The 72089-nt window shown below is 33.3% G+C and overlaps 2 protein-coding genes across 2 annotated transcripts; both read left to right on the top strand.

Moving 5' to 3' along the window:
• The first annotated feature begins 9693 nt into the window (after window positions 1–9693).
• Window positions 9694–11397, top strand: LOC149552884 (uncharacterized). The gene is made up of 3 exons (XM_089790244.1): window positions 9694–10125; window positions 10711–10810; window positions 11321–11397. The coding sequence occupies exons 1-3, from the start codon at window positions 9694–9696 to the stop codon at window positions 11395–11397; spliced, it is 609 nt and encodes a 202-aa protein (XP_089646370.1).
• A 2231-nt stretch (window positions 11398–13628) lies between these two features.
• LOC149552885 (uncharacterized) lies at window positions 13629–47545 on the top strand. Its single transcript, XM_089788425.1, has 3 exons — window positions 13629–13824; window positions 46156–46288; window positions 46433–47545. The coding sequence occupies exons 1-3, from the start codon at window positions 13720–13722 to the stop codon at window positions 47161–47163; spliced, it is 969 nt and encodes a 322-aa protein (XP_089644551.1). The 5' UTR covers window positions 13629–13719; the 3' UTR covers window positions 47164–47545.
• The last annotated feature ends 24544 nt before the right edge of the window (window positions 47546–72089 follow it).

Raw genomic sequence — 72089 nt, forward strand, 5'->3', positions numbered from 1 at the left:
GAGAGGTAGTGGGGCCAAGGCTTGGAATCTCAGGAATCAGGTCCTTGGTTTCAAAAGTCTCGTCAGCTTTCCATTTCTTGGGATTCCCCAACATGTCAGTTGAATCCTCATCCTCCTTTTCACTTTCCCTCCCCTTATCCTCCTCCTCATCATCCTCCCTCTTCTTCTCTTCCTCCAAGTCTGTATCCTCATCTTCATCGTTATCCTCCTCCTCCTCCTGAGGCTCAGGCTTAGGGGGAATGGGGGGTAAGCCTTTGGGGCTCTTTCTGCAGGGAATGCAGGCAGAGGGAGTGACCTTCCTTTCTTTGGGGGCTTTACCTTTAAAGGAAACATTGTCCTCTTCTTCTGATTTTATGCTATGCACATCCTCAGAACAAATTAGTTATTTGTATTTTAAATAGTCTTTGGAGTTTTCATTTGTGAGTTGAATTTCAAATTAAAGACTCTTTTATATCTTCTAAAATATTTCATTTCATAAGGTAACCTTTATTTTTTAGATTGAACTTAATTATTTTTAAAAAGGGTAAAGTAATTCTAATGTAGTGAAAGTCAAATGAAGGATTTTACTAAAGTGGGATGTAAGAGTTTAACATAACAAATGGGTTAACCGTAAGTTGCAAATTTAAACTATATTATTATCTTAGGTTGAAGTATCAACTAGGTTTAAGTTGTCATTAATAAGTTAACCAGGCTAATCTCTAAGTTTCACCTAAGGTTTGGTAAATCAATTCTTGCTTTAAATAAATGTCTAGCTAAGAGGATTGAATCTAAACCCTAATTGGATAATAATTTAATTAACATTAGATGGGTTTAATTAATTACCATAGATTTAATCCCTTCGGATAATTACTTATAACTCTTACAACTAACTTAATCATTTAATTTATTTAAAATTATGTTTATTATCTAGAGTAGTTTAATTAAACTACTTTAATTAGTTTTAAGTCTAATTTAAAAAAAAAGTTAAATAACATATTCTAAGGTTCACTTTAACTCACTTAAAAGTAACATTTTAGATGAGTCCTTTAATTAATTGCATTTAATTGTTAAAAAGGGGGATATTATTATTATAATGAATAAGAGTAAGTTATTGAAAGTAGTTTTAATGACACTTAGGTTTTACAGTTTAGTTATCATTACCTTTATTTTAAATTTGACTTTTGGTAAAGGGTGGCTATATGCATTATATGAATAAAGTAATTTGGTGGATTACTTAAGCGAGTTAAAGTGAACCTTAGAATGTGTTATTTAATGTAACTCTTTTTAATCAGACTTAAAACTAATTAAAGTAGTTTAATTAAGTTACTCTAGATAATAAACATAACTTTAAATAAATTAAATGATTAAGTCAGTCGCAAGATTTATCAACAATTATTTGAAGGGATTAAATCTATTGCAATTAATTAAACCCATTTAACGTTAATAAAATTATTATCCAATTAGGGTTTAGATTTAATCCTCTTAGCTAGACATTTATTTAAATCAAGAATTTATTTACCAATCCTTAGGCAAAACTTAAAGATTAGTCTGGTTAACTTATTAATGACAACTTAAACCTAGTTGATACTTCAACCTGAGATAATAATATAGTTTAAACTTGCAATTTAGGGTTAACCCATTTGTTATGCTAAAATCTTAAACCATGATAATTTTAATTAAGTATTCGATGATTAGATACGATTTAACTATACCTAGCCTCAAAACCCTAGAGGGAGGTTGACTTGATCAATCATGATGGTCAAACAACCACATGATTGATGTTAGTCATGATGCCCTTGAGATGTATACTTGACTCATCATGTTACTCAATGCAATGTTATTTCAAACTTAGTTCAATGCAACGTTGTTGTAAAATTTGGCAACAACACACCATTTTTTTAAGCACTAATGTTTACAATAGCATTGCATTGAAAAACATTATTGAAATATCTTGCATGAACTAAGTCGAGGTTGCACTGAAAGCTATTATTTGTGAACTACATTCATCAGATGAGATTCCAGAATACATGTCAAATTTGACCATGACATATGAGGGTAGTTCTAGTGACATATTTATAGGTATGTATACACTTTCTTCAACACACTTTAAAATGTCATTGAGAATACTTGTTTCTATCGATATATTAGAAGTTAACGTTATTGTTACATGAACATTATTGTCAAAATCCTCGTTTATCATTGCAAAAATCTCACTCTTTGTTCTTGACATTAACAAATTTTAATCATTACCTCTAGGTTGTGCATTTCTAAGATTTGTCAGTAGTTGATGAAATTATTTATGTTCAATTATTCTCCATCCTGTCTAATAACTTTTTCAATGCAACTACCATTTTGAATTCTTTCTAATTAGCCTTGCTCATATCTTGTTATCACATGTTGATATGTTTGTAATTGAAGGGAGATATACGAGGTCTCCAATTAAAATCATAGGAATTCATGATACAAATTTGGAAATGTTTTTACAAGGAGAATCTATTATTAGTACTTGTCGGTAGGCAAATACTATTGTAATCAAAATTTTATAACTAGTTATTAGTTGAATTTTATTTAACCAATAGTATAATTGCATATTTAATATTTATAAATTCTTGGTTAGTATACTAAAGTCTACATAGAAATTTTTAAATTTTTTAAATTTGTAAATTATTTTCCTTTTAGTTCATTAGATAATATTTTGGGGGTCTTATATGCACCTTTTTTGCATCTTGTTCGATCACAGCTTTAGGTTCCTTAAAAAAGGATGAGAAAATGGATAGTGGATGCAACATGTCTCCGCACTCCTTCGATTGTTTTGTTATCTTTCATGTTGTTCCTAATTGCACACATGATATTTGCATATTTAAATTCATCCCCCAGTTTCATTTTGTCATTCACACATAACAAATGTACTACAAAATCTATGCAAAATTGGAAATCTAAGAGTATGTATGCAATTAATCTATCTATTATTAGAGTTCTTAAACTACGTATTTTCTCATTTCTTTTCATTTTTCAGTTTGCTTAAGGTTTTATGTACCATAGGCTTATTATAATCCATAAATTCAAAAGTCTCAACCATTTATTGCAATGATTGCCACAAACTACTAAAAATTTGTCCAACAACTTATTCTTGTTGTAGAATTTGGTAAAAGTCTTATTTTAGCCAATATGTTCCACTTTTTTTCATTTTGGTGTTGTCTTGGCTTTTGTCTCTATTCTTACATTTTATCTACTACCAAAAAATAAATTTAGTTACCTCTGCTCTAGCTACCTCTGTTACTAATGGCCCTCGAAAGGATGGATGACTAGAAAATAATATTTTCCTAGAGCTATATATGCATCTAGAACAAGGATAAGCTCTAAAACTTTAATTTTATCTTCTATTAGTAAAGATTAAACGATGCAATAGAGAAGCCACCGTGGTAGCCCAGGCATGTCAAGTTGTTCCTAGGCTTCCAAATGTTGTTACCTCTTATCTTAGCATGTGATATCTAGTAGATTTTTTTAGATCAAATTATTATTTTTATTAAGATGAAAATTAACATTAAATAATTTATGAATACAAAATGGTTCAGACACTTTGCAACAAAGAGATCAATATTACCCCACAAGAAATATTCCTTATGTTTTTTTATTAGTCAACATTATTCATCTAAGTTGATATGTAGAGCCAGTAAGTCCTATCTCTTTCTCAAAAATATAACATGGATTGTGATGAATGGGTGGACAGTAAAATGATCTTAGATATGTTTCCCCAAGCTCCATATTATCATCTCATCTCTCATCCTTTATTTGACATGGCTCACATTTCTCAACAAAATAAAGAGACAAAGCATCACAAGGGTCACCAACAGTTGGGATTTATTCAGGTATATATACATTCGTGAAGCACCAAAAATGAACAAGTGGTTTTTTTTTCTTTTCCTATTTTGGGTTTTGAGTGTCAGTTTTATGCCAAATTAACATTGATCTATGGTTAAATCTAAAAAAATGTCTTATGATTCTATAAAACTATGTATATTGTAATGTTATTTTTGTAAGTATTGAACCATAAAATCTTGATGTCTCTTATAGGAAGATTGAGAAGAGGATTTTCATAATCACTAGATGCCATGGATTTGCAATGTTCTTTGGTGATCCATTGGATGAGAAGAGGATTTGTATAATCACCAGATGCCATGGAAAACTATGGTCAGGCCTATATTATTTGTCAAGATCAAAAGCTTAACTGGGGTAAGGTAATGTTTTTTCTCAAGATGAAAAGTTTCAATGGAAAGATTTGATGTACTTGTCTTTGTTGGCATTGACATTATAGAAAACTAAACTTGTGGTCTTCCACACCCTAGACCTCAAGTACATTCTCCTTACATATCCATCATCACCAATTTTTCATAATTAGATAATCATAATATTTTTTGTATTTTGTTCTATTTTTTTGCTTTCCCTTCTCCTCTTAAGTTAGGTCTGGATGCATATAGAGATCATTTTTGAAAGTTTAGATTAATTTGATTTTTAATGTTTTCTTATGGATGTTTTTGAAAAATGGGATAAGACAATTTGAAAAAGTATTTAATTTATGATAATGAATTGATAAAGACCAACAATGAACAACAAAAGGATGGTATTAAAAGTAGGCTCAAATTGTCAAAAGAGAAAAATGCCTAATTGGAAGAACACTTCAAACAAAACACTACAACAGATTATGTAAGCACACTTTACACTAAGTAATAACAACTTTACACATTTCTTTTCATAAAATTTTCATGTATAGAACCACGATAAACATTTTGTTATGTTGTTGTGACTATAAAATAGAAGGTTCAATATATCTTAGTCAATACTCTCTCTCTCTCTCTCTCTCTCTCTCTCTCTCTCTCTCTCTCTCTCTATATATATATATATATATATATATATATATATATATATATATATATATATATATATATATATATATATATATATATATATATATATATATATATATATATATATATATAAGTTAGTTTTTAATACAAATTTTTTTTTCATAAAATTTTCATATATAGAACCATGATAAACATTTTGTTATGTTGTTGTGACTATAAAACAGAAGGTTTAATATATCTTAGCCAATACTCTCTCTCTCTCTCTCTCTCTCTCTCTATATATATATATATATATATATATATAAGTTAGTTTTTAATACATATTTTTATTTCCTTACCATCATAAGTTGTTTGATTTGTAATTCCTTAGCCTCTAGAATTTGATTTGATAGTGTTGGTCATGTTTGAATTGATGTTTCAACATAAATGAATATGTCAAAAGCGTATGTGTTGTATAGTTGATAATAAGAGAATTTTAGTTTAGACGAGTTGTGCATGTATCTATCATAGAGTTTTAGTTTGAAACAATAACTAACTAAAGACCTCTTCAGATTCAGTTACCTACTAAAAGTTATCTATCTGTCGATTTTCACGTTTGATGTTAAACTCAAATTTTTTTTGCAAACTATTTACCAATAATTTAGGAATATTGATTGTTCAATCTAATACATAAATATGTAGCTATTATTCAATAAAATTCAATTGTAACTTTAATATCTCTCTACCATTATAATTTTCGGTAGGCCGGCTGAAGGGGGGAAGAGAATCTTAAGTGGTGAACAACAAATAAAAATCTTTGATTATCTACCCATTCCCTCTATCTCTAATGATCCAACAAGATTCAAAAGCAATAAATGATAGACCTCTTGATTACAGATGAGACCTTAGGCATTTTGAAGTAGAACTAGAATAACTTGGGGCAATTGACCGAGGAGTGAAAGCAACAAATGATCCCTATTCAATAGAGGCAAATGTGAGAGCATCATAAATAACAAGAAGAGCAAAGGTGAGATAAACACAGGTGATAATAGGAGCCTACCTAAATTGGGGCATGCTCATTGTGCCCTTAGAAGAGTAGGGCATGACTTCTTGAACGTCTATAATTAATAGGTGAATCAAAACTGATAAACTGGCATAACCAGATGCAACAGTTGACTCTGTGGATTCAGATGATCCAACCCACCCTTTAGTTCTTATTCCATTTAATTAGTCAAGAGGTAGTTTTAAGCTTCTAACCATACTATTGCTTGGGATGAGTACCACCCTAGCCTAAAATTTTATAGGCTAGGATAGGGGGGCGTTGGGGTTCTAGCCTTGGTCAAACCCCTATAAGAGTTATGGTGACATCAAATCTATCTCTCTATTAAATTGTGCATTTAGGAAGACCATTTGTGTTTCTGAAATAGGTTAATGCTTTGAAGATAAGAGAAGACAAAATATAGGATATATGGATATTTAATAGTCGAGGTGCAAATTGATTAGAAAAACTTGAAGTGTAGCATTACACATTTATTGTTCTGAGCCTTTTCATATGCATCGAAAGTCATCTATCTCTCTATTTTCACATGTGTGTGGTCAATCTATTTAGTAGTTGTAAAAATATGCATCTATTATTGAATAAAATTAAGCCACATGTTGAGTCCCTCTAATAGGCTATGGTTTATTTATTTTGATTTTGTACATTGATTAATGGGTGCTTAAAAATGCACCTAATATTTATAAACAACATATTTAAATAAATAAAAATTTAGTGTTAGATTTTTTTATTAAGTGAAATTTATAAATTACTTTTTCTTAGGAAAGGTATACATAGTTTCATACCATATTTTTGTGTTCATAGCATTTTTATATCTCTTTCATGATCCAATTTTAATTATTAAGTGAAATTTATAAATTACTTTTTCTTAGGAAAGGTATACATAGTTTCATACTATATTTTTGTGTTCATAGCATTTTTATATCTCTTTCATGATCTAATTTTAACAAGTGAGAACTTTTAATTTGTGAGTGTTAAATCCATGTGCTGCCAATAACCTATAATGTAAATTATATCTAATTTTATCAAAAATAAATAAATAAACAACCTCTTATTCAATATTTCAAAACATAAATTAAATTATAACCTCATAAGTATTAATGCTACTAATAAACTCTATCAAATATGAGAATTATTATTATAAAATAAATAATTAACCATGTTTAGTTAGTTGATAAATGAATGGTAAAATAGTTTTAACAAATGTTATCTTTTATTTGGTAAATAAATTAGCTCATTGAAATGAGAAGAGAGGAAGATTGTAAAAAGTCAAAACTTATAATTTTATGACTACAAAACTCCACTTTGTACAATTATATGAAAATAATCATTTAATAGAAAAATGATGATCTATCTCTTTTAGGGTTTTCAACATTTTAATATTGTTGTACTTGCTGTAGGTAATGTACTATTGCATTCACTTATATACAATTATCAATTACTATATTCTTTTAGACCCAATCCATAGTAACACATATTGAATTAATAACAATCTAATTATATTCATAAATGTAGTATAATATAATAATTATAGTGATATAATATAGTTATATTTAAAAAAAACACTATTAATCATATAAACAAATATATTGATAATTCATTTATAGATTTGAATTATATACTATTATTATATTTTGCACAATATTATAATATCTCACAATCACATGGATTGTTATTATGTTTTAAAGATATTATAAGATCTCACAATTCTATATGCTAAAATATTTATTATATCTAAATCATAATATATACATTTATTACAATTTTAAATTTACTATTATATAATAACTTTCTATTGTATTTATGTAATATGTTTTAATACTCTAGAATATAATTAAATATATATTACATTTTCTAATATAATTTTATCATTTACTATATATATATATATATATATATATATATATATATATATATATATATATATATATATAATTTAAAAGTACTCATTGGTGAAATATTAATTATATCAAAATTATTATATACACATGTTATAAACAAGTATTACAATTTAATTATAATATAATAGTACTATATTATGTATAATAATTTAAACTATAACTAAATATATATTGTAATGTATCTACATTTTCTAACATATTTTATCATTCACAATACATTATATTTTAAAACTATTCATACGGCCACTACATGAAACTAGAGAAGAAACATTTAATAGAAAAATAAATATGTATATCTTCTTTAAATTTTCAACATTTTAATATTATTTTTTAAAATGAACTTTTTGATAGATTAATATAACTACTCTTTTGGTTTAAGATTATATTTCTTTAAATATATATTTAACAAGTGTCACATGGTGGGTGTATTTGCTTTTAATTTTTTTTATTTTATTTTAATAAAATTATTGCTGTATCTAAAATATTTTAAATAACTAAAATATTATATAGTTATAGTTATAACTGTTAATAAAGTATTTTTTGTTATAATTATATAAATAATAACTAATTGTTAATCTAATATTAATTTTTTATTTTAGTGGTAAATATAATTATTGATATATATTCTCTATTAGATATATATCATATTATACTAGTATATTATAAATAAATTACAATACTAAAATAATAATAATTCTTAAAGATTGTATAATATAAATATATATTATATTTTTTAACAATTATAAATTGAATGACAAAAAAATAGTATAATAGATTAAAAGTATAAATAAACTAACTTATTTACATTTAACAATATTAAACATTAATAAATTACATTACATTAATAACAAAAATGACTAAAATCCCACCATATAAATAGATTTTTTTTAATATTTTAAAATAAATTATAAAGTTAAAAATCTTGGGTGTGTATACTATGCATAATTTAGAAATTAACCGAACAAATGAAAAGTTTTAATCACTATTTAATGAATGAAATCTAAAAACTATCGCAATACTATAGATAATAAATAAATAAATATATTAATAGATAGAGTTGGGTCTTTAGTGTTGATAATGACTGAGATTTATGTCATACTTGTACTTAGGGTTGTGTTTAAGGTAAATTATTATTGTATTTGTCGTAGACTATACTATTGCAATCACCTATACTTAAGTCGATTAATATTTTTGATTTCAACTAATTAGATACAATTATTTTTATTTTTTATTATTAGTTTTGATTTTTCTGAAGTACATATGTGAATTTTTTATTTTATTAAATCATTAAAATTATTTTATTGTAAGTTGATTGATCCATATATTTGGATGTTATAAGAGCAGATTTTTCGCAACCATTAAACACAACCCATAGTGTGAGGCAATATCTTAGAATCTGGAGATGCCCCTTAAAATATTTTTTAAGTTGAATTTTTCTAAACTAATTGTCTTAATTTTTTGTAATTTTAATATTAAATAATTATTCCATTTAAATAAAAAGAACTTTAAATTATTTCAACTTACAAGCAAAATACAACCCACTATCTCACACTTGTTACTAAATAGTCTAATCTTATTATTAGTCCCTGCCTTTTAAAAGGCAGGGAACTAATGTTTTCTTTTTACCCCCCTTCAATTAAAATTTGTGGTTGAGCATTCATATATTATAAAGTTTGAGTGCAAATATTAAAAAATTCTATTTATCAAATGAAAAATCTCAATTTCCTATTGGCTGGACATATTTTCCTCGAGTTTTTTTGATTTTTTGATTTTGAGAATTTATAATAAATAGCTGTCGAGGAATAATAAATAAGAGTGCAGATCAGGACAGGTGTGGTTCGCCGCCATTCTTGAAGCTTCCAAGTGAAACGAAAAGATTTTGCTAGATGTTTGTGGAAGCTTTTAGCAAGAGATGGTTGAGCAAATGACAAGCGCAGTGAAGAATGGCGGTGATTGTGAGCAAAATTCGACCATTTTTGTGCCGGTGGAGAAAGGGAATGAAGATATTATACAGGCTTCTACTCTGTCGAGCCAACAATTTCGCATGAATGGAACCGCCAAGTCAGTGGTAGTGCTGGGAGAGAAAAACAACCCAAGCAATAGTAATGCTAATGAGGATGTCAGAGGATCGAACTCGGCAAATGATAAAAACTTGTCGAGACCATTTTGTTTGTTTCCGAATCCTGCAGGCATTGGTTCACTTGAATCGACCCGTGGAAATGAGCTCTGTTGTTATTTAAGCTCAATTTCTGCACCGTCCCAAAAAACTAAGCTTCCCACAGCACAACAGACTATTTTTTATGCTGGAATGGTAAACATTTTTGACGATGTACCTTTTGACAAGGTAGGCATTTCTTACATTGAGGTAGCCATGAACCTTGGCAATTTGAAACAGGGCATCGTCATTCATTGAGGGCTTCAAATCTGGGTCCAAAATAAACCTTGTTTTGCACGATTTGATCAGCGAAATGGCCCATTCCACTGTATTGTCGTTGTCCTCCTCGTATTTCATGTTAATTGCCATCCGAAAAATCATGTCTAATCCCAAACGATGCATAACACTAGTGGTGTTCAGATGGTAGAAAATGAGGAAAAAAATATGATGCTTTGGGTGTGCCTGCTACAAAGATGTTTTCAATAATTACAGTGTTTTGACATATTATTTAGATGCCACGATTATCAAAAATCTCACATCCCAAGTTTGTGATTGATCATGGAGGAGACACAATTTGCAAATTAGAATTATTAGGCTCAAAACGTGTCACAGTCACATGAAGTCTAACTACAGTACTGGCTTCCACCTGTCCCCTGTGCCCTAAATCATGTGAAACTTCCTGCACTTGCAAAACATTGAAATATTGAGAATATAATCATACTCGTAAAAAATTTGAAAAGTTGAACCGCGCACAATCTTGTTTTATACTTGCAGGAAAAGCATCGAAGACTTGATGAGCTTACATTGTTCCAGGTGTCGATTCTCTTAAAAATCCTTTCTCATTATCTTTATTATAGATTTAAAAATGTGACTCGTTTGTTGTTGATGTGCAGGAGCCTTAAAAATTTTGCGCAATCGGTAGCAGACCTAATCACGTAGCTGTCGAAAATCTGAAAAGTAAGCTCCAGGTTTTTCTTTACTCTATGTATTCAATTACATTATTTATAGCTAGCATTTTGTTGTTCTGGGTAAAAAGGCTTTTAGATTCTAGTATTTAAGAGTCTTGATTTAAATATGTACGTTTTTGTTTATATTGGGAAAGGGTGTCAAATTTGAGGTTGAGGTTGACCCTTTACTTTCTGTATGGTACCAGCACTAAGTTTCCAATTGTTTTGAATTCATATGCAAGAGTGGAATGAATAGTCATTCTTTTAATTACTAAAATGCTCCGTGATCGATGAGTTTTTCCTACAATTGATTACTATAGTAAAATTTTAAATCAGTTTTCTGTTCGATCAATTGTTTTATTTATTGTTTATTTTTGAGGTATCATTACATCATTTGCAATGTAATGAATTATCTCAATGGTATTGTTTTATTGCAGATCTTCTCATTGCCAGAAAACACTCTCTGCAACATTTTCTTCAGAAACGCAAGGACAGGTATCTCGTCAACTTGTGATTTTATTTTTTTCTCAGCTTGTTGGATATTTGTTAATATCAATAGATTCATGTAATTATGAATTTTGTCGATATATAGAAAATTATTGTTATTCTATGATTATTGACTTTATTATTATATTAAATATTAGTATTTTGATTATTAAATTAGGCAACTAAAATTAAATAACATATGCTATTAAAAAGCTTTGAAATGTAATTCAAATGCAACAGTAATACATTTGTTCAATTTATATTTTGACTGGGGAGCACAACGAGATTATGAGCCTCTGTAAGATGGTTAAAAGTTTGTTTTTCACACTTTACAACACATTTCCCGATGGGTCATAATATGTTTTTTAGTAGTGTTCTCATAAGGGTTGAAGCAGGTGCAAACATTTTAGCTATTTCAAAGATGGAAACCAAACCAAGTATCGAATTTAGCTCTGTGGATATTTTTCCAACACAACAATTGCAGTGGCAAAAGCTCGTTTTAGGTTAGACAAATCATTTGTAGAGGCTAGCTCCTTCACTAATCTATTTATTGAATTCTTGCTAGGAAATGCCCCATTATTTCTCAATGATTTGAAGGCCTTCCAGGCATCGCTCAGTTTATTTTCATCCAGTGCTATTTGCATATTCTCTTAACATACACAAAATTGAAACTAAAAAATAATTTCCCAAACAATTTCTACATCCACAACTCCATTATGACCCCAAAAGGCAGGGACTCCAGCTCACAAAGAGCTCTTGTTAATTGTACAAATATATATGATATATTTATCCAATATTTTTCACTAATTCACTTTTGACATCTCTTAACAAACCCATCTCATCCTAAGATTTTCAACATTTAAATGCCATTTTTTAAAGAAGAACTTTATTAACCATTCTTTGTTTTGGATTATATTTTTAAAACATATTTTTTATAAAAATGTAGAAGTTTAATAAATATCTTAACAAGAGCTCTTTGAGAGCTGGAGTCCCTGCCTCTAGGGAAACAAATTGGACTTAATATTTGTTAAAATTATGGTTTTGAAAAGAGAAGTTATAAATTTTAGCAAATTTACTTTAGATTTTTAGTTAATATTTTAAATTTTAATTTTATAAATAATGTGGCGACTACCCATTGTCTAAAAATATACAACATAATGTAATGTATTGTAAAATTGCGAGATTTGAATGAATAGAGTTTTAACTAAGAAATTTAAGATTTTTAAAATTTTATTACATAAGTTAAATTTCAAGATTAATTGTTTTTAATTTTTTAAATTGATATATAGTAAAGTTTATATATATAAAGCAATACAATTCTTAATAGCAATAATATATTTTAATAAATAATAGCAATAATATATTTTAATAAAAAATCAAATTTAGTAATTATTAATTTATATAAAACCAATTTTTAAAATAATATAAAATATATTAACATTTTTAAATACTATATTCAAAACTAAAAATTGTGATATTAATATTGATAAGACATTATTTTTGTTGTGAAAGATAAAAACATGATTTTTTATTAATAAACTAATCAACTTGTGACAAATATTTAAAAGATAAAGTTTTAATTATTTTATGACTCTAATGAACTTGTGACAAATATACAAAAGATAAAGTTGTAATTAATAATAAAGTCGTAAAAGATAGAGTGCAATTAATGAATTTGTAAAAGATAGAGTGCAATTAATGAATTATTGCATTTTTTGAAAAAAATAAATAAATAAATCCCACCAAAAATGTAATGAACCAATTAAAAAAAGGTAATAAATCAACATAAATTAATTATAAAATAGAAAGTTTGTTGAAATAAAGTAATTGTTGTAAAAAATTAATAGGGAGGGGGTTAAAAAAAACATTAGTACCAGGGACTAATAATAAGCGAAAGCAGCTCTTTAAGATGATAATTAAGCTACCTAGTCATGCAACAATAAGCTCAATCAATGGTAGCAGGCTATAAGCAATATTTGGGAGTTATCCATGGCAACATCTGTTGTGAGATGATGAGAATATCCAAAAATGGCGAATCACGTGGCTCCACCGCATCACCACTTCGCCGGCATAGAACTAGACACCTATAAATACATTATCTGCTCAGAAAAACATCATGCGTTACACATGGACGCGAAAACACCTTTCCAATACCGTTAAGGAGTCGCGGACGCCAAATATAACTAAACCCCAATATAATATATTCCAGGTTCTCTCGTCTCTACACCTAAAAATCTTCCCTGAAGCCAGCAAATTTTCAAGTCGACGCCGGGAATTTGGTGGCCGAAATACTGTTGGAAGAGGGGAAGAAGTGAGTAATTTGGAGCCGCGGGGAGTCGAACACTCGACCATGGAGAATACGGAATTTAAGACGCCGGAAAAGGATACAGAGGCGGAAGGCTCGCCGGAAACTGTTTCCGTCGAGCTCCCAGCGCCTTCAGGATGGAAGAAACAGGTCACAAACTACTAGTTTACTGTCGTTTGAATCCAATTTTGTGTGCTTGTTTGTTTGTTTAGTTTGGTTCCCGTGGAATTGTTTTCACGTTCATATTTGTAGTTATGTTTGAGCTGTGTTTTACTGCTAGGGTTTTTGGAGAGTTTTTCTAGAATTTTAGAGATTTTAGGCTTTGAGATTAGTATTGCTTCGTACGGCCGGAAATTGTGTACTTATTTGGCCACAGAAGTGTTTATTTTGGTAAAGGAATAGTTTTGTAAGGGGGAGTTTAATTTTTGTTTCGTTGAATGTTGTAATTTCGGTGCTTTGTTGGTTGTAAGAGCGTCTTCTGCGTATGGTTGGGAAGAGTGAAATGAATGGAGGCTAGCTAGCGAATTAAGCCAAATTTGGGTAACATTACTGTTAGCGAGGTCTATTTGTAGAAACGAGACAATTTGTGCTGAGCGCTGGATTTTAACAGTGCGCTCTTTCGTAAGCATATGTTAGTGGATTTCAGCTGATTATTTAATATTTGGCGCATACTTCGCAGTTGCTTAGGTTTATTTTGCCCGTGTTATTGTACGAACTAATTAAAACGGCACTGGAAAGTACGAATTCGGGTCTAGCTGTCTTCGGTTTCTATTAGCAAAAAGCGTTGAGGTCTTTTAAGGTTCGTATCCCAGACACGTAAGTTACCCTACCGCACCTGATTGTGGTGGAGTAGGTAACACATCCAACTTTGGAGCATCCAGCAAGGGTGGGAACGCAATATTGAAAGTGGATGCAGCGATGGCTAATGCTTGGTAAGAGTAAAATCTCGCATGCTTTCACTGGTTCAGTGATTGATTGAGGGAACCACTGAAGACATTTGCGATTATGCCTTGAATATGTTGTTTTTGTTTCACTTACATAGACGAAGCCGTTCATACGTTTTCTCAGCATGTTGCTTCACAGATTTTTGGGTGATGTTACTATAGTGGGGTAACCTGCCATTTCCTTGGGTGAGAGATTTCCACGTGTGTGGGGGCAGGGGTAAGGGAAGTGCATGTGGTTGCCAGATTTTACCCAGTACATGCTGCATAGAGGATTCAGGTTTGTTCTGCACAATAATTGAATGCACAGTTTCCAGTTTTCTCTACCTTTTGCTGCATGGAGAAATAGGAGGTTTGAAATTACATGTGTGGAATAAGAATGAAAATTATAATTAGTCACACGTAATCAGCTGCTCTGGTAACCCTGCCATGAAAAGTTATGCTTCAAACTTCTTGACCAAGATTTTTGTTTGTTTTATCTGCACCAGAAAACGTCTATAGAACTGCTTAAGATGTGTGATGGAGACTGTGGCTTTCCTGAGCTTGTGCCAAATTTAGAAGATTTGAAATCTGTTTCACACTATAAAAGTTGACTGCACCACATTTTTGATGCTCCATGACCTAGTTATGTCAGGTTGCATTATCACGACAATCTAATCAGTAACCATTGCCGAGAAAATATAAGACCTTTGCTGTCAAATAATTTATTATCAAATCTTTATTGCTGCTGCTTTGGCCATGGCAATCTTAAACTGGACCTCTAACCTGAAAGCTTTTACCTGTGTCTCTATTCTACCTTGTATGATGACACTTGTTGGATTTCCTTCTTGATTATACCACGTGGAACACCTGCACAGAACTTAAGAACTGCAGCAGTAGCATCCCTCCTGACCATTGCTTCATTTAAATGCCAAGAGAGAATGGTTCAAGATATTGTTTTAAAACTATGTGACTATTTGTTTAGCTAATGAGCCAAAAAGTCTTGGTGATTTACATACCAAAAACAACCCCTTTAGCAGAATTTTAACTGTTCCTCAAATTACTGTTTAACAGTTTTATTCAATTCTTTTCCTTGCTGTGAATTTGAATATATTATCAATGGTTTTCCTAGCTAGGTGTTTGCATAAATAATTTATTATGCTCTTGAACAGTATTTTGTAAGGTTTTCGAATTTTTTATGTAAGTTATAATTTGCTGAGTTTCTGCAAACTAGTCAGAATTTTGATATGCAAAATAAATTTATAATATGGGAGTTCTAGTAATTGTTATGTAGTTCATGAGAATAATTCATTAGGTATTGGCTCCAAGAAAGTAATAAATATGTAGTCAGCTTCTTTGTCACATATGATTAATATTTTGAGCCAAGTTACTAGTACACCTCTCTCAATATATAGGTTCGGGTTCACCCTAGCCTAGATATGGATCTGGGTCTGTTCTTTAGTACTGTCTGTCAAAGGTACTTAGAAATCATATCAGATTTGTTTTGTAAGAACCTGTTCCATTCATGAACCCGCCATGAATTTTTGGGATAATTTCTTTTGTTGCTGTCAAATCTACATTTTGCCGTTATAAATTGCTATAATCTTTTTGGGAAGATGAAACAAAGCAGTGAAAAATTGTCCCATGAAACAGCTAAAACCTTGAACTTAGTAGTACCACTCGTTGAGTTTTTGAGAGAGATTGATTAGCATCCATTTGGTGAATTTAAGATCATTGGTGGAGTGCAATTGATATCAAGATTGATAATTATATGATATAGCAACTAACTTAGTTCATATTTAGATAGTTGTTATAGTCTTATAGAAACATCCATTCAATGTTGGTGTCTTCTTTGCATTTCAAAAACCACAAACAAAACAATATTATGTCACCAGTATCCAAGGCATGTGACAATAATGTGAAGGTGCACCAACTATAGACTTCGTTACTCAATCTTGCAAAACTATAATTGGTAGAAGCCAACATCCATAGCATAGTGAGAATTTGCATTCATAGTCATTTAATAAAATTTTCAAAGATATTTAGGATTGGTTATTATATGCATTTGGGGGGTGGATAAAGGAGGACAAGAGGGGATAAGAATTGTCCAGAATTAATATTAGGATTCATTCAGGTAGATTAATTAGAGATTATTTGCATGAGAATTCCAGAACGATATTGGAGACAATTTAAGGATTACATAATTGTCATCGGCCAATTAGTGAGATCATCATTTTCATTCAAGTATTGTGTAGTGGTCAAATCCTTACATATTATTGAGTGTCGTTTATTCATTTTGAGTATAAGTTAATACAAGTGTCTTGCAAATTGAAGTTATATAACATATTCCTAATATTCTAAGAAATTTCATAAGGGGACATTACAGTTGATCCTCACCCAATACGAGTAACGATGGATTGAAGGGATTTGTTGGCTAGCTCAAAAATGTATTTCAATTATCTTGTTAATATAATGATTTTTATAATTGCTATCTATTTTCTAATTATTTTAATTTAATAAGCCATCTTATAGGATTATTGATTAATATTGCATGAATAAACTAATCCAATTTTAAACATATATTAATAATTTAATCTATTTCTTACATTTCCAGCCATTTATAATTAAAATATATATATGCTAGTTTATATTGCATTTGTCTAAAATCTTAAAAAGGATAAATAATGTACTATTTATAACAAATTATTCAAATAGATTAAATTCTTGTCATAACATTTAATTAGATTTTTTTTGCAATGTAATTAATTTCTATTGGAGTAAATTAATATTTACTTCTAGCTTAAGTTGAACTTGGACATTGTTGAATGTTCATTATTAGTCTTAGTTGTCTCTCAATTTTTAGTAGCTCTTTTTCTCTTGGCTCTTATACGACATTATATTTTATGTTTGATTTCACAATATAATTTTCACTTGTTGGTGAAGTACAAGTCTCTTCGTGAAGGTTATCTTGTAGGCTATACTCTTGGGAGATTGATATTTCCAACATGGTATGAGAAGGACCTTCTTACATCTTCAACATATGAGAGTTTTCGTCAGATTTTGAGATTCGAGTGCTTTTTCTTGCTATTGGATATTTCCACTTTATTAATGCCATTTCTTTTTTATGTTTCATTAATTGGCCTCCAAATATTTTGTGATTATTGGTGAATTTGTTTATTGGCTATTTGTTTGAACATATTGGAATTACTATGGAGCCTTTTGTTATTTGTTTGTTGGCATATTGGCTACATTTGGTGGGAGTCTTTTTTTTGGTTGGTGTTGGTACCAAGAGTCTTGGCTCGATTCGTTGTTGAATTGTGAAGAATATTCACTTCATTCTCTTGTTTGATTATGGATTGGTCCAAAGTTGTACTTTTAACTCCTTATAAATATCAAAAGTGGAATTCTCAAATGGAGTTATTGTACTAACATTGAAGTTGCAGAGAATCACATATATCGAGATCTTGAAATCATAGGTGCGATAGAAAAGAAATTATGGTTTGATAGATGAAATGAAGCTCTTGGTACTCATCATTTGCCCATTCTCTTGATCTTAAATATCATGTTGCAACTTGTACACATTCCAATGAGATTTGGACCACCTTAGAGAATCTCTTTGGTATGCCAAATAAGATGAAGTTTTATTTGGAGAATGAACTAATGAATCTTGATCGAAGACATTTCAATCACATCTAAAACTTGTTTGCCAAGCTTAAATATCTTTACAACAATTGTTTGAATGTGGGGTCATAGAAGATGATGAGCAGTTTATACTATTTGATTCTCTCTAAGCATGGTCTTGATCATTCTGTATTTGTTTGTGCATGTTATGTACCTAAGGATGCACTAGGTAGTGCACACAAAATGCGCTCTCATTATGGTTTTGCGGCACAATTCACAAGGGAGCAAACAAAGTTGGCATAGATCTCAAGCATTTCTTGCTAATGACCCCCATCTTAAGGTTTCATTTGACAAGGACAAGAAACGACGTAAGGATTTTAAGGAGAGCTAAGGATCATCCTTAACAGCCTACCTTAAGTCCAAGATCTCTTTCAAAGAGGAATCATCACAAAGAAGCAAATTAATTGTGCATATTGCAAGAAGTTGGGACATGATGAGCATGGTGTTATACCAAGAAGATTGATGAACTTATATACCCTTTTCAAAACATCGCATCTCATTGCCCTCATCAATGGCTTCATTTTTACAACATTTCAATCACCAACTTCTTTATCTCCTTTTGCATAATTAGGGAATTCCTATTTTGGGAAAGGTAACACACTCTTGGTGTCCACTACTCTTGAGAATACTAGATGGCTTCTTGATTCTAATGCATCACATCATAGAGAATCTTATATATATATATATATATATATATATATATATATATATGTTTTCTACTTTTGAGCTTTCACTTGAATTTTGATGGGTAACAATACATATGTGAAAGTTTGAGGGTAAGGATCTATGAATATGGTGAGGGATCTTTCAATGATGTTTAGTGTACCCTCCTTGATTACTAATCTACATTTAATTTATCAAATTACTCATGGTGCATGATGTTAGGTAGTGGAGTTCTTGATCATGTATTCCTTAGAGTTGTGGAGACTAGATAAGTAGTTGCTATAGGTGTGTTCAGTTATGCATCTAAATAGTATTCTCTTTTACTTTGTTTTGGATTGTGATGTTCCTATTTGGAGACTGACTTCCTACATTCCTCTGGTTTTGGAGCGGCTTCTTATCATCCGTTGGACTTGCATATTCTTAAGGGGTAGCGTGTTGCTTGTAGGCAAAGGGTCATCTTTTGTCTCTACACATCATCGATATTAGAGCTTCCTCATTATGAAGGGCTTATATTGTCTCCTTTTCTCTTGAACTTGGGGGGTATTTGATTGTATGTGCTTGATGTATATAGTCCTTGGGGGGTTTTGATTAAGTCTTCCATACATGCATCTTGGTTGTTTCTAGCTTTGTGAGAGATTTCTATTTGCATTGCATTTGCATTGCATTTGCATTTGCATTGCATTTGCATTTGCATTGTACATGGGTACCTAAACTTGTTTTGTAGTCAGGACCTATATTGCATGTAGCTCATATCGCATGATAATCTTATCCATAAGTTGTATCAAGAAGGGTGTTGGAGTAAATTAATATTTGTGATATTGCTATTAGGATTTTGCTGTGGAACATATGTCCTACTTATCAAATTAATATTTATTTTAATCTTAAATTTTACTTTTGCATTATAATATTTTCATTATTAGTTTTAGTTATTTGCTTAGTTATCGATTCGATCGGGCACGTGAATTGGATTTGCAATTTTTTTTTCCCAATTATGGTTCGTGGAGGATTCATGAATATATATATATATATATATATATAGTTTTAGAATTATGTATATTTCGTAGTTTTTAGTATATATAATGCATAAAAGGGTCATTTTAGGATTAGAAAGCATTTAAAAAAAAATCATATTAAATAACTTAAGACTCACTTAAAACTGTCGGTCCTTGAGGATACATGCAAATCAAGTAGGATTTTTGTTTTACACAGTGGATTCGTTTGGATTCATGGCCCATGAATCCAGACGAATCCACTGTGTAAAACAAGGATCTTGCCCGAATTTGCACTAATCTAGGCTTGAATCCGGATTTGGATTGGATCCAAATCCATATCTGTATCCGGCCTCTAGGGCATGAATTCGATAACTAAGTTTATTTGTTGTTTTTTATTGACTTTCTTTCTCCCTACCCTTATAAGTACATTATGTTTGATATCTCATCACATTTTCATCCTCTGGTGAAGTATAGTCTATTTGTGAATGTTATCAAACCTTTTGAGAGGTTGATTTCTTCAACAATTTCTATAATCAATAATAATATATTAATTTTAATATTATAATCACTATATTATAATGTTGTTTATTAATATTTCTATTATATAAATATGATTGTATATCAAAATATGGATGTATTTATATTTTTGTATGTTTTTTAATGGATGAACCAAAACTGATTCTAATGCCATTTTTATGGAATTTGTGAACTAAACCTTTGAACCCAAACTTGAACTTATATATAAGGACTACTAACTTAGTATTGACATGCAAATAATTTAGTATTAGAATGCAAATGGAACTTCAAATATTGCAAGTAGCTTTATAAGATATTCTATGCATTTACCCTCATCCACTAGGAGATAGGGTGGTAGGGGATCACGCTATCTAAATTCAAAATCTCTATAGTAAGTCGTTAGTCAAAAGTGGGTTCTAGATATAAACATATATTGTATATTATAGACTTAAACTTTCCATGTGGGAGTTTTGGTCCCACTTGATGTAGCCAATCTTTATTATACCACAACCTATCATCATGTTCGTTGGTGTTATATGTATCATCTTAGTATGCATTTTGGAGCTATTTTTAACTAATAATAAAGTTTATGAAGTTGGTAGGAAAATATGGAACACCACAATTTTGGCAATAGAATTGATAATTTGCAAAAAGCCCTGATTATACCCGATCAATCAGAAATCCTAGAGCTTGCCGATGTTTTCCTCGGGAAAATCTCAATTCATGAAAAATTTGTTGACCTAGTTTTCAACAATCTTTTTGCATTCAAATTGCTTTAACATCATATTAAAATCCCTTAATAATAGCAAAATTAAAAATAAAAATTCATTGCAAAAACCCGCAAAACTCTATAAAAAACTCACAAAATTGACAAAGCATTGAAAAATAGGGTTGATTCCAAGATGGAAGCGATGTTAATGTGGAAATAATCTGTTATTTTGTGCCTTCTCTTTTCTTTTGACCTTTGGAAGACTGTGACCAAAGGAGTTGGAAGAGTAATGTTGGTCATCCATTGAATTTGAAAGTGCCTCAATTATTGTAAATTGTGGGGGGCATATGGGATGGTGTTGAAGTAACTAATGCATTTGTTCTAAATCACGATTTCAATATGACTCGAGCTCTTTGCATGCTTCGCTCCATAGATTTCAATGCGATCAAATATATAAATAATATTATACTCTAATTTTAAAATTTAAACTGTGATGCAGGGATGACCTTGTAATGTGATGACAAGGTCATGAGCCTTCTTGGATGAGATGAGCGCACCTCAAGCACATGTTTGCGAAGATTGCTAATAGAAGATACATCTTGTAATAGGAAGAGGACCAATGATTTTTGGGAGGTCTAACAGAGTTGTTAGAAGGGTGATTTCAATGCCAAGGGAGAAATAAGGTGACAACCATTGAGGAAGGCATAAGGGTGGAGGGATAAGGAGCAAAGGAAAGGTAAGGTGATGTCACATGGAGGGATAAGAAGTCGACACAAAGGAGATATAATGGTGTAATTCCAAAACAATTGAGGATGAGGCCCCAAAAAATGTGGTCTCACTAGCTCAAAGCTCTCGTCAAAAGCGATTTGGCTTCAACTTCTCTTTGGTTCATAGCTCCACTCAAAAGTTCCTTACCAAGGACTATTATGCACTATTATAGATGACCCTTTTATGGGAAGCAATGAACCCCTATAGTTTATGAGTAGTTCCAAAATTCAAATTATTATTCTATTAATAGTTATACAATAATTTATAAATTAGTATATGTATTTTTATGTAGTTAATATATTCAATTGTTAATGTGTATATATATGATTTTTATATTATAATTTATTTGTTTATTTTTATCGTTAAATTTGGTCTCAACCTAAAATAGTAGCTACCAAAACCAATGGCTTGCTAATCTTTTACTTTTAAACAAATGTTCTTTGTTGAATTCTACGCCATATAAAGGACTTAACAATTGTCATTGTGTTGAAAACAAAATCATTGCAATTTTAGAATATGATTTGTTAAGCTGTCTCAAATATTTTGATAAGCCAAATGTTTGAACTTTTGGTTTTGCCAGGAGCTAGCTTTTATTAATCTTTCAAGAAAGGATTTCTTCTAAGGGGTAAAAAATTATTAATCAAGAAGAACCAATGCAAAGCAAGAAGGGACACATGCTTGACCAAGAACTACCACAACACATAAGAACAACCCGCCCAATTGAACCTCAAACAAGGTCCCCAACTATTCAGACTTATCCTCAATAGTTATATTTTGTTGAGTGTGAGGCTAAGTTGGGGACATATGTCCTCAGTCCAATATTTCCTTAGTCCAATATTTTTTCATAATGTCCTCAGTTACTAACATTCCATTCTTTCATTTTCGATGAAGCCCATTTAGCCAAACAATTTGCCACATATTCCTTTCTCAAAGAATGTGTCAAAAGGAAATGAAATTAAGAGAATCACTCCAACTAAGGATCTATATGATTAACAAAGGCCCTTCCCAATCAACTCGATCTAGCCTCCACTCATTAAACATAGATAATCACCATTTGAGAGTTTAACTCAGAGATAATTTTACTCTAACCTAGAGCTCGTCCTTTGCCTAGTGCATAAAGATCAACAAGAGCTTGCATTTAATTGTTAGTTTGCTGCCTTTTTTATAGAGGAAAGAGAAAAACGACATCATAGATGTATTACACCCAATTCCTCCAACCCTAGTATGATTGAGATTCCCCACATCAATATTAGTCTTTTAAAGTCCATGAGGAGGGGGGATCTTCGACCTTCTTGCTAAGTTTTCCTTTTGGCATGATGATTCAATCTTGACAATACTTAAATTACTTGGATCTGTAGTGGTAGAAAGATGGCCATTTGGTTTAGTAAGGTTTGTTGAAGCTACAACATTTTTATGTACAACGAATGCCCTTCGAAGTTCAAAATTTTGACACAACCAAATCACTTGAATCAACAATAGCTAAAAAGATCACATTATCTAGTATTGTCTCCTAAAGCATGGTAATTATATTTTGCCAGATCTAATGCACCAATAGTTTCATGTCCTAAAAAATCTTGTTACTTTCCAACTAAAACAAACATAATATGAAAGTAGGGCCAATACCTTAGGCTATGTGAAGGGAGTCTTAGTTAGTGGGCTTCCTTGACTAAACCATAAGTCAACTAGAGAAGTGACATGAATATAGGCTTGGTCCTAAACTACCCACTACAAATGCCAAATGTCCATAGTGAGAAAATATTTGAAGAAAATATGCGAGGAACATTTATCACAAATTTTGTAAAGAACACAAATAGGAGACCCCTAAAAACTTCTCTTTTGTAAATTCTTCCAAGTAAAACATCAGTTTTGCACAACTGACCTTGAGAAGAAATTATGCTTGGGCTAAGAAATTTATTCCATGCTTCTATCAAGGAATCCTATTTCTCCCATAAATTAGTCTAACTAACTCTAGATAACTTGAAGCAATCCTACAAATTTTCAAAGCCTCCATCCACCCTACCATAAGTGGCCACTTGTGAGGTTCTTTCCATTTAAACACCTTTATATAACCCAAGCCCTAAATAGTTTTGTATTTGTCAATTTGCAAGCATCTTCAAGAAAGCTATTACTAGAAAAGAGCTTCAAAATGTTTGTTATATGTCCAAAAGAAGACTCCTTTCACAATTAGCTTTGCAGTAAGCACCTCTTTTTAGGACTCGCCCAAATCATGGAATCCTCACACACAAGGACCCCAGATACTTTTAAATAAATATTCTTGATCTTGATCTTGGTTGATGCACAATCTCCAAAAAAAGCTTGGCAGCCAAAGCCGGCTACTAAGGGGTTCTTGATGAAGATCAAGGCCTCTGTCCTACTTCATCCTCCAAATAGAGTTCCACTTGACCAAAATCCACTTTGTTGAGAGCTAATTGCTAGCCCACAATAATTGCTGAGAGGGGGCATCATGTTCCTTAAATGGAGCTCAAAGGAGCAACTTACACAAACATACTTGTAAATGGGGAGGGCCTGAAACATTCACTTCAAAAGCATCACTCCTAACCATCGAAAGCCACTTGCAAGTTCAATGGCTAACTCTATTGCAAACTTTATGCAAAACATTGTAACAAAAGTTCTTGGCAGATGACCCACTGCAGTAGGAATATCAATTGAACCAACTTGCAATGTAAGAATCTAAGCAATCTTGTTTAGAATTAGTTGCTAGTATTAAGAATGAAAATAGAAGATGCATAATTAAGAATGAAAATAGAAGATGCATAAATCTATTGAACAAAGGCAGCTGAGTAGATATCTAATAGTCATCAAGTTCTCATCATTGATTTTGGCAAACAACCATCAATGTTGTATCATTAATATATTATAAATGGGAGTGAGGAAACATGCTATTATCCTTACTCCAACCCTTGATTAAACCTTGTCTTATGCGAGGCTTGATAAATCTACCCAACCCTCCTTCCATTAAATAAATAAGGAAGGGGACTAGGGATCTCCTTGCCAAAGACCCTTGAAAGCTACAATTAACTTGAATGGCTCAATATTGATAAGAACAACATAAGAAGGTAGTAACACAACTCATGACCTAATTAACCTACTACTACCAAATTTAAAAGAACTTTTTGAAGGAAAGCCCATGTGATATGGTCCCAAGCCTTAGCTAGGTTCAACTTTTTAAACACACTCTTCTCCTTAGAGGCAGTGATAGAGTGAGTAGCCTTAACTGCGACAACAACTCCATTCAAAATTTCTCTATTAACAAGGAAACTACCTTGTTTCTCATAAGATCAATCTATTGAATTGTGTCCTGAGCCTCTCTGCATTAAGCTTAGTAATTATTTTATATACCACATTGTAGAGACTCTATGCCTAAAGAGGTCAAGGGAAGAGGCCCCTTCTCTTTTAGGGATAAGAGCAAAAAATGTAGAGTTCATGACTCTTAACATCTTTGGTTATTTGTGACTTTTGCATTGCCCCTTCTTTTTTAGGCATAAGAGCAAGGAATGTAGAGTTCATGACACTAACATCTTTTGGTTATTTGTGACTTTTGCACCACCTCCAAAAGGCCTAAATTGATAATCTCCTAGAATTCTTAATAATATTCTATTGGGAACCTGATTGTATTAAGGGAAGGGCTTTTCCTTTAAACAATCTCGTCCAATTCAGACGAAGTGTAATTGCACCTTTCTAATTTTCCCTAGAATCTCAATAGCAACACATTAGGGTTAGTGTTACATCTTACTAAGTAAACAGTTGTTTAAATAATGTAATCCCTGATACAAATTGTGCAATCAGAAGTAACATATATTCAAATATCCAGTCACTAAGGTAGACAAGATTGAATCATATTCATATAATATAAATAATGTTATACAAATACATTTGGGTTTGGAGAAAGAAACATGATGAGTTCCCTCGAAGCCATTTTTACATTAAGCCCAAGAATGGATGTCTACCAGAGCCTTCTTGGAATACTTGGTTGTTATTGCTTTTCTATCAATTTTTCATCTTCCTAAAGACAAGTGGCATCATTGTGGTGTTGGGTGGGGGTTGTAAGTGGGTTTCTTCATTCTTCTACATAAGTGCCCTATTGTATGTAGGAGCCAATTATTTGGTCAATTCTTGGGTGGCCTACTTACATAACCCTCTTAAAGCACAAATTATTGCAAGTGCAAGTACTGAGAAAGGCAGATCTGATATTATATCAGGCTGCTGTATTCTGATTTGAGGTATTTTCTGTTAGGCCTCTATTAGTTGGTATTAGATTATTGGTATTGTATTGATCACTTTCATGTTTTTGAGCTTGATTAATGTTAAAAGTAGTTGCTTGATGATTGCATTTCAGCCTGTAGATTGTCTCTTGTGCAGATTGAAATTGAGTGATGCTGTTGATCATTCTTGATGCTCTATGTGTTTTAGGAAATGGTTGCTTGTATGTCAAGGTGTTTTGCGTTGAATGCTGTAATTGCCTTTATTTGATGATAACGTTTTTTTCTTTTGGAAGCTTAATGTTCTGTGGAAATGATTGTTTCTTCATCCAGTGCCCTTTTTGTTACTGCTCCAGGCGGCTATCCTTATTTTCCGACTTTTCCCATCATGACCTAATATCTTATATCTTTATGTCTCTATCAAGACAGACAGACAGCCTTTGAAAGTGGCTGACCTTTGATAATGATCAAAACCTTTAATAATGCCTCCTACAAAAATCGATTTCCTAGTGCTGCCTTGTTTATTTCTTTATTGCTGCTTAGGGGCTTTTGAATATTTAATTGCTGGTATCACTTAATTACTGCGTAATATATTTTATCTTAGTTGCCCTAATAATAGAACTGCTGCTGTTAATATATTACTATCTCTCATTCATTATTGATATTATGTATCAGTAAATAAACTGGTGCATAGTCTATAGCTCATTGATCACTTACTATCCTTCATTCATTATTGCTATTATGTATCAGTTAATAAACTGCTGCATAGTCTATAGCTTATTGATCACTGAAATAGATAGGATCACTTGATTTTAAGACACCTTTCTGTCTTAATAGCATGGGCAAGGGGGTATCAGACTGGAGTGTGACACAGAGATAGGTTGAATAAGAGGTTCATTCATTTTGTTCGAAAACAAGAGAGGTGATATAGTTTAGAACAGTTTTGTTTTTGTAGGAGAGCCCCTAGTAAATAGAGCTGCATAAGATTGAGAAACCTACTTGGAGATAACACTGAATAAAGCAAGCTGTGTTCCCTCAAAGGACTTTATAGCATTGTTCCCAGACTTGGACTCGTCAAGGTTGTGACTCGGCAATGACTCAGCAAAGTAGAGAAACCCTTGAAATTTAGAGATTTTTAACAGTTTAAAATTTGTTTCATGCACCCATTATTGAATAAAGCTGAAGACACTATAAAATCCTCAAATAGAGGCCATTTTGATCACATACATAAACATACATCCATCACATAAGTACAAACATATATTGTAGCTGAAGGAAATAGAAAACATAGATATATAGAATTATAAATATTGTCAAATGTATACAAAATCCACAAAATCCACAAAATCCATGACATCAATGTTCTCAAACATACGTGTAAACAAAAACAAGTCTATGGCTCAGGTTCTAGCTCAGCTTTAGCCTCAGAGTAGTCTGTTTGCCTCCTACAAATGATGACTGAGTAGCCATAGACTCTGCCTGTGAGGTACCACAATGCAAACCTATGGCGTTCCCAATATGATTTGTGGACTTCTTGATGCTCTTCTTCCTTGCTGGCTGCAAATCTATGGCCTCTTCTTCTCTCTCTCTCTCTCTCTCTCTCTCTGCCTCTCTTCTTCTCACAACTAGCAAATAGAATGACTTTTAAGGTGAAATCTGAGCATAAGTGAAAAAACAAGATGGGAAATAATCTTTTTTTCTTTTTTTCACTGGCTGAAATTAGCTAATGCCGACGTGAGTCATGGAGCTCGGGCTTGGTGAGTCATGTGAGTTATGAGCCATAACTTGTGGAGCCATGGCAACGGGTTGTTATGACCCGTTTGCCTTAATACAGCTCAACAACTCTGAAAACTCGCTGGACTCATGAGGAGCCCATTAGAGAGGTAATTGAATTCTCATTTCTTCTATCTTTAACAAAATTGTAGAAAAAATACAACTTAAAATATATCTTTTTAAATTGATGAGATGGTGGTTCATCTTAACCCGTTAAACCTTAGAAGATTCTGAAATGAATGATGTTCAAATCTCTGTTACAATATAACTGAAATTGGGTACTTCTCAAATTCAAAAGTTTTAAATAACTAAAGGGTTGCTTACTATTATTAGCAATAGCTGCCTGAATTCCATTACAATATTATTGTATATCACCTTCTTCAAGCCAATCGATTTGTAACTTTTGCTTCCTGAAAAATTCCTCTAGGAGCTCTTATTCTTCCAGTTCCTTCATGGCTGCAAACTCCTCTTTACAGCTGTCCTGATTTAGACCTTGATCTCAAATCTGACGACTAATGGCATCCAAACAATTGGGCAAACACTTATCCCAAAAGAAGTTTCCTAGTTACTGTCTATTCCTTTTAAGCTTGTATTTCACAATTGCAAACTAAGTAGTTCCCTAATTACTGTCTATTCCACCTTTTAAGCTTATATTTCACAATTGCAAACTTATATGGCTGCAAACTCCTCTTTACAGCTGTCCTGATTTAGACCTTGATCTCAAATCTGACGACTAATGGCATCCAAACAATTGGGCAAACACTTATCCCAAAAGAAGTTTCCTAGTTACTGTCTATTCCTTTTAAGCTTATATTTCACAATTGCAAACTAAGTAGTTCCCTAATTACTGTCTATTCCACCTTTTAAGCTTATATTTCACAATTGCAAACTTTTAACAAAGGAGTTTACATTGGCTACCATGTGGAGGTTTTCCTCTGCGCTACCACTAAGCTTAAAATTCTGAAGAGAAGGTTCTTGAAGTCATGTGTGACAACTTAAATTTTTGAGGCTCTGAAGTAAATAGTATAAAGTTTGACTGGGCAGTTGTCAAATCCTCTTCAATCTTATAGTTCTGAACTGTTAACCCAACTATGTAATGTCCCTTGTTAAGCTTAAGCTTAGTCATTAACAGTTTTAACTCAAATTTAGTATTAATGTCCTAAGGTAAATGGATTATGATCTGATGATTCAGTTTTGAGACACTCAAGTAATGAGAATTGTTCATTCATCTTACTCGATTATCTGTATGTATATTGAAAGCCATACTTACCTTGTTACTGCTTCAACTCAATGAAGGAAGATTAGGCATGTAACTAAGGTGCTTAGAGACCGATTACAATAGGCTACCTCAAAGTTTACAGGTCCAGCCCGTATCCTATCTTGGGACTTGTCCTCAAGGCTCCTAGGACACTGGCCCCTACCCTATCTGGAGAGTAATACTATTGATTTGATTTAGACAAGCCCCTCCCTGGAAACATTACAGCCCCTTTCTTCTCAGGCAAAAATAGAAATAAATCTGAACATGGACCTATATGATTATGATTCTATTGATAGTGAGTATATATGTTACAGATGTAAATATTAGATCTTCTGGAGATAGATATATGTACTTTATATATAGATGATTCTGATTTCATTCTTATTGACATATAATCTATATAATAGACTTATAAAGACTGTATTCTCAAAGAATCATATACATATACATATAAATATGCATATACATACACACATAATGTATATTTACAACTGAAATATGTGTGTGTGTGTGTGTGTGTGTATTGTGTTCTGATCATTATTGGAGTGTATGTATACATTTATAGCACAATATAAGTGATTCTGATTACATTATTACTATATAAGAAATTCCAACAACATCAATATATATAGAGTTCATATCTGGATACCTTTCTTGTGATAGAATTCAGATATAATATACATTATTAACTTCATGGGCAATTCACAGCATATCTGTTTGCTGGTACTGATAATGGGCATTGATAGATGCATCTTTAAAATCTGATTTCTTTATCAGAACTAATAATTCACTGACTACCTTAATCTATGATTCTATTTTCTTTTAAATTGCCCAATGGCTCCCTGCTTTGTTGTATTTAAATTTCTTAATATACCTCAAGACTGATTGGTTATTGTTGATGTTTTGCAGCTTATGTTGGATAAATCCCATGGGACCAGAATATTGAAGATATATATATATATATATATATATATATATATATATATATATATATATATATATATATATATATATATATATATATATATAATGTATGTATATATATGTATATGTATATGTTTAAAATACTATTAGGAGAAACTAGTATATATAAAATATTATTATATTAATTTCACCATAATGAATAGACATGTCCTATGAAGGGACATGTCTCTACTAGCCTCATACCCAAATATAAAATGCAAGAGAGATTGCTGCATTTGAAATACACATTATAAATAGGCATTGTTATTACATTTGCAGCAATTCTCAATTCTAACATGGTATCAGAGACAGTTTCCCTACCTGCCTAGAAGTTTCAGTGGGGCTTCTGGTGAAGGTTTTTTTACTAAGCGAAGTCACAGATGGATCAGATTCAAGTCTTCAGGGTATGGGAGGTACCTGTGAATGTGCTACGCGTTCTGAGAAAGCCACAGTATAGGGGTTCTACTACTTCATATTTGTTGACCATAGGTAAAACCTCACACAAGTTGATTGGTGACTACCAACACCAGATCGAAAATTCACATTGTACAAGCTCTTAGATATATCAGAGGTATACCACATTACAAACAAAGGAGTATGGCCTGTGGATATAAGATGGGAATGGTCACAGATGGATATGTCTGCCCTGCAACCATGAAGATTTTATTATTTAAATATCATATTCAAGTTTGAGGTGCCTGAATTACAAATATAAGATAGTGCTGTCTATTTATTTAAAATTCATGTTTGGTTGAGATTCCAGGGTAATGGACTTTGTCTGTATAGGGCCTTCAAATCCTCACCCTTATTGGCACTTAGGGCTAAGAGGTACACACCACCATGCAGTGATATGGCATGTGAGGGAGGAAGGGGGCAAATGATTTTTATACTAGAGAGCAAACTACCATGAGAAAGTAATTCTCTAGTGCAGAGATAAAGTTTCATCAAGGCTTGCCTCCTGGTGATTGGAATGCATTCTGGGTGGTCTGCAGGACTTTGAATATCTAATATTATATGCATCACAATATGGCATGCTGTGATTAGGCACTATACTCTAACATAATTAGCTATGACAGGAATAAATATCAATCTGGCAGTTGTTGATGAAAATAATAATATGGTTGAAGATCAAAAGATCAGTGTAATGGTCAAGCATTAGCAGTGGATTATGTATTATTGATCACATTAAAGCTTGGATGAAATAACTATGGTAAGAAGAGCCAATAATTGCGGGGTCCAATTTAGTGTCTTGATTTTTCCTTCAGCAACATGATAAAAGCTAGATATATCTGATCAAAATCTGTAACTATATTGCCTTGGATGAATATTGGTGCCACTTTTTTATGTTATAATGTCTGTGAATCACCCGTGTGTACCAGCGATGGATGTGAATTAATCCAAATATAAATAATGACAGAGGCTTATGAAAATAGAATTGCAAGGAAATAAATTTGTTTAGAGAGATTCGAGGACCTTCAAGTGATTGTAAGTCAGTGTTTGTGAAGTTGAACTCCACGAACTTTGTTTCTTAGTGTGGAGGCATATATGGTTCATATAGACTGTTTTGCATAGTACTTGATATAGAGGAATTAAATTACACATATCAACGGAAATAGATTCCAGGAACCAAATGAAGTTCAGCGTAGGTGCCACGATTATTGAGTCTCTATACAAGCTGTGACTGATAATAATTAGGCTGCCAATGAAATACATAAGAATCTCTATGCTTGCAAGATGCCACACTAGTAACAATGAATGAGGTTGATCAGTTTTGTTCTTTCTATCATTTCATCTATTGAGACCCCATGACGCATAGATATTGTGTCTAAACAAAGAAGATAATAGGGTTTTCTTCAGGATGTTGTGCAAAACTATTACAAAGGTACACCAAAATGGAAGGAAGTACAATTACAATAATGCAAGATTAGAATATCTATTTGTGATCTTCAAACCATGGATTTGGACATTCATAGAAATGTTTTTGGGAGCTCTGTAGTACACTAAATCAGTCCTCAACAGTTGTAATTACTTTAATAGCTGTTGTTAGTCATTTTCTCATCTTCAGGATGTTGTGCAAAGCTATTACAAAGGTCACCAAAATGGATGGAAGTACAATTATAATAAGGCAAGATTAGAAAAATCTATTTGTGATCTTCAAACCATGGATTTGGACATTCATAGAAATGTCTGTGGGGGTTTTGTAGTACACCAAGTCAGTCCTCACTAGTTGTAATTACTTTAATAGTTGTTCTTGGTCATTTTCTCAAGGAGATCTATGTATGAAAGCCTATCATGGCTATGATTCATGTCATATGTACCGAGAAGGATTGGCATATTTGTCTCGTACAATATTGGTGATTGAATCGAAGAACTTACTCTTAGGGAGTATCGACTTTCTTTCAATTCGCAGGCATGTTAACATAGACCATATCATGTTATGACCAAAATCAAATGAGTATCTTGAGAGCCTTGTTTGCATAGTTTTGAAGCTGTTTATAAAGAATACGCATTGTGTTTTGACTAATCCATTGATGCGGAGACACAATAACCATTGATATTTGCAGATCAATCATGAAGGAGGGCGTCACCTTTTGCTTCTATGGTATGATGAAAATAAATAAATAAAAAATTTAAAATAAAAATAAAAAACCTTTGCCAAGCGATCCCCTCATGCGTATGTCAGAAATGGAAGTCGTGGAATAGGCTATGGGTGGCAGTCAAATTATTTTGGAAAGGGATTTGTTTTCCTATAAATGATGCAAACATAGACATATATTGTTTGACTGAATACCCCAAACAATTGTTATTTCAAAAAGTAGAGCAATATATTGCACAATGAACATTTTTTTTGGTCATCACTCTACAACAATGGAGTATTAGTGAAATAATTTCTGCTGAAAGCTATCATGTATCTATTTCATAACATGAGATAGTGCTAAGGAAGTTTCTAGGATAGTGAAGCAGTACTTATAAATCCTATACATTTCAATAAAAGAATCATTCCTCGAGCCTCATAATCAGGATAGTAATGAAGGCTCGACATACAAAACCACTTAAAAATATGAGAAATGAGAGATTGTGTGATGTCTCTGGGCTAAGTGGTGCTAAATTAAAGACCTAGTCTTCTCAAATGATATGTGAAACACTGCACAATATTCTAGGGGAAACAAAGTAATACTAGAGATATAAACTAAAGGAAAGCTTTCATCATACTACTCTATTAAAGAGCCCAAGGAATTGGTCTTAACTTCTTGTTTGAAAGAAAAAAGAAGACCGCATTGGGAAGGATGTTGATGAACATATTAGTGAGATAAGTATTTTCTCTTGAGTACTATTGTCATATATTTTTTAGTTAATATCCTATTTGTAATCCTATATGTACTATTAAGAGTGAGTTGCCTTGTTCTTTTCTTTGGTCCTTAAAGATGTTCTTGCAAGAAAAGAAGAATGGTGGATTAGGAATGTTGGTGAGGCATTTATGTGTGATGGTAGCATTTGAGATTATAGAGCAAAGTCAAGTGGACTCTTCCATTAACAGGGAGCATCTTCAGCTGCTTGTGAATCATGTCAGATGATTAAAGTCTCTTGAAGAAATATATATTCCATGGTTGGAACTATGCGAGCAGGGTATCCTTCCATAGAGAGGGAGCAACTAGAGGATTTTTGTTTTAAGTTGTCTGTCGAGCATTTGACCATATAGTTGGTTATTAGGAAATGGACCATGTCAAGATGGTTTCTCTAGTGACCAAAAAACCATAACAGTTAAAGGACTATGATTCATGGGATGAAGTTCCATGTATGTAGGCTTGAAGGCCTAATGTGAATATCTAGACAATGACATTCCTAGATAGATGGATAGTTGTTGAACCAAGGAGCATGTGTAATATGCTAAAATTCCTAATCACAAATAACACTTACTAATATAAAATTACATTTCTTTCCATCTTCATATGAAAGGAAGAGAGTGATACAACTACTTTACATAAATGAAAGAATGTTAACGACGATAACAAATTAATTGAACTATCTTTAACTAACAAATGAAAAGAGTATTCGTAACTAACCATTACTTGAACGAAAGGAAGATCATTTAATATTTTCCAAAAATAAAGAGAAGTACTTGCAGCAATTAATTGATTTTGATTTAAAACATAAAGAATAATACGTGATAAATGTGACGACATAAGAATGCAGATCTTGACCCTATCTTGTATAAGTCCCTAGCATTGGTGGAAAGGAGAAGCACTATCAGAGGCTTAACCTCCCAACTGCGGACCCTAAGTATCCCCACACAATCTCAATGGAGAAAGGCCCTCCCTGCGTGAGATTAGGCATGGGACACCACTAGTCCCACCACCTGAGCATCCTGGTGTTAGAGTGTCATCTATACAACCAGCAAGGCCATGGAGTCCTTCCCATTAACCCATCTATCCGACTGCAAGCTATCCTGACCTCTAGTGATCACAGCAGCAAGCATGCCACTAACCTACCTTGGCCAAGGATTTGCGTGGGCACTATGTACGTGATCACCCACCGCTTGACTTGACAAACAAGATTGTAGTTCGGACCACCAGTTAGTCTATTAGGATTGCTTATGTTCATTAACTGTTTAATTTGTTATTGAATTCTTCCTCTTATTTTGCAGGAATAAGTGACTGTTCATTTGTTATAAGCTCACACTCTTTATCTTGACCTTGCTGGTCATCCTTGATGAATCTTAGTGTGATTGTCTATATCCTTGAACAATCTTTGTTCATAACAGTAAAAAATTTCTGTCCAGCTTGGGCATATAGCATACATTTTATAAAAGAGATTAATGGTATTTTCATAACAGTTTTCTTAACTCTCTGAGAGTGCCTTCTCTTATCTCAAAGGCATATTAATGATGCCATTGTATAAATATTGCATAGAGTTGGAAATCCTTCCAATTTATTTTAAGTTCAGAGGGAATAACCATAATAGTATACAAGAGATAACTCAAACTCTTCTTGCATGCACTTAATTCAATTAAACTTATGATGTCAAGACATTCAATTTGAACCTAGTCTGTCTAGCTCTATCTTAAATCAACAACATTCCTTCAGATTTTCGAACTAGAATTTGTAAAGTTCTGCAAATTCTAAATAATCAGATCTGAAATAATACCTTCTATGCTTGCTGTTCTGACGTTCCTTTTTATTTGACCTTGAAATGAGATTATAATATTAATTGTCTTTCTGAAATATATATATTTATCACAGCAAGTATTTGTGGCAGAGTTGCTTAAGGGAGCAGACTTGATATTCTTTGTGTGTCTTTTAACTACAATCACACCCTACATAAATACCATACCAAAAGGGCATGTCCCTTGAAGGGACATGATCCTATCTAGGTCGGCCCAGAATGCTTTTTCATAATTGCCACCCAATCAAGGTATTGAAGATGTTAAATGGACTTAACTAAAACTAGTTTAAGGTTAACACAATCGTTTCAAGAAGGGATGCCGATCATGACTAGAAAGTGCAATATAAATCTGAGGCATTCATAAGGTATTTCAAGAATGCTAAGGTCTGTGCAATCTGCATAGTCAGATCAGTATGTGATCAGAGTTACGGATTTAACAGAATTTCAGAGCCTTCAAAATATAATAAGGAGAAATGCAGAAAGAATGCACGACCTGGATTTGGAAAATCAAAGATTTTATCACCCTCACCGTTGGTGGAATCTTGGAGTGCTTGGCACGACTCCTTGACTATAAAATATCAGACCTCTTGCAATCACACGCAGGAAAGCATATGGGGTAATCATAGATGAGAAACAACCACTCTATGGATGCAACTTGTAGGTATACTCAATGACACTTTGAAATGCAATCTCTAATATGAATTCGCAGCTATGAAGCAATGGTACTATGAATGCAATTTGCAGATGGCAAATGAAATCTCAGATACCAAGTAGTATTGTAATCACCGATATGGAGTGTTATTGCTGGTATGAATGCAATTGCGTATGTAGGAATGGCTTACTTGTTTCAAATGCATGCTTGATGGAGTTGCAAGCAAGATGAGGAAAGGTGGCAGAGACATAAGTTACGTTCTTGGCTAATATGCCAGTCACGATTAAAAGACCAGTAAGGACAAATGTGTGATGAAAACAATAACATCATAAACAGTCAAAATTACAAAGGCTTGATGAAAGAAATAAAAATATAGGCCGTTGGAAATAAAATATAGGGTGCTGAAAATTACAAAGGCTTGATGAAAGAAATTCTTGGCATTCTGGCTCTCCACCCTTATTGTGAGGCATTGTAGGAACAAATCACCCTCATTCACAATCCCTTCTAGCATAGGGGCTTTCCTTTATCAACCTTAGGAGCACAAGGAGAGGGTGAATCAATTGTATGGTTCAATCTTGGGTACTTTGTAAGTGATTATTCTAGTTGCATATTCAACTCCAAAAAGGGACATCTAATAAAGCTATGGAGTCCAAGAAGAGAACACAAGACAAATATCCATTGCATTTGGCAAAGGATAATTTAAATCAATCTCATCATAGATCCAAGTATAAGAGGTTACATGTTTATCCAATGTTTATTGTGACAAACCTATTGATTTCCCAAGCAAAAGGCCAATCATGTGAAGAATGTCATTCCACTGAAACTCTAATGGGAGCCTTGGGAGACATTGTTAGGCTAGGACTCTTGAAGGTAACTTAGCAAAATTAAAACCCACATGGTAGGGTTATATAAAGAAACCAACCAAATTCTAAAAATACATTCTTTTTCCTATTTGCCATGGTCGAAAAAACTACCAAAAAGTAATTGTTGGCTGCCATTATTACCTATAACCTTTCAGGTTCCATATTTGCTCCACCCATGATTCTAAAAACATATAGACTCACCCCACAAAATTGCATATTAGTGCATGATTGCTCAAGTGACTAACATCCTCTGTGGTAATATCTAGTTGAATCATAAGTAGCGGTGGATCTTGGCTTCTCTCCAAAGAACCATTCATTTTCTTGACTATGGGCATTCCATGCAAAGAAGAGGCATTGTCATTTGAAATTGTTTTAGATTGACCATAGCCTTTGCATGCAAGGAAGGATCACACACAGGTACCAGTAAGCTAGACAAACCTGATTACACCACCCTAATAGCAAAAATCAAACCACCTATTTGTTGATATGTGGTGACTGATTAAGCAAGTACTGTACACTTTCCATATGGTGTGGGGTTCAGGGCATCAGTGTGATTTTTTATTTATTTGTTAATTCGTCAAGCATTTCTCAAGGTTGACTCATGAAGTGTGTTTAGGGTTAACTTGTTAAGCTGACATAAGTCATGAAATATTGGCTTAGGGTTAGGGTTTTCTATAGAGAATATGCAGCTTCCTGCAACAGTATTGAGCGGTAAGTGAGATTGAAGATTGTAATAGGTTGAAGTTACTGGATAATAATATTGGACTCAAGTATGTCTAGGGTTAACTTGTTAAGCTGACATAAGTCATGTAATATTGGTTAGGGTTTTCTAAAGAGAATATATAGTTTCTTGCAGTGGTATTGAGCAGTAAGGGAGATTGAAGATTGTAACAGATTGAAGTTAGAGGATGATAAAATTGGATTTTCTGTTGGTGAACGTAGTCCAATATTGGGTGAACTACGTTAAATCTTTGTCTTCTGTGTTCCATTTGTGTGTGCTTTATTCCTTTGTGTTATCGGGTATATTTGCATTTAACTGTTATTTTCTGTTTAAATAATCCTAACAGTATCCCCAAAAATGAAGCATAAACCCCTCTACAAATCACAGACCACAACTTCCTACCACCCTGCAAGTGAAGCCCTGGCTCAAGGCAATTATCAGTGCTCCCTAAATGTAATCAACACAGAGTAGAAATAAAATAATTGAGGCTAGGACAAGAGCCCTAGTCTGTGCAGCAGATATCTATGCCCTCCTTCACAGCCATTCCTGTCCTCCAGCACTAGAAATATTTGTGGAACAAATTGCCCAAACACTTCACTTCAACAACATATTAATTGAGAAATATTAAGGTATTGTTAAGCAAGGAATTGAAGATTGCTATTCATCATCTTTTGGTTGAATAAAAAGAATTAAGTTAATACATGTTGGACAATTGTTTCACATTTTGGCTCCTTTGTTAGTCACCTTCTGGGAATGGGAACATACCTGTTATTCCGTTTAAGTAAAGAGCAGTCCCCAAGATTGAATTATCATTTCCAGTACCATAATGAGTTTTATGTATTGATAGTATTGTAAGAAAGGATTTGCAGGAGCGAATAAAATGTTAGTTTCATTTACTTGTTGATTCGATGAATCTAAAGAAGCATACCCCTTACAATAATGTGATCTAGATTCAGGTTTAGAGTTGAGAGATAGACTGTTATTCAGTTGGCTCCTTCCAAATTGTGAAATGAATTTTGGTAGAGTCTTACTATAGATTCCTGATCCATGAGGATGCAGGAGTTGATTTAATTTCCATAAATGTGAAAAAATCAAGTACTTGTGCTGTCACAGTAAAAAATACTGGTAATGCGTCGGTGGTGATTGTGGAAATGCTGGTTTAACAAAACTGGTAATCTATACTTATAGTGCTGTGCTGAATGTATAACCATCTCTATGGTTCTGTTATTCGATGACTATCTAAGTACCTTAAAAGTGATGCATGTCATGATGAGGGATTGAGTCTGGGAAACAAGCAGTCATGACTTCTGTTGTTTCAGATACATGGAGGTTTCTAGGAGAGGGGTAAGACTTTGGAGAAATTATTAATGTGCACAAGGAGGAAATTAGACAAAGTACTGATTTGTTGTAACAGAGAAAGCTTGACAGTGCACCAAGAACAACTGGACTACTGTGATTACACTATAAAACTTGTTTTCCATCTAATATGTATAGGTAGATGAACTATTTGGCTGCTACCAGCTGAGGCTGTTGCCAGCTGATTTTAACTTTGTATAAATGTTTCCAGGGTAAAGTCTCATAGTGCATCTTCAGTTGGATGCTTATTTAAAATCTGCACATGCGACTCCCTTCTGGGACAGTGTTTTAATATTTTTATTAAGAGCAAATAAAGGAAACTCAGTGTTTCTTAATTTCTCCAAGCTGTTTGACTAAATTACAGATCATCTTGGTATTTAGCAGGTTACAGACTGTGGGAAAACTTGCATCCAATATGACAGTGACAAGGTCTTAATTGATTGGAATTTACTTCTTTAATCTAAGATATTGGAAAAGAATTCTGGACTTTGGAAATCCAGAGATTGGATCAAAGAAATGAGAATGGAAAAACTAAAAAATATGTAAATTATCTGGTGTCTGCCTTGGGGAGCCACGGCCACATGGAAAATTAACAAGGAACAAAGATTAACCCTTAGCAATTAAGCATGGTTTGGTTAAAAGCCCCCCAAAAATTAGATTCTTGGTTAAAGCGAATGAATGATTTTTAAAAATATTTTTATCATTAGTTGGACAGGATTTCCTTTGGTTGCCCCAAGATGTGGTCCTGGTCTTGTATGATGGGGAGCTTCTTGTGTCAGGAAACTGAAGACACAAGTGTGTAGTTGGGAGGGTTTCGAAGATTTGTTATGTAGAAATAGCTATCCAATTTGACACAGAATTGACCAAAAGACATTGTAGTTTTATTATAGTCATGGCAGTGGGCAAAATGTGTGAGATGACACAACCGAATTATAGTACTACTCAACTGAATTTTGAAGAAAAACCATGTTGTTTGGTATTGACTTGGAGGAGGTAGGTTATCCTCACCAAATGTATTGTTGGGCTGCACAAAAATCGTAGGAGAAGAGTCATCATCCCAAAGCTAAAGGGGATCAGATGAAGCATCTTCTTTGGTGTACTGGAGGGAGGTAAAAAATAAGAAAAGTTTTAAGGAGAGTCTTCCAAGCAATGGGAAAGTAATAACCAGCTAAAGGAGGGCCGCCCAAAGCCAGATGACCTAGAGGAAGTGTCTGCTTTGGTGTACTGGAGGAAGAAATAAAATAAGAAAGGTTAAGGAGAGTCTTGCAAGCTAAGAGAAGTAATAACCAGCTAAAGGATGGCTGAGGGAAAGCAGTCCTAGAAAAGTGGTAAGTTAACAATATTTGAATACCCTTTTCAATTTAAGGACACTGAAAACCATTGTTCTCAATTGCACCAGAAACAGAAAGCCAAGAAAGACTCCAAAAAGTCAATGGCCACCATCCAAGAGGAGGTAGAAATTGAAGATAACTCAGACGTAGAGGAAAGGCTTGGATGCATAGCCACAAGGACCATAGTTTTAAACGAAGAAGTAAAACTGGGAAAACAGTGAACTGACCATTAATGCTCAAAGCTCAAGTGAAGAAACAAAGGCAAGTGAATGTGTAGACCTCAGTCAATAACTTTTAGAAACTGAGTTTGAAGACATGACCAGCTCCACCCACATCCATTGGGCTGGGGGAAAAGGGTATTGTGATTCAAGTTACAGGAAGGATGTAAAATTATGTTTTATACAAGCCCCCAATATAATGATCTAGAGGCTGATGTGATTGCTCTTACATATTTTGATTTGGTTCTTGGATGGCTATATTTGTGAGAAAAGCTACCAAGTACAAGGGGTCAAGGATGAGTTAAAATACTTCATGAAAGTGCACCAAAGCCACCAAAGCAAAACAAAAATTGCCATGGTCGGTTTTAAATAAGCTATCAAGTTGATTCAAGAGAACAAGCAGTTCTATTTACTTCTGCTGAAGGATAAGAGAGACGATGGGTCTGGGAGTTCCTTAATTTATAATACGGACACACAAACAAATGGTTTAGATAGGTTGCATCTTTTCAGGAAGATTTCTTGCACTCACTTTTGTAATATTCTTTACCAAATAATTGATTTTACAGAAATTTTATAAGAGTGAATAGCCGAAGCACCTCACCATGTGGGTGACTATTGTCAGTTGTGTGAAGAAAGGATGGCTATTGAGAAATGTGTATAGACTCTAGAGTATTAGGCTTTCTACAAGATCACCATTAAGAGTGGCTATTCTCTTTCATGGATAGATGGCTTGTTGAACAAGTTGCAACATTTGATATATTTTCCAAGTTGAACTTGATATCAGCTTACCATCAAATACTTGTGGAAGAGGAAGATCCATGGAAGTTTGCTTGTAAAACCCAAGGAGGTCTCTAGTAAGGGTTAGTTTTTCTTGTTGCTTTGTGTGATGCACTTGTCACATTTTTGTAATTGAGGATCTCTCTCTCTCTCTCTCTCTCTGTGTTGGATTTTGAAGCATTAAATTAATGACTTAATTTAATGGAAAATTATTAAGATATTATAATATTATTTCTTCTAATCAATTTCTCTCTCTGTGTCAGTCAGATTTTGATGCATCATTAGTTTTGGTAGGAATGCTTTAAGATGGTTTGCCTTCCTATTCATTAGGATGTATGTAACGTGCTTTGGAACAGGTTTGAACTAAGTGCGAGTAACTGTATACTTTGAATTGAGGAATCACTTGATTTTTTGTGCTGCATGGGAGGAACACCAAATTAACTCGATGTTTTGGTACATTTTGAAGGATAAATGCTAAATTGAAGAATAAGCTTGCAATATAATTTTAGTAATATTAGGATGCATGTAACATGCTTCGAATCAATTTTGAATCAAGGATGATGCTTTGAGTCAAGGAATCACATGATTTTTAGTTCTACATGGGTGGAACACCAAATCCACTTAAATTTTTTTGTTTTGGCACATTTTGAAAGATAAATGCTAAAGCTCTTGATAAACATGAATAAGTACAAGTTTGTAAAATAATCTTGGTATATTAGGATGTATATAGCATGCTCCAGATCAGGTTGGTATCGAGGATGAGTAACTATATTCTTTGAAACAAGTAATCACATGTTTTTTATTGCTACACCGGAGGAACACCAAATTCACTGAAAATAAATTTCATGTATTTTGAAGGATAAATACTAAGACTCTTGTGGAACATAAGGAAGTACAAGTTTGCAAAATAACCTTGGTATATTTGGGTCATACAGTTGGATGATTTGAGATGAGAGTGGACTGTGCATACTATCAGAAATTGTCAACACCATAGTGCCTTAGAGAAAAGGATTTTCATAGATGTTGTCCAATATGCACATTTGTTCTATCTCTATCTTCTATGGTTGGTTTCTTAGAGTCGGTTGCAGCCATGGTTAAGAACTTTAAATAGGGTAAGAAACGATTGTTGAAGTAGAAGATTAACCATGCTCTGGTGTTAGTTCTACCTTACATTCTTTTGCTCTTACAGTTGTCAAGTGTTGGTTTTACCTAACATTTATTTGCTGCAATCATTGCCTAGTGTCATTTCTACCTAACAACCATGCATTTTATGAGGTTGAAAACATTGCTAGTGAATATGCTATGTGTGCCATCTTCAAACAAGGGCTAAACTTGTTTGTTATCATTCAATGGCTTTTACTTTAGCTGCGAGGAAGTATCTTGTGTATGGATTGGGAGTTATATGCTCTATTTCAGCCTTATTTAAATAATGGAGACATTATTTGTTCAGAAAATGAACTTTTTGCATATTGACTATTAGAGATTATAGCATTTTTAAACACAGGAAATTTTTGTAGAAATACTAATTGGATTGGATTTTGCAACAATTCTATTTGGTGACTGGATGTATGGATGGGAGCCTGATGATGTTATCCTAGCCATCAATAACTAAGCACATATTAGCTCTCATCATGATGACTCAACATGGGTCTTCACAAAATAGGCGTGTGGAGAAGAATATGAATGCAACTGAAATTTTTGGGCGAATCATAGCAGTTACAAGCACAAGAAGTTCTCAAGAATGAAACGGAATTGTACCTCAAGGATGAATGCATCTAGAATATGGGTAATCGTGTGTGCCAAAAGTATATAAGTTTCTACTCATGAGGGAGGGACATACCTCAAAAATGTCACTCTGCTGTTGGTAAGATGGCAGCCATTTTACCAACGTTGTAGTGAAGTTGCAAAGATTTATAAGGGGATGTAATTTCTGTTGCACTAGGTCAGAAAAGGAAGGATTGTACATGCCTCTTTAGTGCCTTACTAGTCCATGTGAAAGCAGTTCTTTGGGTTCTGTTGAAATTTACCAAGAAGTGAGCATGGAAATGATTCTCTCTTTTTTTTTTGTTGATAGATTTTGCAAGACACACATTACTAAATTATCAATGCAAAAGACTATCATAGCAAAAGGGACAACTTATTTGTTCTTTGCCAACGTTGGGTGTTGTATGGGTTGTTCAAATCTGTACATGGTTTATTGGCAGGTTGGGTTACCAAGAAGCAAGCACAGAAATGATTCTCTCTTTTTTGTTGATAGATTTAACAAGATGTGATTGCTTAAATCCATTTACAACAACTATCATAGCAAGAGGCTTAGCTGATTTTGTTCTTTGCCAATGTTGGGTGTTGTATGGGTTGTCCAAATCTATACTTATGTTTGTTGGCAGGTTCTAATTTAGCTTCTAAGAAACAATGGGTACCAACCTCCAAGAAGGTACTGCTTTCCATTCCCCAAATGAAAATCCAATGGAGGTTACAAACAGGATGTTTGAGCACAGCATAATAGGGTAAAAACAAAGGCATGGGATGAACATTTACCATACATTCAACATTTGTATATTGGAGCAATCTATTCTTTGACCAGTCACCGTTCAAATTGTGTTTGAATTATCTGCTTGATTGCACCAGGACAAGAAGATGAATAAGAAGCACTAGATTTAGAGGTAGCAAAAGCAAAGAAATTTGTGTGGAGGATATTCTAAATCTAGCTCAAGTTTAGAGAACTAGTGGAAGGTTGCAGGTGAAGGAAAAAGCGAGGCATGACCAACATTTTGTGAAGAGCAGTGAACAAGGACAATCCTAGAAGATAGTTCATTATAGTATGGGGCAGTTGTAGAGATTGCAATCAGATTGTATATGTACCTCATTAATGTGGTTACACGCAATGGTCAATTACGAATGTCTATAGTAGTATGAAGGAGGAGGAGGTTCAGTGTTACCCTTACTAGATGGCTTGGTCTATTTGAAGAAAGGGAGTTCAAGAATCTCCATAAATCTTATCACATGGTATTGAAGGACAAGGGATGAAGCAAGCTTGATGGTGTTCCAGGGGGGAAGTGTGGTAATTGTTTCATCGCTGAGTGTTTTATTTAGATTTTGTTGTGGCCCAAAAAGCCTCACAAAGAAATCAGGAAGCTGTCTAGAACAATAATTGAAGATTTTCTGAAAAAATGAAATTGTAAAAATGCTTGTGACCTTGTCACAGTTGGATTTACGAGTTATCCATAGGCAGCAATTGTAAAACTTTTTGGTAGTGTCATATCTGTCCAGACAATTATGCAACTAGCTAGAACAGGGAAAGTGGTTGTTTGGTCATGACATAGGTAATGATTTTAAAATAGTCATGATTTTTGAGTATTATGGATGACATGTGAAGGTGTCCAGTGCTGAGGAAAGCTTCCATGACACAACTTATGGCACGAGAAGGACAATGATCAGCTATAAAGGTTAGAGAATTTAATTGTAAATAATTGGATAAAGGAAACTCAGATGTAACAGAGGAAGTTTGAGAGTGAACAAAGAGTAACATTGCAGTCACTGTCAGTTTCTTGTTTTCCATTTATAATCAATCCAAATAGATGAGCTATTTGGCTGCTACCTGCCTGGATTTTCCACTGTTCGGATGTTTTCAAGGTTAACTTCAAATGCTGTGTGGATGTCCAGTTGGATGTTTATTTCTGTTTTGCAAATCAATTCACATTTAGGACTGTATTAATCATTCTAGACTAGTGAGTGCAATAATAAACAAGTGATTTAGTTTTGTGAGCTGTGAGACAAAATTTCCAATCATTCTATACCGACTGAAAAGCTACTTTGCTAAGAAGCTAATAGTATTTGCCATCAACTAAAAACATCCTAACTGCATGATTTTGGCGAATGAGCATCATGATTATGTGTAGCTTTTCTCAAGATAGCAGAGTGAAGAAATATGGGAAGGAATTTGAGGAAGGTTACATGAAAGGTAATTAAGGATCAGAGTGAAGAGAAGGGTGATGAGAGAATTTGTGGAAGTTTACATGAAAGGGATGAAGGGTGTTATTGTTTGACAAATAGAGAGGATTTGGTTATTTCAAGACATCAAAAGTTGACCCTGATTGAATTTAATTGACATGTTATAGATGTTCACACAAGGAATTAAGTAGAAATTCTGTTTTGAAGTTTTTATCAAGCATTTGTGATTGCAAGGATTTCTTCTGGGTTGCCATTGATTGATTATGAGCAAATGAAATAGTAATTTCTCTAATCTAGAACCTGGAAAAGATTAGCCTAGATCCATCTACTAATTGCTATTTTGATCCCTGATATCTATAAAATTTACCAGTAAGAATGGCAAAGGTCCATCGATATTTGTATGATGAAGTTTGGTATGTTTTAGTGGTAGTGAATGATGTCAGGTGTTGGTAGTTCGTTAGTTATATTAGATGTGGTTTGAGTAATTGTGGTTGGAGAGAGCATGCTTAGCTTTCTAGTAAGTTGGTAGTTGACGTCATCTATAAATTGTCGATTAGTTTTGTTGGTTTCTGTGAAGAGCATGATTCAAGTTTTATTAAGCATTATCTACAAGCACCATATTGATATCATCAAATGATTTTGATTTGAATGATGATAATTGTTATTTGGGCTACTTTGTTGAGCTGGTTGAATATACTTTGGATTAAGTAAAATCTAAGTTCTGTAGTTATTAGATTCTGAGCTGCAACTAGCAAAGGTATTTTTTTGCTAGTGCTCTAAACAATCTGTGCTATGATGTGGTCAATAAGATGATTCTGATGTCAATAAGCTACCCACTATAATGCCATCATGATGTGAGCCATGATGTTAAAAAGGCTATTGTTCTGTTAAAGCTCGAGGATCTTGGTTGATGTTTCTGTCACCTGTGGTAAATAAATAATGCTGATTTTATATAACATTGATGTTTGGTTGTCTTTTTTATGCAGTTTTTTCCAAAGAAGTGGGGAATTGTTTTCACTGCACCTACAGGTGAAGAGATCAAGAATAAGCGCCAACTGACACAATATTTGAAGTCCCATCCAGGAGGTCCCACTGCCAATTTGTTTGATTGGGGCACAGGTAGGTGTAAATTTTCTTAATTCCTTACTGACGGTTCTTTTTATCATAATATTTGAGTTTAGCTGAAATTCATTTGCCAAGAGTATTGTGTAAGTTTTATTGATTGGGAAGCACAATACTGACTGTTTTCTCCTGAAATAATAGGTGACACGCCTAGGAGATCTACAAGATTAAGTGAAAAGCCAAAGGCAGCCGAAACTCCAGAAAGTGACACTAAGAAGACCCCAAAGCGGTCTAGGAAGTCAGAGGGCACTTCAGATGAAAGGAAAGGAAAGAAAAAGAAAATGACTGAAGAGCCTTCAGAAGTTGAAGCCAATAAGGATGAGGAAATGAAAGATGCTGGTGATGTGGAGGATTTGATAAATGAAAAAGCTCACAGTGCAGAAGAAGTAGATGATAAGAAAGCTGAGGATGGCAAGGAAGACAAACCAGACAATAAGCCTGAAGAAGAGCTAGAAAACCAAAAACAGAAACTAGAAGCAGAGGCTGAAGTGAAAGTTGATGAATCTAAAGCCGAGGAAACAAAAGAGGTCGTAATTGAAGATGTGCCATTGGTGGAGAATGAAGTTTATCTAGATGAAGAGGTAAGAAATGACCAGTCAGGAGAGAAAAAGACCGAGGAAAAGAAAGAAGAGACTAAACTTGAGGAGATACCAATTGTGGTGACAGAAGTATCTCCAATTATGGTGCCTGACGAACCACTGGACACAAAGGAAGATGGTATAGAAAACTCTAAGCATGAGGAACTTGCAAAGCAAACAGAAGTGCCAAATGAATCAAATATAAATCATACCAGCCAAGAGACTGCACAGCAATTTGAAATCAATTCTCTGCACTGTGAGCAGACACCTGCACCGCCTTCAGTGAGCTGCTGAATACCACGGTTTTCCTGTTCTGTATTGTAGTAGGTTAGTGCATGATTCGTCATTAGCTCTACTCCAGGTCTGGGGTTTGGCAGGGAATAAATTCTGAGGTTTCTCTAGCATTGCAATGCATTAGCAATGTCACATTTGATAATATTAAAAATATAAACAAAAGAAACCTGGGGATGCAGTCACACTTTCCTTAGTGCAGTTGGGCGTAATTCAGATTTTTTGAAGCTTGCACTTTTCATATCTGATATAATTCAATTTCTAACGTTGTAAGTTTATTCTGGTAGTACTGTTATTTGAACTTGTAATCCACAGGCATCAGTGCCCCCCTAAATACTATTGACAATGCTGTAACCTTTTTAATTAGATAGTTTGACTTTTGACAGCCTGTACTGTTAAAAAGTTTTTGAGTTTCTTATGCAGAGATGGATTCAGGAAGTCAAATTGCATGTTGCTCTGTAATTCTGAAGCCTTTTGGGGTAAGTTTCAGGAATATCTTGAGACCCATTAATTATCAGTTGGTCCTTTGATAATGGTGATGGTGTGTATGTCTAGTTGACATTTGATAGCACCAACTCTTCAATATAACTGTGCAATGATAAACTATGTGGCAGCTTTGCTTCCAAGCATTGACGTGGTGTATGATATTTGTTTGCATGCTCATATAAGCTCATTTTTTTGTACATTTAGGAAGATTTTTGCTTTGAGTGATGTTAGAAGTTGGCGTTTGGTCAGATATCACAAAACCTCTTATTTGATTCCTTTGCATTCTGAACTTAATTATACTCTGCTTTTTGAAAGTCTGTCTTCCGCTTGATTTAGAATATTTCGGTGTATGATGGTTTGTCAGGATGCTTTTTTGTAGTTTTTGTTTCTGTCAAATTTGCAAAATCTTCTTTTTAGGTTGTTATGTTACATGTGCGTGATAGTTCCTCCCATAATTGCTAGTATCTCTATGAATTTTGAATATGTGCCTGAATTATTTCTTGATTGTATCAAGTCTAGACAGAAAGATCAGCCATTTGCAGATGTCTAGCACTATTGTATTAAGGTCATTTATTTGATTAGGTATAGTTATCTCCTTAAGCCATTGAGTAGGAATTAGCACTATTGTATTAAGGCCATTTTCTGGTATGTCGATTGAATCTGTGAGGCTTTAAGAGTTTTTCAGGTCATTGCCAAGCAAGGGATCAATTTGGTGCATGTGATCATCGAGAGAGCTCAAGGGGACATTGTTTTCCCATTTACATTTATATTGTTCAACAGTGTCACCTAACCTGTGGCTCCTCTATATGGTATGTACATTTCCTTGACCATCAGGGGAACTCCACCATTCCCTTTCATACTGAGCCTTTGGAGGTCCATTGTTATGCTGTAATTTGAGGAAACTATATGATTAATTTCCATTGCATGTAGTCTGTCATCTGGATGTGTTTTTGTTCTAGTAGATATTTCTTGGTATTTTAAAGGATCCAGTTAATCAAACTTGTTTATTTAAAATGTTTTAACTTTTGATTCCATATCTGCCTCAAGCCAAAAGGATGACTGACGACAAAGGTATCCGCATGCAGTTGCATTTGATAATTATTTGTGCCACCTAATTATTACTTTTGTCCACATCTATGAAAATGTCCCTACAATCAGGTCCTCTGAAGCTATTGACAACTAAGAGTTGTTTTAATGTATATAGAAACTTCAATTATGATATGAATACATGCTGTTCTGTATAAAGTTAATTCAAGATATGTGTCAAATCACAAATATTGTAAATTGACATGGTGCTGCTGAACCACAACTGATTTGACATTTGAAAGAGTTGAAACAGGAGGATATCTTAGATTGGTATTTATGGAGACTAGTAATTTTCTGCTCATGATTAAGAATTTGTGATATCTTAGATTGGTTTATGAACTTGGTACGAAAACTGCAGTAATTTTCTTGTCACATGATTTAGAATTTGCAGTTTCAAAATGGAACAAATATTTGATGATTTGATGATTTGAAGGTTGTTTGTCTCTGTTCTTTGCTGTGTTTGTTAGATTCATTGTTATGTTAGCTTTTCATTGTTATTGTTTGTTTGTAATGTTTTTGTGACCTGCCTGGAAGATATTTTGTCAATTGTATGCAGACGTTCTCTTTCAGATGCCAAATGTCATAAGTTGCATTCGTACTTTGCATAGAGTGGTTGGATGTGAAGATTTTCTTTACAGCTATAGCCAGGAGAGTGGTTTGTTATCAGAAGTGTTGAATTTGGCGGAGAACTTTACCGAGCTGTAAATGACATGATGGTTGAATTGGGGCAGAGGTGAAATAATGTTTTTTGATTTAGCCTCACGAGCTGCTATTGTCAGATTATTATTCAGTGATTTGAAATCAGCAAAACTTTTTATGATGATGGTAGGGCATCTAGTAAATCTTACTCATTGTATTGTGGTGTGTGCATTTTAATGTTGAAAAATGACTCTTACTCCTTTAATGAGTACTTCGACACCTACATTTTGTGACAATTGTCATGTTTCATTTGACAACGTATCTTGTATGCATTTCTTCGTTTTTACAATGTAATGTTCTCTTATTATGAAAACATTCTATATTTCTCAGTTGGCAATTTATTGAGTAGAAAAATTCTATTTTTTATTATGTGATTGGACCATCTGCATTAGTGTAGAGGCTGAACAATTTTATCTAAATTCCAGAGATAATATGGTTCCCTAGGAGACCAGGTGATTGAAAAAAGAATCTGGGATCAGACGAGAAATGCTCTCTGAGGTGGTATTCCAAGAACGAATGGAAGTTTCTTAAAAATAATCAAGAATTGAATGGGCCGAGAGGATATGTTTTACAAGTTAGTCAGAAATAGAATGAGCTTCAAAGGATTATTAAATTTGTAGGTAAAGTGAACATAACAATAGTACCCAAGAAAGTCATCAATTCTGCGTTAGTAAATAAAATGCTATCGTCTTGCACCTATTTTTTATTATTACATAACTTCTTCATCCTTTTCACATATTAATTTAAACAAACATGTAGATGATTATGTTTAGGCAAAGTTGGTAGGCAACTGCCAACATACAAAGGCTGTATAATGCTTTATTTGTGAAGGCCGTTGTGTGATTTTAGTAACTTTGAGCAAATCTTAGGTCTAGAATAGCACCCTAAGATGTAATTGAATTGCCAAAACTCGGGTAGGTAAAACATACTAGGACTAGAAGTGTCAACCTGTAACGCAAATTGCAACTGAATGGCTGATGCACTGATTTTTTGGGCCTCTCAGTATGGTGGTCTACTCTTTTGGGAACGGTGCAAGATATTCTGAACTTACTTAAGTGGATTGGCCAATAAAATATTGTGGTGCATCACCCATTTAATTTTACTCTAAAAGAGAGAATTCTAGTAGCATCTGGCCCCGTGCTCATAATTGAAGAATGAGAGAAGTCTGATTGGCCCGTATAGTGCTGCAACAATTGCAATTTGAATGTGAGTTAATTTTGAAAGGAATATGAAAGTTACAAATATACTTCCACAAGGCCAGGAAGCCAATGAGATCCATTAGTTGAATTTTGTTGACCAATAGAAGTCTTACCATCGATCGCCTCGTCTTTTGGTTGATAATGGTTCTACTATGAATTTTGATAAAGTACTATGCTGTTTTTTTCCTTGGCCGGGCATTACATTTGAAAACCAGTCCTTTTCGAGAGGTGCCGTGAAAGCTTAACCTTTCAAGTGTATCAACGTGATTGAGTAGCGTCTCTATATGCCACACTCTACATGACGGTATTATCATAACTGCGCCATTCTATATTCATTCTGTTTTGATGTGAAGAGTTGACAAACTATGTTTTACCCACACGGTATTTATCTACCGACCTATGTTATATTTTAACAGCAGAAATAAAACAGAGAAAGAAAGAACTTCCAGCTTGTTATTTTATTGAATAATAGATGCCAAATTATACAATAGCTTGACTTAACAACATTCTTAAATGACTTATAATTAAAGTGATAATAAATTACTTCATGATTGACAACACACACATAAATTTGATACTAACTGAAACTTATGGACACCTACCTCAAAACATCTACAGTAAGAACCTGATCCAAACTAAAACTCTGACTCAATCTTAAATTAAATTTGTGTTACCAGCAACTCAACAAGGCTTCCCACATGTGCAATTATTATTATACAAGGCTTGCCACATGTGCAACAATTATTACTGACTACCGTTGGAACATTAACTCCAACATGTTAAGTCCAACATGTTACCACTTAGTACTTTTCACCTATGTTACTCCCAAGGTAGTGTGAACGGATTCTTGGCTGGGCTATTATAGTTTTAAAAAACATTTCAACATTACATATTATATCTCTCATTTGAAATGAAAAACTGGAATGCTCTGTTAACTGCAATTACAATCCAATAGGTCACATTCTTCTTGGCAGACATAAATGTACTAAGAGTGTATTATATTGTAAATGTATAAATGGTATAATCATCATCTATGATCTGATTGTTTTTTATTAAGGAAAACAGGATTAAAAGGGCCCTCAAAATCCAAATTGTTGCTTTGTATATTCTTTAATATACAACCACGTCAAGTTATTTTTTATATATTTATGTCACTCTTAAAATAACAAATTACAAATTAGTTTAATGAACATTTCAATATGGCTGTTGCACGTACTAGCGTGTTTAAAATTCTGCACAATACACGAGTTCGAAATTAAGTATTAAATTGGTGAGCTTGTTTATATGGACAATATCATGTGATATTTTGCACGGTAAATTGTAATTAATCTGCGGATGCATAGAATTATGCCTTGTCTGTATTACACAAATATTGTAAGCATTCAGCTGTTCATTATAACAATTGATAGGTGTACACCATTTACAATCGAAGGCATTTTGTTCTATTAAAAGAAATATATTTCCACCCTCCGAATGAAATTTTGAGCTGGACTCCTGATGAGAACAACTTAAATATGGTATCAATTTAGTACCCTTGGTTTGGCCCCTGCAACTAATCATGATTCATAATGTTTATGGAGAAAAGTGATTCTTTTCATGTTTATGGTGGGTTGGACTTTTCTTAAATTAAGAAACATTGTTGTTTATCAGCTACCAAGGTTCTTAATTCTTTATAATATTGTATAATAAATGGGGCGTGTAATGTTATGTGAAGGTAATTAATACAATTTCAGTATCTACCACAGACGGGGCATAAACTTGGGAGGTTGAATTAATGATTTTGTTTGTAAATAGAAAATAATAGTAAAATATGTAATTGATCTATTTAGTGATCTTAAATATGCCACATTTGAAAGTCAACCCTGAATAAACTCTGAATAAATCATCTTTCATGCACTATACATTTGTGGTCAGCAATGGGGAAAACGAATTTCAACTAAGCATGGCTTTACGAGCAATTGAGATTTTCAATTATTTTTTAACAGCTATGTAATTCTTCATAGAAAATGGCACTTGTGGTAAAATACAAATTGGGAGAGCTAAGGTGCTGTCATCTAATTGTGGAAGCTTATTATGAATAATAATAATAATAATTATTTTTAAAAAATCCAGTGTGGTACTAGAAAATGGGTACAGATGCGAGGTACTTATTTGTGAAGAAGAGTGCATATGGTTTTAACCTCCTTGGGCACAACTGGTTGCCGGAATTGGACAAGAATTGGCATTAGTAATTTTGAAAAATTCTTCAGTCGGTGTTTGGATGCACAAAATCATCAGAATTGGAATTCGGATGAATTAGAATTTATTATCCCCATTTACCTCCAAAGTAGGAATTCAGTCTTCTATATTAATAGGTGGAATTGATCGAATTCTAATTTGACAAAAACGAGCATTGAAGACTAAAATAAAATGTAAGTTGTTTTGAAGTCCGTGTTATGAAAATACATTCTTGGGGAAACTCCATCGTGGGTCGAATGTTATTCTCGAGGCCACTGTGCAAAAAGAGTAGACTTCTTATGAGTTTGGGAATTTGGACTTCTGGCTATGGCCCAAACTTATCTATAGTAGGGCGGATAGTCGGGTCGGAGCAAAAAACGAGCCTTGCTCTCTCCCCTTTCCCGGGCACTCGCTCTCATGACGACTCCAAATGGTAAGTCCCGACCGCTCACAGTAGTAGTACTGATAGAGAAGATAATGAAAAGAAGTGCAACCATGTTGCTTCAACAAATGCACGATCTTCTGTACATTGAGGAAGGTTTGAAGGTTTTGCAAAATTGGGATTAAATTTGAGAATCTGAGTGATGTCGGCCTCAGAGAGATTAAGTTTCGTGGAGGCAAATTGTGGAAATAGGGTATGTGAAAATGGAATGGACGAATAAACATTGCGAAAATGAAAAGGGAAGGGATGAAAACGAAATAGTTTGCAGGATAAAATGTAGTTGATGGGAGTTGCTGCAAGAAACAGTCTGTGGCATGACAGAGTGTTCATCATGGAAGAGGCAACAAGCAGCTTAGGTTTCCCTAGGTTTGTGTCTTAATGCTGAGATTAATTTGTGGCAGCACTGTTGCCCTATAGATCGAAATCATCGTAGGATTTTTATCGATTTAATGTCAATTTTCACTGCAAGTTTGTGGGATGCTCGAAAGCTCTCCCATACATTCTCACTTGTTTTGCCCGCTTAACATGACCAGATTGTTGTTTTCCAGTATCTTAATCGAGGACGATTTACCTTTCTGCGCCGTTTGAATCGAACAAACTGAGATAACTGTCTGTAGACAATTCAAAACACCAAACATGTTTTTTTATAAAGGAGCCTCTCTATTTGCCACCCGAACTGCTAATTTGTTTGCTGTTTGGATATACAGATGCCTACATACAAGTTGGTGCTTCCATCCTGATTAGAAAACCCCATCGCAAACATACCATTCTCTGAAATTATGGCCTAGATTAAGCTTAGAGACTCTCTCATAAAAAGCTCGTCTCTTGAGCTTAATTATGTTAATTTTTAAAAAAAATTGCTAAATTAGGTGGTATTCCAATTTCAGAAATATGCAACCAAATGCAGGAAATGTACCTTCTCATTATACATTCTAGGTAGACCAAACAACCGAAATTATAATTTGGATTTGAAATTTCAGAATTGTTAAAATTATAGATTTGGACAATTTTGGCGTCACCATTTCCAGTAACCAAATAGGCCCAAATTGTTTTTTTGATTAAGTAAAACATATTTTAAATGGGTACCTGAAACCCAATAGTTACAAAAGAAATAGACATGAAGTCTTGAACCATGTCAAACAACAAACAAACAAGGCTAGGAGAGCTAAACAAAAAGGGACAACCTTTGAAAGAGTAGGCAAGCATTAGGTTTTGAAAGGACCCGAAACCTTATACAATACCGACCCTCAAGATTTACATTTCGGTTCCATCTTTTGAGAATGTAAAAATATCAAACGAAGGTTTGGAGGGCTTGACTTTTTTTCTTTTTACTGCTGTCCATCCATCCTCCACCTTTCCAATAGTGTTCTGCCAATCAAGGTATTCAACCCCACAACCAACCCCAAACACCCTTGTTGCCGGAGATAAAACGACTAAAACAACACCACCATCCGTGATCTGGACAACAACAAAAGAAGGGATAGTGACACTGTCGTGAGACAGAGCCCCAAGAGAGGCAACATTGGACTCAACATTTTCAACAGTCGAAGAAGGGACAATTTCAACATTCTTGGTCACCACCATAGGGACAACATTTGAATCATCAAAAACAACAACAGATTCCTCCACCGAAGAAAGATTATTTTGAGAAGAGCTTTCCAACTCATCCCCAACTGTGGATACTTTCAGAACCATGTAGTGATCATCCAAAACCCCCAAGCACCAAAAAGGTGATTTCTTCAATCTAACCTTTTTCGAAGAGCATTGTGCAGCGAGATGACTAGTCTTATGACATTTCCTGCATCTGAAGGGAATACCCTCATAATCAAGAATCTAAATCTAAGAACTTTTTGGAGAGGCCAACTTAATCATTTCAGGGAGCCCCTTGGAGATGACTATCTCCATAAGAATGCAAGCATACATCGTCCTACACACATTGGAAGACACAATATCAACAAACAAGAAGTCCCCAAAGGCCTCTCCCACAGCCTCTAGGATTGAATCTAACAATAAGTGAAGGGGAAGATTTGACAACCTTACCCAACGAGAAATCTTATTAAAGGATTCAGTCATCGGGTCAAAATCCTTATACCAAGGTTTAGCTATTAAGGGGAACCTCTCCTCCCACGAGAAACCACGACACAAAATGGAAGTTCTATTTTCAACATTAACAAATTTCACAATAAAGAAGCCCCTTGCCACAGGGTAAATTTGAACTAGATCTGAAATGATAGGTTTCCCAATGCTTGGAAATCCAAGCATGCAGATTTGATAGAGAGGGCCAAAATTTTATAAAACAAAAAATAATAGCTATAGAAGAGTAGTCCTCCTTGTGAGTGGAAATCTCATCAACTATTTCATATAGATGAATTTGAATTGGGTTACTTACAGAGACACGCATAGCCAACCAGAGCCCCGACTACACAACATGACCCCCAATACCTGCCTCATATGTAGCCACATCAACATAAGAGATAATAGATGTTCCCACAACAACTGAAGGCTAAACAGTAGGGGAATGATGAGCCTCAATAGCAGGAGCCACACGAGTAGAAGCCATGACAACCCTAGTCGCAACAAAGGGACAAATAACATCCATCGTCTTAGCCAAAGATCGACCTTCAACCCCATTATCAAGCAGAGATAAATGTGCAGGAGAAAATGTTGATTCAAACCCGACAAGAGCTATGCGAGTGGGAGACATCAAGCGGTGTTGGTTAAATAGGCCCAAACTATTTCTTGTAATTCATTGCATGTATTATTGAACATCCTAGTAAGTTATATTACACCTCTTGTATTGAATATTTTATATATGATAAGATTAATTATTGTCTATCTGAAACATGTATACGTGTGTGTGTATAAAAAGTTGTATTAGAGTATTAGAGGCAATCACACTATATAGAGGCTTTACTAAAAATGTAAATAATAAAACCATCTTTTGTAATAGAACAAAAATGACTTTTAGAAACATATCATATCAATCACCTCAATTGAATGATAACTAAATGCAAGAGACACACAACTACTAGTAATACGTGACAGGTTGAGGCAATGTTTTTTGTTGTGTCTATTAAATTGAAATTGAATGATAATGATGTGTTTGAAGGAGACAATTAAATATGTCTTTAGAGGTGTAGTGTCATTGTTTTAACATTTCATTTGTTGAAACTATCAAACTCGTGCTAGGCAATTGCACTTGTAGGCCTCGTGTTTTCGTTGGGCCATTGAGCTTGCAAATTTGAATAAATAAAATGTGGGGATGAGTCCCCTAGTTGCTAGCCTTATTGGTTACTAGCTTATAAATAAATATAAACTTAATTTGATAATGGTAAACAATCAATCATTTTAATTGTAACTCGTCGCAAAGAAAATGACTATTATGATGTACATAATAGTGCACATGTCATTGTAATAACTAGTAGACCTAAAATTTGAATTAATGAAATAAATGTTATTTCACAATTTTCTTTTATATAGATTATTTTCCATATGAATAAAATAATAAAAGAAAATAATTTTGACACAAATTTAAATTAAATATAAATTCTCACTATTCATTAATATAAATATTTTTCATATTGTTAAATTTAAAAATATTTTAAATTGAGGGATGCAAACATTAATTATTTTATTGATTATATATATATATATATATATATATATATAATAAGTTTTATATTTTAATATATAAAATTGATAAAAATATAATATAAAAAATAAAACTATATTGATTGCCTACAACCATTTGCATAAAAATAATGTCAAAAATCTAAAAATAATAAATAAAGTAAAGTGACATAAAAATAATTTGTACAAAAAGTTAACATTGAAAAGGCTATATGATTCCATAATTTACATTAGATTATCAAGACTTTCACATTTTTGATATTTTGACATGTTAAACTTTTTATGCAAAAATTATATGAAAAAATTTCTTTAAACTATTCTTTTAGTTGGTAATATAAATTTATTTTATTGATATATAAAAAGGATTTACGTAGTAAATATTTGAAGGTTCTAATATGCTCATAAGCATTAATCAACACCTCCAAAACTTCAAACTACTATTAACAATATTCATGAGGAACTAACCCTTGAATCTTACATGCAAAAAAAAAAACTCTTAATAAATTATAAAGCATAAATACAAACCCAACTTTGTAGCATATAATAGATTTTATTATAATAATATTTGATAGAACAGACACAAAACATGAAAGGTATTAGGTGCCACTTTACAAAGACCATTCCATAAATCAAACGACTATTATAAGGTAGTCTATACATAGATAAGATAAGATAAATCTATTAATGTCCAACAAAAGACCACCAAAGGTCCAAGGGACTGAGAGCATACAAACAAAGAAACAACAAAGTACAAGACACCAAATGATGTCTGGGAAAGAGCAATCGAGAACAAAATAAACAAAGCAACAAAGGAACCAACAAGGAGGGAAGAACTAGGGATCCCTCGCCAAAAGAACTCCAACACTGAACGAGATGAATTTGGGCAAGAAGGACATTTGGTCTGTTGCTGTGAGTTGTGGAAGTGGTGTTGCTAAAGAGTGTTAAGAATAAGGTGTCTCAACCTTGAATAATTCCTATTCTTATTATTTGTTTAGTAAATGAATTTTTTGCAAATAATGTAATTAAGTGTGAGTGTACATGTCTAGTTGGCATGTTGATGTGTCAATCCACTTGTATGTGTCGACATCTTGAATTGTGTGTAAGGAGATCATGGTTGAAACAATTATGACAGATTTCTATGACGCGTAAGAGCTATCTCTGGAAGATTCGATGATGGGTGAAGACGTGAAGATGTGGCAATTGATCATTGAGTACTGTACACTCAAGTCTCCAACTCATGCATGGGGTTCCTTTTCTATTTTTTTTCGGAGAATGGTAAACCCCTAATACGGTTGTTCTTTGGAAGTTTCCCTAAAAGAGAAAGCACATGATATAAGCATTTTTAGGGTTGCATATTGAGAGCGGGAAAGTGTATTGTTGGTATGATATGTTGCTACTACTTTGGTCTTCCGTGTCATTCTCCTAAAAGAACTTGCATTGCAAGTGTGTTGTAACCTTCTGTGTTGAAGATAATACATTGTGCAAGTTTTGGAGGGGTGGGGTTGTTTTACTGAAAGGTTTTTCCCTGTCGACATATCTTTGTGTTTATGTGTTTTCTTTTTCTATTTGTTTTCTGTATCCATGGTTGACTACAATATTATTGTTTACATAATATTGAATATGAATTTGTAAGGATTTAATAGGAACTTGCATAATACGTTCCTTAAGGGATTAGTGTAGGAAGCTATTTTTGCACTTGAGTTTCCTTACAAAGAGTAAGAGTAGTAGTAGTATTAAATCTGGTGCGGGGTCTCACTAATCTAGAGTGGCCAACCATTGAGAAACTATTGTTACTGGAGGTCCGCTTCACCCCTCTTGTCAGAGAGAAGGGGGAGAAGAAGAAGGTGGTGATGAGGGGCTAATTCGTGACCTTCTGGGGGGTCAAGCACTATAAAGTGGAGTCCAAAAACTGCATCGCCTCCCTGAGATAGAGCGCTAGAAGAGACCGCAGACCATCATCCAAAACTAAAACAATTGTTTTTTGAACTTGCTCAACATATGAATTTTGCCCATCACCAACCATTGAGCAGTCTTAATACACATTCCTTGATTGCGTCTAATTATTCTAATTGTTGAAGCACCTAGCCCTTTGACCACTCCTAGTTCACATGCTTCTTGGGTCCATTTGTGGAAAAGCTTGAGGTTATTCATTTTCTTTCATTTCATGTCTTCAAATAGTTAACTTTTCACATACAAAAGGCCCTTTTGTTGACCTTGCACATCCATCTTAAAAAGGGATAGTTCCATGTTCTTTGACCTCCTCTTCATTAACAAACCCGTATGAAATATTTGTCCCAATACTAGACACAATCCATTCCAATTTGGAATTAAGACCTAGTAGTAGTTTTTCCTTAGATACATGTTACCACCCACTTCACAATACTACCGTTCTCACCCCTTTTGAATCCCCATGCAATAATCATTGAGGTAATGTCCAAGTTCAGCCTCCAATGCAACTTATTTTCCCAAATCTCTATCCTAAAACCCCAAAGGAAACATTCACGTCATCCTCTGTTGTATTTTAGTAAACCTTCAACATTTCTTTGCTTTTTGGTCCTTTGAAACCTTTATGCTACTTCTTTGTGTCCACCATTTAGTTGGCCTCCATAATTAATTTAAACCTACATTCACCTCTGTAAAAACATTTCAAACACTCCAATCACAATTAGAAATTTCCTATGTTGTTGATTAGATCCCATCATTCCTTTAAAAGCATTTCGTCACAACATTTGGCACAAAGTAATAATTAATCTTTATTCAACATTCTATTGCTAACATTCCTCTTTGGACCTATAATTAGAGGGATTGATAAATATTGTCTCAAAATAGGGCATCAACTAAAAAGTTGTCCCCTATCAAATCACTATAGCTGAATGCCAATCACATTTCTTTGATTTTCACCTCACATGTTTGAGATCTCTTTGGCAATTTACAATGAAAGTGATAGGACATTCACTTGAGTGTCATGCCAGTTCACCATTTTAAATAATCTTTAACTATGAATTAATGTCATCATCAATAAAAAGAAAGCCCATTCATTGATCAATACAAAAGAATAGAACACAACTTGATCAAATTTAACTAACAATACCAATATCTATCAACATAGGTCAACATATTTGAAAAAAATTCATATCTGCAAACCTTAATTTATTATCCACATCAAAGGCTAGCATTATTTTAGATAATTTATTTGCCTCTCTGTGTTTCCATTTTTGTATATAATTGATTTTAAATTCATCTATGTGCTATAATAACTCTATTATTGCAATAATATAATTCTGTGAATGTCAAGCCTCTACTCTAACCTTTCGAATGAAATACAAAACAATTTGCATATCATCTTGAAAATGAATTTTATTTAAATTCATCCCTCTTTTTGACTTTAGAGTTATCAGTGCACCCTCTTCCTCTGCCATGTTATTTGTTCCATCATAATTCCCCTAAAGCCAAAGTGTTTCCATTCCAATCATGCATAATGAAACCAACACTTGAGGGGCTTGAGTTTCCTTTCACAACCCATTAAAGTTAATTTTAATCCTTTGTTCATATGGTTTTCTCACTTGCTATCCTTATTCTTATTTCTAACAACACTCCTACCATTATTTTGGACTTTGATTTTTATTCTTGTCCATTTAGCTTGAATTTACCTATCAGTGAAGGTGTAAGGAACTTGTGGATTGAGGTGCGATGTTTCTTCTCCAATCACCTTGTCAATTGAGTTGTTTATCTTGAATTAAATTTTTTTGTGTATATTCCTTTTGATCTACTTTTTCTTTCTATTCTATTCCTTCCACACTTCCCATATAATAATGGATGGACTAACTATCATAACCGTTAACATAGAATTTCTCTAAGAAGTGGACAAACTATTTAAAACTTCTCTCAATGTATTTTACTTAGGTCCATTCCATTGTAAATCTGATCTCACCATTTTCCAACATTTCCATGCGACTTTATATTGTAACAATAGATGATCAATATTTTATTCAACTTCTTCACACATTACAATTTTTGTGGGTCTAATAATTTTAATTACTTTCTTCTTTATCTAGTTAGGATTCTCCCCATAATAGCCAACCATGAAAATGACCCAACTTTTGGAACACAATCTCTCCCTCAACATAATTTTGTTGGCCAATCTTCATCTTCATTGGCCCTATCTAGGATATGATAACCAAGTTTTACTAAATACTATCCACTCTTTGCAACACATTAAATAATTTCATCATCATCTTGGGCAAATGTAGTATCTCTATTGTGGATTAAGTTTTTCACCAATCCAACTTAGCGTGCTAATAGTCCCAAAATTTTAACACTCTTTCAACCCCATTGCTTTCATACCTCAGTTTATTTTAATCTCGTGTAATCACAAACATACTTTCTCCATCAATCTAAAAAAGGTTTTTTGAATCTTGATATTCTACCATACATTTGATGACCCAATAATTGTTCCATGAGTCAGTCCAGAACAATGCCTTCCTACTACACTAACTTGCCACATGTGTTAGATGATTTGTAATTAACTCCTACAATTCAATAGTAAAGTTCCAAATTGCTTATCCCTTAAGAGGGTTTCCAACTATCAATAGTCTTTATTTTTTACTAGAATCCAGATATTTATCCTTCATCACCCTTAGCAACAATAAGTTAGGATTTGTATAGATGATCCACACAATTATTGTGCATAATGCTACATTCATTGATTTCCAATTCCAAATTCCAGCTCAATCATTGACCTTTTCTTTACAAATCTTATCACAAGTCCAAAAAGGAAGTTTGTCATCATCACTAGCACAATTCTAGAAAAATTTGGGCACCCTTTTCCCAATTGGCTTGATCAATTTTTAAGGAATCTTAAGACACATTATAGAGAAAATTGATATTGTTGAAATAACATATTCGAGCATAATAATTCTACTTGAAGAAGTGAGTTTCCATTCATCCATTCTTTTAACACAACTACCAATAAAATCTTTCCAAATGTTGGATTTATATGCCCCACCAAAAAGACAAGGAATCCCAAGATACTTCCCTGAAAACTTGTTTTAATTCTCATGCCAAGAATCCTACACATCATCCTTTGCCTTTGCAAGTTTGTATTAAAAAATAGATTTTAGACTTGTTCTAATTAATAAATTGGCCCAAAGCTTCACTATATTTATCTATAAAAGCCTTCATTATCCTTTCTTACCTTAAAATTGCCTCACCCATTAGGTAAGTGTCATCCACAAACTATAGGTGAGACAAAGGATCAATTGCTTCATAGTTATCCCTTTCCACTAGCCTTCTTTTCTTCTTTCAGTGATCAACCACCCTAAAGATTCAACCATTTTGATGAACAAGAATGAGAGATATGGTCACCTTACCTTGTTCCCTATTTATATTCAAATATACCTTGTGGGATACTACTAACATGCACCAGAAACTTTGGTGTCCTAATGCAACTCATAATCCAATTGATCTATTCATTATAGAATCTAAAATTTTCTAACAATTATATTACAAATCAACGATTGAATTCATCATATTCCTTTCTAATTTCAAGTTTAATCATCATTTTATTTGTTTCTTCTAATCTAACCAAGTGAATATCTTCATGAGCTACAATCACTCCTTCATAGATCTATTTGGAAAAAAAACCACTTTGTTCATTAGAAATAATCAAACTTTGCAAACCTTTTAATCTATTTGTAATTACCTTTGCTATAATTTTATTAATAGTATTATAGAGAGAAATTGGTATAAAATATTCAAAAGAATGTCTTCCATATTTCTTTGGGATTAAAGCAATGAAGGTGCTATTAAAATATCTAAGTGTAAATCCCCTCTTTAATTCTTCCACTACCTCCCAAAAATATGATATCAATATATCCCAAAATTAATGGGAAGCATGCACACGCAGACACACACACCCGCACACGCGCGCACACACACACACACACACACACACACACACACACACACACACACACACACACACACACACACACACATGGGTCAGTGTAAGAAGTTGGGTCTCACTTTTGGCCAAAAAGTGGAAGTGTTTTTTCTGTTTTTGAAATATTTTGTCAATTGATGCCAAAATTTGAGGCATTTAAAGATTAAATATTAAAGAACTCCAAAAATAAAAATTGTAGTGCCTGGGATCTTCTTTTTGAATATATAATTTATTTTTATACCCATATGGTAGATTATTTTTTTGGTATGGATCTTTAAAAATCACTTTTTCAAAATGCCTGTTTCAGGACCATACCACACTCGTGTATGGACACCATAATTTGACACAACTAAATGAATTTTTGCAAATCCTTTTAAACGAAGTTACTTGACACACCAAAGATTGATGAGAATATTTTTCTTGAATTTTTTAATGATTTTTTTATTATTAATTTTTAATTGACGATTAAGCTAATTTCTAAAATGTTTTGTGTACGAACGCCATAATCTAATCAATTTTTTTAATTTAAAAAAAAAAAACTTTAAAAGAATTGTGTGAGGATTGATGACATCTAAATTAATTTACAAAATATGAAAGATTAAAAAAGTTTTAGTGAATGTCACTATTTAACATTTAAGAGATACTTTTGATTAATAAATAATGGAAAAATAGCAAATGAACTCATAACACTATAAAATTTACATTTTTGAAATTAGAACAGTAAGACCTATATGATTTTTTGTATAGTCAAAAAATTCAATGGGGATGACCATATAAAAATTACAACAATCCCTAAAATTGTTGATTAAATGCCTTAGAAAAAAAATGATTCATGAAGGCATGGCTTGGTGGGACCAAACCTATGCCATACCTTTCCCCAAGGCAAAAATCGAAGAAAATTTGTGACCATTCCAAATTCCTGCCTATGTCAACTAGAATTGGGCACTCGATTTAAAATTCAAAAATTGGGTGCTTGCTTCGGTTTTAACTGTTGTCAAAAACGGGTACCCGATTGTATAAAAATTGAGTACTCGATTTTTATACAATCAGGTACTCGATTTATAAACAATCAGGTACCCGATTCTTATATACCCGTTGGGCCCCAAAAGATGCCCTGCAAACCACTTTTCAATGATTGCAATCATTGAACAATTTCGATCTACGACAACAAATTCTATCATAGTTATTCTATTTTCTTGTCTTCTTTTGCAATTTGCAAGCTGTTGATTTGAATTCAAAACTGGTGCAAACATGGGATCAAAACAATGAAGAAAGAAGAAACTAAAAGTTTTGACAAATGAGGAGATTGCAATAAATAAAGATGTGAAGCACAACGTCAATGAGAGAGAAGACAAAGAATTAGAGAATTGAGCAATGTTTCAAAGGAGAAAGACATTGAGGATACCACAATGGATGAAGAGGCTAAAGAAGAGAACCCATTAATAAAAAATTCAGGTGCACATTCTAATCAAATATTCAATACAGGTGTGTCTCCAAACCCTCAATTTTTTTCTCATGATGAAATTGGTGATTTTTTAGAAGCAGGTTATGATTTAAATAATTTAGATTTTCTTCATGATAATAGATTGTCAAATGATCATGCACAACAAAATCCAATAGAAATGCATGCCCTGAAAGAAATACCAAGAAAAATTGAAAATGAGATTCAAATCCCAAATAACAACGAAAATAAAATGCCAATTGAAAATAACAATTGTATGAATGTAGACATAGAAACACCAATTACTAAATAGACATGTTAGAATGATGCTAAAGTGTCGGACCATAATTTTCATTTTTCTAATGATGTGCTAGATAATCTTGAGGGATTGGTTTCATGGAGACAAATTAGGACACATGTTAATAGATTATATAGACATTTTTTTTATAATAAGAAATTTGGGTTTCAATGTCAGTTGATGTTGCAACTAATTAAAATGTCTAAAATGCGAAAAGTAATGAAAAGGTTAGGAATGTATGCGAAACCTAAGAATAAAAATGAGTCTTTAAAACAAGTTGTATCCACTGTTGCTAGTGCCTTTGATGTTATCATAAATAAAAATTGCTCTAAAGATAAGAATGCAGCACGACGAGCAATAACAACAGCTTTAGTTAACAAATCAACAACTGACGAAAGATTGAGTAGCAACATAAGTGGATATCTTAATGTGAATCGTAAGACTTTAGAAAGAGCTGTAAAGAGAAGGGTTAACTTTGAATGTGATCCAATAAATATTTTGTGGACTTCTAGTGGTAGACCCCCGAGATGTGATATGAAACTTAGTAGTGAAGTCAAAAGTTTGGTTGAAAAAAATTGGCATAATAATACAAGAGTATCACCTAATTCAAGAGATGTTCTTAAATTGAGAGTTGGGTCTGATTTGTTTAGAAAATTTGTAGATGGTAAGGTGTTAACTATTACCATTAGTCAAAGGTCTTTTGAAAAGTGTAAACCATGGTATGTAAGGATTAACAAGGAAAGAATCACATGTTGTTGCAAAACTCATATTCAATTTTGTTACCATTATGATGTATCTCAATCTATACGTGGTACCATGCATAGTAAAGAAATGTTGCAAGAATGTGGTATAAAAATACCACTTGAAACTATAAAGGATTTCATATCAGGTTTGTTTCTTAAGCCACCTAATGATCAATACTTTTTTTTCAATGCATGTCTTTTTGGTACATGTGATATATGTGTCAATCTTTCTTTGTTAGATGCATGTTTGCATGAAAATGCTTTGACTACTTTTGGACAACAATTAGTTGAGGTAAAAAGATTCAAAACTATTGAGTATCCATTGAAGGATGGATGGGAAGATTGGAAGAAGGTGTGATCTAGTTACAAATAAAGTTAGTTGTCATGCATTTATGGATGAGTTTAAGAGTGTGATCATACCAAGATATGTTAAACACTCTCAATATGCTAGATGGCTTGATGGACAATTTCACCTATGTAAGAATACATTTCCAATTGGTACTATACTTTCAGTTGTTGACTCTGGAGAGAACTATACAGTTGCACCACAAGAAGAGGTACAACCACAATATTACAATTCAGTGCAAGTAACAATTTATGTTCATATAGTTTATAGGCATGCACTTGATACTATAGAGGAGGATCAAAAAATATTGAGAGAGTACCATTTTTATATGAGTGATAATAAACTCCATTCATCTGAGTTTGTCCAATATTGTTTCAAGGTCTTTTATGATAATTTAAAAGAGAGACAAATTCAAATGACACAACATTGGATATGGTTAGATAATTGTATAGGACAATTCAAGAATGCTAGAATGTTCTATTGGTTGAGTAGGACACATAGGCAAACTAACATCCAACATGTGTGGAGTTTTTTTGAGGTTGTACATGGTAAAGGAGAACATGATGGTGCTGGTGCATGCATGAAGAGAGCCCTTAGTAGAGAGCAATCAAAATTTAAGGAAAAAGCCAAATTCAAAATTGCACATGAGATTGTCAAATGGTGTAACAAATATTTATACACGGGATCAAGTGAGAACTCAACAATCAAACGTTTCTTCTACCTAGTTGAAAAGAATAATATCCTTTCAAGATATGATTGTGATACAATTAGTGGGTCAACTAAATGACATTCATTTAGGAGTTCAAATTCTAACACTTGGACTATATGGACTAAGGAGCTTGCTTGTTTTTGTCAATTTTGTCTTGCAGGTGAATGGGAAGAATGCGAGAATATAGAATGGGTTGAATATTGGCAAAAAAAATCATTAGCACCTACTGACACACATTTTCAAGATGATATAGTAAATGAAGGCAAGAATGCTACTTTTGCATCAAAATACTATGATTGTATTTCAAACCTCATAGAACCTGGTATGCACAATTTAATTAGATTTTGTTGTGATCGTGCTTCAATTTATATTATTTATTTATGTACATGTCATTAATATAATTAAAGTACATCAATGTCTTTAACATATTATTTATATATGTACACATGTGATTAAAGTGTTTATGTACTTTATCTTATCTTGTAGGACATGTTTATGCTGTTATTGCACCTAATGATAACAATGAACATACTGAGTATTGGCTAGCTAGATGTGTGGAACCTAAGAAAAAATTGATATGTCATCAAGTAGACGATGATGGTTTTGAGTATCCAGTTGGGTCTGTTGTTGTAGTTGGCACCTGGCTATGTAGATACCTAACAAGAAGAAATGGTTTACCAACATTTGAAGACTACCAATCCAAAAAGAAGATTTTACACTATTCTCATTTGGTTGTGGCAACAAATATCAAATTAGAAAGATACAAAGGGAGATCCACCAATAAGGTATTATGGACAATTACAATGGACAAGCACAAGACAATCACAGATGCATTGCAAAAGAGAGAGGCTGCAGATGGTACAGTGGGATGACTACATTTAAATCAAACACATGTAAGTTTTTTCTTTATTGTGCTATTTTTATATATGTCCTTAGTATATTTAATTACATGTATGTATGCATTGTCAATAGCAAATTAGAGAACTTTTATATACCTCTTACTTAGGTCTCAATTATAATTTATGCAAATTTAAATATTAAGGTGGATGGAACATCAACATCTTGTGCAATTCCACATAGTGAGTACATACAAATTACACATATTTACATATTTCAGATAAATTTATGCTTTTATTAACATGTGTTTGTTTTACAATTTTTTTTTATAGGACCTCGTTTGAAGAAATGTGTTGAACTAGTTTTATATTTTGGGTTCACTTCTATAAATATGTCATTGACATTGTATTACATGTATTCTAAAACATGTTGCAAACATTTAAAAACAAGAGTTTACTTCTATTTGAAAGCTAAAGGTGTGCACTTGATATTATGAATTAATTGTCAATTCAAGTAATGACCTCCTAATTGTTTCCATTCCTTTTACATTCAAACATGTTTAAATTAATGCTTATATATATAAATAGTTAAAATACCATATACTTACAAAATGTGTCATAACATGAATAAAATATGTCGCAATAAAGAAAAAGGTTTGAATACTTACAACATGATCTAACATAATAATATATACTACATACACTCACATGATAAGAAGTCATAAAAAAATAGTGCATGGTCTAACATGTCATAACATGATCTATGAAGGAAAAAAATACATATAATACAGTTAACTGTCCTAATACAAAGTGTATCAAAATAAACAACGTGTCATAAAAACACAATGTAAAGGTGCCAAAAAGACCTAATCTATTTGATCTGCAATCCTCTTTAGTCCACATGAAGAGGACTCAGATGGATCATCCTGTGTAGCATGAGGTGTCTCATCATGTACATGCTTAATTGAAATGAGTTTCAAAATCTAGCTTGCAAATAAATTAAATATTCATTATATAATAGAAGTAATACCACATGAGATGGGTGTCCCTCTGTAACGGGAGGAGGTGCACTGTGAAAGCTACCAAATGCAGTAGTCATGAGGTCCTGTAATTTACAATACATAAATTTTAAAAATTTGATAAAGAGCATAATGAACTATGTATATGTACATAAGTCACAATACTAACCTCAAAGGATGATGTAGGTACCTCCATCTGGCTTAGTCCCATACTCTCAGCAACACTCATGGTGACATAGTCCTAAAATTATGGATATATAAATGTTGAGTCAATATTATATATACATGAATTACTAAAGTATGTAAAACATGTATATATATCATACATGAGTAGTAGCCAATGTCATAAATGTGTCTAAAGATGTGCTAGCATGATGATCAAAAGATGGAGTCAAAAATAAACTATATCGAGGCCTGTATGGATAAGTACGATCCATCTCCTGTTTGTAAAATCAAAACACATAAAATATATATACATGAGTCAAAATTATTCAGATTATAAGTTAATAAAAATGTACATACATAAAAATAGTACAAATTATTTGTCTTCAGTCAAAAGTTCATACCGTATGTATTTGAGGCTGTGCTTCAGTGGTGAATGGATCAGGACCTGTATTGACATCAAACTGTGTAGTAGCCGAAAATCCTTACAAAATCAGATAAAAAGAACATATGAGCACATGTTATTAAATTTGAGTTCGAATGTACATTTTTACAGTGTAATTCAAAGTGCATACCGTATGAGGGATGCCAACATCTGTAGGTCTCAAAAAAAGACTATCCTGCCTCCTAGGAGGAATAGTATCATCCATCCTCTGTTATTTTAAAATCGACATGTACATAAATATAGTTAATACAATTACACATGTATGTAGAAAATAAATAATTATGTACTTTATATTTAAATTTTAATTAAAATTTTACTTGCTGCTCTTGACTGTCTCTAGACTCTCCCTGCATGAGGTCAACAAATGATGACACATCAATGTCATCACTACCATCACCATGGGTAGCATATGTTTCATCATCAAAATCAACACCCTCAGCATAATGGTCATCGTGCACTACATCAACATCGCTCTGGGGGCCTCTGCATATGCCTCCACAACTAGTACAAATGTCTCCAATTGGACAAATATGTCTCGCCTGCATCCACTTCTTTGCTAAATTGCCCGAAAGGGCACTCAAAGAGGTAAGAGAAGATGAAACTACTTGATGATGGTGTGGTGCTGGTACAACAGGCGCATGAAGAGGTACAAGAGGTTAAGGTCGCCCGTGGTTTCTCATTCTGTCACTCAACTTTTCCCTAGGCCTATCCTGAGGCATCCCTCCACCAACCCCTGAAATGATTTCATATCAAAATAATTGGGTTTAAAACCCAATTCAAACTTAGCCCATAGTTTCCTAAGGAAGTACATGGGCACCTCATGATTAGCGTGTGGTAGATGGTCAAATACCATCCACCACCACTCCCAAAAGTGTACTGATATATGCGGATGTGTGCACCATCTAATAGAAATATGAGGCTTCTTCTCATTAATCTCCTCACCCATCTTAGGGTTTACAAAATATCTTGTAAAATGTCCTTTACCTATTTTGAGATTATGGACCTCTCTATATGATAAGCCATTAGAATATTAGGTACACGTGTTTTGCCTCCATAATCTAAATGAATCAATATCAGAATCCAAATGCCGTATAGATTGAACGACACCTTGCATGCTATCCGTAAGGTGTAGTAGGTGAGGAGGGGGGTGGGCCTCACACCTAATAGCTTCAATATCTCGCATGAGGTCATTAAGATTATGCCTCATGCTCTCTCACAAATCATCTGTGGTAGGTTGTGGAGGAACACTATGTGATTGTGGGGGTGGGGGTGGAGGTGGAGGTGGAGATGGAGGAGGTGGAGGTGGGGGTGCAGGAGGGGGAGGGGGTGGCAGTGGGTCCATCAAATATAATCTGCATATATGTTTAAACAACATAAAAAATCACAAAATTACTATTTAATAAAATAAATCTAAAATATCAATTATATAAGCGCAGATCTTTAAAACCATATCAATTAAATAAATAAAGTTAAACACTAAAGTAAACTTTAATGTTAAGGCTAATTGAACATTATACTGAATTTAAGTCTAATCATTAAATAATACTCCAAAAAACTATATTAATAAATCAACTATAAATTTGGTTTTAATGTTAGATACAAACTTGTTTTGTCTATGCAAGTTCAAGGGAGCATGTTTTTGATATTAAGGAAAAGGATGTGAAAGTGCCCAATAGTTTAACCAAATTGTTTTGTTATATTATGATCTAGATCCTAAATGGAATTAATTTATGAAATATTGTAGTGATTTTATTATTATTAATATTTTATATTGATGCTAGAGTAGTTATATTCCTATTCTATTTAGTTTTTAAAGTCTTGTTGAGATAAAAATGAGGATAATATAAGGATAAGATGAGTTAAAAATAAGGATAATTAAGATTATGGAAGGAAAGTATGAAGAAATTGGCAGGGGGACTAAGAATGCAACTTCTAATGTGTTGATGGAAATAGATTATATGGGCACATAAGTACCATAGTCTATGGGTGTAACAATTAAGGATGATTTAGACAAACCACGTGTGATTAAGGATAGAAAAAAGAAATCAAGGACTCACTTCTAGGTAATTTCATCAATAATGAGTGAAGAAGAAGAGAAGGAACCAAATAAAGTTAAGGATTACAAATGTTGCACAAGATATTATGACTAAGAAAGAGAATAGAAAGGTAATTAATGAAGGGTAAGCCTTAAATGATTTTCCTTAAAATCTTGTGATTGTGAGTGAAAAATCTTTGTGATAAGAGAAGGTGATAGATAAAATGGAAAATATTATCTAGATTGACATTCCTTGTAGTGGTGAGAAATTAGGCATAAGTTTATTGTTGGCAAGTGATTTTGGTAAGACATTAGCAAAATTTGGAAAGGAATAAGACTTAGAGACATATGGCGAGGATCAACTCATGAAATAATTACTAATACTTTGTGAAGGAAAATGAGAGGTTAGAGAAGAAAATAGAAGAAGATTGTTGGAATGTGTATTCCATGTGACCATATAGATGTTACAATTGCTGGAAACATATCTCTCAAGTATGATTAGTAGTCATGATGAGTGAAATAACAATAACATGTCTATGTCTAGGAAGGACTCACAGTGTTTCTTGATCCTAATAAAGGGGTTGTTAGTGATGGCCTAACTAATCATTTGGTTTCCCAAAGAAACCTTAGCAACTAGATTTAATGCCACAAAACCCTCCTTTGACAAAAAATGCACTTTTGGTAAAACCTATACAAGTGCCAACACAACTAGTAACTAATCCCAATAGAAAAACCCTTGAAGCATTAATTTTATTTTCTCATATCTAAAAATTAAAAAAACATACACCATAAGGATTAATGATATCAATCTTAGATCAAAAACTACTATTCCAACCTGACCATCTAATCTTATAACCATAGAGATACCTTTAGAGGAAATGGCCCAAGAGGAATCTATTGATCCACTTGCTAAAACAACTTCGATACAATGACGCTTCAATCTAGTTCATATATTTGAAGTGGTTCCTATGAAAAATATAGTGAGTTCTCCATTCAATAATGAGAAAAAAATAGATAGAGACAACTGAGCCCATTGATGTATTAGGTGCTTAGTGGACCTCATAGTTGTTTCTTGGAATAGGCCCATGATTTTGAGATTCAATTAGCTTTTTTTAGTTCTCCTTATTTGACTCTCATGTGATGATGGATCGATTATGTAATATTTTTTGGTGTTAACCAAGTGAAGTGTTCAGTA

This window comes from Cupressus sempervirens, chromosome 6, assembly GCF_028749045.1.
Source record: "Cupressus sempervirens isolate cs-2001-9-10 chromosome 6, ASM2874904v1, whole genome shotgun sequence".
NCBI lineage: Eukaryota > Viridiplantae > Streptophyta > Pinopsida > Cupressales > Cupressaceae > Cupressus > Cupressus sempervirens.

What these genes read in the sequence shown, in the direction of transcription:
- LOC149552884 (XM_089790244.1), top strand. Translation starts at nt 9,694, where the DNA reads ATGGTTGAGCAAATGACAAGCGCAGTGAAGAATGGCGGTGATTGTGAG. An exon ending in ACGATGTACCTTTTGACAAG is followed by an intron (nt 10,126 to 10,710) that starts GTAGGCATTTCT and finishes TTATACTTGCAG; the next exon opens with GAAAAGCATCGAAGACTTGA. An exon ending in TAGATTTAAAAATGTGACTC is followed by an intron (nt 10,811 to 11,320) that starts GTTTGTTGTTGA and finishes GTTTTATTGCAG; the next exon opens with ATCTTCTCATTGCCAGAAAA.
- LOC149552885 (XM_089788425.1), top strand. Translation starts at nt 13,720, where the DNA reads ATGGAGAATACGGAATTTAAGACGCCGGAAAAGGATACAGAGGCGGAA. An exon ending in CTTCAGGATGGAAGAAACAG is followed by an intron (nt 13,825 to 46,155) that starts GTCACAAACTAC and finishes TTTTTTATGCAG; the next exon opens with TTTTTTCCAAAGAAGTGGGG. An exon ending in TTTGTTTGATTGGGGCACAG is followed by an intron (nt 46,289 to 46,432) that starts GTAGGTGTAAAT and finishes CTGAAATAATAG; the next exon opens with GTGACACGCCTAGGAGATCT.